We start from the raw sequence: 72,089 nt of genomic DNA on the forward strand, positions 1-72,089 counted from the left end.
TGTGGCACTGCTCTCTGAATTTCGAGGGTGTAGAGGGTTGTGCCTTCAGCCGCTGTTCCGTGATCTACAGGTTGAGGTCTGGCTGGATCCTCGTTGCTTCCTCCTTGGTCTCACGGAATCCACTCGCCAATTTGTGGATCTACATACCTACTGATAAGAAAGTCGCAATCTCTAGCTCACGAACATGGCGACATGCTTCCTCGACAATTTGCTCCAGATGCTGAGTCTGCATTGCCGCTTCATCATGTTAGAGGCTTAGTTGATTGATGTTGATTCGTTGTTCACTGAGCATCTATACTGTGCATCATTCTCTAGCGTAGAGCTCTGTCATTGCTCCATCCTGCATCTGGTATAATATCTCTCATGAGAGGGAAACCAAGTTTAGGCCAAGTCCCTTGATCTGGCCTACCGTGGCTTGATCCTTCGTGTTGTCGACTGCCAGTGCTCCTTCCGGCAGCATGATGGTATTAGCCATTTTGGCCTGCAGCAATTTCTCTGTCGCTGATGTACCCATGGCTACCGTTCCCTGCTGTAGAACCTGAAGTTCCTAGAGTTACACCTTGAGCGCCCCCAACACATTCTGCTACTCCATCATTGGTTCCTGGAGCGCCTCCCTGGTGACCTCCTGAACTATGTAGCCTATTTCTTTTAGGTCACCCTCAGTTAGTGTAATAGGTTCCCCATCTAGTTTGGAAGACTTGGCCATTTTTTGGGGGCCCTGTCCATTCCGTACTATGTAGTCACTTTAGCTATGTTGATGATGTGTGTGGGTCTACGCCTGCTGCCGTGTCATTTGTCCCTTGGCCTATCGTTAGTTCCGGGCCTCTTCCTTCCTATGTCATGGTGGCCTCAGATGCTGGTGCTGCTATTGGCTTTTCCTCGACAGCCTTCGCTGCCTCACGAGAAGCCTGTACTTCTGCAGCTAGCTCCTCGTTCTGCTTTTGTTGTGCTAGCAACTTGGCGACATCCTTCTGTTTTTGAATTGCCATCTCATCACGTGCCTCCAAATCTAGTGTGCACCATTCTGGTGGCCATGAGTCGAGCACCACGAAAACAACGTAATCAATTGTGATGAAGAGGAGTGCGGTCCATTTCCGCTCCAGATCCTTCCGCGCCCTGATATACACATTGTGCATATCAAATTTAAAGTCTACAAAGCTCCGCAGACTGTCGTATACTGAGGGGGATAGGCGTGACCGCTTGTTGATCCCAAACCGTATGGTCGCCTCCATGAGTATCCAGAAGATCTTGATCTCGTGAATGTGCATGGCGTGCCTTGTCACCCAGAGCGACGCGTATTTCGCTGCCACTGGCAAGTCTTGGCCAAGGGGAGGAAACTGACTATCCTCAGACAATAGTTCTGCCACCAACTGGATGGATAAGAGCAACCACGCGTAGTGGAAGGTCTTACCCTGCTCCTGGGCTTCCCTATAGTTTGTAAGGAACCCACCATAGAGGAACTATGCCCAGTTGAACTGTACCCCTTCTCCACATTGCTCAGCCAGCGTGATGACCATTGCTGATACCTCATTGCCCCGACATTTTCTCATCACTTTTCCTGCTAGCAACTGGGTAGCGACTCGGACTCCTCTGTTTTGAATGCTAGTAATAACATAACCCCTCTGCTTCTTCTCCAATTTATATTTCGTTTTCATGGCCTTTACAATTGCCAAGTTTCTGCTTGTGCCAACTACTTCCGCGAGGTCCCTTCCCATACAGGGAAGCCAAGAAATCCTATGAATAAACTCTGCCTTAATGGGAATGGGCTCCTCCAGCCACAAGTACCCATCATGTACCAGGAAAAGCAGTTGCCTAATGACAAATATCGTAATTGGTGCCCAATGAAAGTGTGGAATCCATAGGAGGTGGATTAGCCTAGCCCCCTCCACCCCGCGCATCCATTTATGTGGCTACAGCTCTGTAACTGCCCCCTCCTTGCTTTTTTTCATCAGTTGGCTAGTTTCCAAATGAGGGAAATGTGCGCTATCCGTGAGGTCCCAGTCTTCAAACTTCATCGTGGGTACATGGCCCACAACTGAACCTTCAAACAGAACTCCTTCGGGGAGGAACAGGTTTCGAGTGCACTTTTAACGGCATCCAAATCTTTAGGTACCTTTACCCTCCCTTTCCGCGGAGGGACATACTTGGGTAGCTTTGCTGCGATGCGTACTGGTGGGATGTCTTCCTCCATTTCTACCTCAGGTTCAATCTCTTCTACAAATGCCTGGAAATCCTCCTCCTCATAATCGCTCTCAATATTAACCATTTTTCCCTTCTCGTCCATAGATAGCTGACCAAACTACAGATTGCATAGAGACATATGGATCGGTCCTACTCTCTATGGGTCCTTTTTAGTCCTCGGCGTTCGAGGTGATTTTGGGATTTCTGGCACATCCCCCACCGGTGACATAGGGCTCGGTGCGGCTTCCTTGGCTATCGACATTGCTCTGCTCATAAGGTCTTGCATATATTTTGGCAATGCTTCAAATGCTGAACTTGCTTTCAAAGCCTCTAAAGCCATAAAGTCCATACTCAATAACTGAATTCTCAAGATGCCAAGGGTTGTTTGGTGGAGGACCATCTGGGATTTATAGGCTTGCCGAAATTAAAATTCGATTGTTCCCCCCTCTTTTGGCTCATTAATGCCATTTTGGCGGTAAATCGTTTCAAATCAAGTTTTGACGCCGTGTCTTAGTTGCTTGTCACCCACTCCTTGTTTTCTTAAATGAGATATCTTGTCATGAACAGTGACCCCAATGGTCACTTCCCAATCTACCTGTGCGACAACGTAGCCCCCTGTGCTCGTACGTGACCCATGCATCATACTGATCCTGCGTGAAACTTCCATGTCGCGCAGCTCCCCTGCAAACATTTTTATTGTCTCGCACTCTCTTCCAACTGCTTGGAGCACTGAGACTGTGCTTTCTACAGTTACTCAGGAGGTTACTCCACCTACACAAGGCTTCCCTGCACCTTACATCCTATTCCGCGGGTACCCTGCAATTACCCTAATTTCAGTCAGCGCTTCGTGTTCTCCTTTTCGTGGTGTGTGACCACAATCCCTTTGTCCAGTGAGGTGCAGCCACAGCCATGGTGGCGAAACCCCAAATCCTTCTACTGCAGTAGTGTGGCTGCCTACTTTTTGTTCTATCAAGCTTAGTTTTTTGGCACAGTCTACCTGTGTAATTTCGGTTTCCAGCTTGTTGATTTCTTCATCCAAGATCCTACTTTTCTTCCTCAATCTTACTCGATCTTCTTCGAGTTTGCAAATTTTCAAGTGCCCTTACCGAATGGCTTCCTGAATCTACATATGTTTGCTCCCATGCGGTGGAAAAATTCCTTCGTCTTGGTCCTTACGACTCATTCCACTTATGCAAGGATTCCTTCCTCCCAAACCTATGGCCTCAACTCTACCCGTCATCTTTAGGATCATTTCCGCATTCAAGTCTTGTACATGGCCCTAGAGGCCCATCGAACCATTGGTATGCATTGGTCCCAATCAGTCCATCTGGCCTGGTGAAGCTTATTCCAAGTCCTGCGTATCCTCTTGAGTGCTTTTATGTGGAATGTTTTTGGTGCGCGATGCGTTTCTTACTGCTGCAGCTGATTCCGAATGTCGATCCTTAGTTTGGGATGTGCTTGCACAGCACCCGTCTGCACCCATCGACACAGGTGGGCACGCAAACTGCGTCGTCCTGGCTACCTAGCTCTTGTTTGATGCTGGGGGCTTTCAAACTGTAAGCGCATCCATCTTCTACATTCATGCCAGTTTCCAATAGTCTTCTGATGTGTACTCCACCACCGTGCGAGTGTCACGCACAATGCCCATTTCAGCGCACTGTACCGCTGTTGTTCCGGTACTGCACTTTCAAATTTGTCTAAGAATTCATCCACCACTGTTACCCCATCATATGTTGGCAGTTCCCTTGCTTCCGTCGTCATGCACCACAGTGATCTGATCATCATGTTGCAATTCAGCGTTGTCACTTCGTGCAACCAGTTCTGCCAGCGTTCTACTTCTTCATCTGAATCTGAAGTACAAGAATTGTCACATTCCCACGAGATTCTCCCATCTGTAGTCGGTTCACTCGATCCTGGTCTTGCACCGTTATCTGGTAAATGCAATCTAACTCATCGTTGCGCACAAGTTCAGTGTAGTGCACCCCTTCGACTCGGTCTAGCAGAACTACTATGCATAGGGACTTTTTCTCGAATATCATCTTCCGCTTCTTCAGGTTAATGACTCCATTCATAGCAGTGGCCCAGTATATTCCTAGCAACACTGGATAAGGATTGTTTTCATCAACAATCTCTATTACTTCAAATTCTATCTGTGTGCTCCCACCTTCGATATCAATGGTTACCCCCTGCAACCTATCCATGGGCAAAATCTTCTGTTGGTTCACCATTCATAATTGAATAGGGGACCACTATAACGTGGGCTTGCCCATATGTTCCCATGTCTATTTTGGTAACACATTCACATCGGAACCCAGGTCTAGGATTACCTAATCCATTTCATATTCACCAATCTGCATCGTCAACCTCATCTCCCTCCCATTGTGTCATACATGCTTTCCCAATTTCCAGACTACACGCTGTTCACTTGACCCTACGCCAAGCGATCATCTCTTGTAGTCTTTTAACTGACCTATTATTGCGTAGTAGTTTCATGCATGTCTCTAAAAAGGTAGTAAGCATATAAGGATAAATTCCTACCTTTGGTTGATCCTTACTACTTGAAGTAGAGGCCTCCGCGAAGCTCTTCTTGGCTTCCATAAACATCTCCTTTAAGCATTCCAAGTCAAACTCTGGTTCCTTTATAGGAGCCTTGCGAACCCATGTATCTTCTTCGAGCTTCTTCCCCTTATCTCCCCCTATGGTTGTGCCACTTCTAAGCACCATATTCACATTTGGGTCTTCTTCGCGTGGTTCAGATCTCGTCATTTGAATATTTTGAGTCAGAGTAGGTTGAAGTACTCCTCTCTCACGCATTTGTGTGATCAACGTAGGACAATCCACTACTTCATGATTGAACTGAGCACAGTATGAACAAGATATTCTCATTGGGTTGGTACAATCGTGGGTGTAGTGCCGTGGTCCTCTGCAATTGTAACAAGTTAATTTTCCATGGCCCCTTCCTAGGCCCATCTCTCCTCATCCTCGACCTCGCCCCTGAAATCCAACATGCGCCATCCCCGTGGCTGGGTCGAGGCCTCATGTTTCTCTCTGCATTCTATAGGCTAGGGTCCGCTCCATCATCAACTCGTAGCTGTGAAAAGTATGCTTGTCATGGCCCACCGAGTACAAAACTTACAAAACAACTGCTACAGAGTCTGTGTATACTTCTGCAACAAATGACAATTGTCTATTGTGTGTTTTCCTCCTATCTGAAAAATCATGCACCATAGCAGGGGTGTTGAACTCGACCCTGCTTGGGCCTCCGGTCTCATTGGCATTGGCCCCCCCCCACCAAGTAGTTCGCAAATACCGGACAATGATCCTTATCATGGCCCTGGCCTTTGCATTTTATTCACCACACTTCCTCACGTGCCTTCGGCCGCGGTGCCCTATCCTGCTTCAAGCTCTGCATTTCCAAGTAGAGATTCTATAGCTGCGTGTGAATCTGTTGAAATCGTAGCCCTGGATCCTATATCGGTGTTTCATGCAACCTCATCGCTATTTCGAATGCTTCAGCCTAGGTTGAAGGCTTCTGTTTTGATAGCATCGTCCTTAGGTGGGGTGTCAAAGACGCCACAAACCACGTGCGGTGTTGTGCATTTGTTAGTGTCATATTAGCCTTGTGTATCATACTCTTCAGCCACTGATCCAAATCCCATGGGGTCTCACCTAGAAGCATCACGATCTCCTTAAATCTGATGATTGACTGTGTCTCTGATTTTGGCCAGCTAATTCTCTGTTTAGCGCATTCTAGATCTCCTCTATTCCTGCATTTGGGTGATCATTTGAGTGCTTTATATACCATGTCAACGCGCGATCCTGTAGTGCACTCACTAATGTAGCCTTCTTAATGTTATCGTTTGTAACCCCTTGTGCTTCCCACACTACTCTTACCATGAAATGGAACTAATCTGGGTCCTTATTTCCTACTCCTCTGAATACATGTAGCTTAATTGCACTCACCATACTGAACTGCTAGTTTGGTGGAGGTGGTGTGGGTGAAGATGGAGGAGAAGGAGGTGACGCGAGTGGTGGCGTAAGTGGAGATGGTAACTGCGGAATGCGCTGCCTTATCAAACTGACCGCACTCCTTGGAGAGACATGAGCAAACTCTTCCTCACTCTCTCGCAAAGGTGAAATTAAGGGACTGTTTCCTAATTCCCCGCTACCTCTGTAGACCTTTCCGCTCCACGTCATCCCAAACATTAATGTATTCGCATCACCCATTTTTCACATAATAGCATCTTAATCCAGGTATTCAAAGATTTGATGTACTTACCTCACGGTCCCTTGAGAAAACGTCTTTCTTCTTTGCTGTAGCTCACCGTCGTGTCTATCACAAATTTAGTGATAAACCTTCCTATTATCTAGTCGAGCCAATGGTCCACAGCTCACATGATCTTATCTTTTGATGCCTCTAGTCTACGCACTAACTCTGGAGTCCACACTATTGGTTGATCAAGCTTGTACTTTCCCTGTATGTCAGCTAACCTCGCGATCCAGTTATATAGTTCAGATGGGAAGGACGTGAAAAAGATCTTGTGGGTTACCGTATATACGTAGCAGTCTAGCCACCTCTTCTCGAATATCTGCGGAGGTTTGTTCTCGTGTGTCACAAAATCGCTCACTCATTCATATGGGTGAGGGGCATTTGATGCTCAAAATAGATCATACTCAAAAAAAGAGTTTGATCCTGGCTCAGAACAAACGCTACCTATATGCTTAACACATGTAAGTCGAACGTGGCTTGCTTCCCCATCCATCCACGTGGGGGCAGAAGGGCAAAAATCCCAAACTCGTGAAGCTTTTTATCGAACCACTCTTCAATTTCTTCCTTCGTAGGGTTCCAATGGCACGAAACCAGACATCCCTTAGGCAGATCCTGGTCCTGGAAATAGAACCATTTGTTGGCTTGATGGGGCCTAACCCAGGTTCAGAAGTGATTTAGCCAAACAAATCTCGAAACTACTGGCCCTTTCGACAACAGTCCGCGGTGTGCGGACTGAGGTCTCACCCGAGGTAGTATGGGAGGGTGCTGGAACCAGGTTTCTACACCGTAGGGATGTCTTGATGAGGTCTTAGGAAGTTCTCAAGCCCAACCTGCACACCTACGATGCTCTGTGCAACCGTCTAACCTTTGCGACTAGTGGGACTACTTCTACACAACTCTGTAAAGAGCGCGAAGATGTGATACTTAGATCATTGATCTTCACTATGCTATTATTATAGATCATGACTTAATTGTGTACCCAATATTCTGATTAACCATTTAACATTCATACCAAGTGCGCGCAACCATAAAAACATAAAGCAATGAATAAACATAACAGAAGCATGAACACACATATCTATGAGCAAATGAATAATATTCCAGAATCAACTTATCTTTTATTAATCCTTTGTTCAGATACAATCCCAAATCTGCTGTGCGCAGTCAGCTGCAAGGGTCTGCGCACACAGCTGCGGAATCTACTAGGCCTCTATGCACACAACTGCAGAGCCTCTTCCTACTACTACAACCCAAGACTCAGACTTATAGACTCAGAGCTTAATCTCTTAATCAAAACCCATATTACTTCTCAAGACTCCAAAAACTGACTGCTACACTTAGAGCCTCACTCTATTTATACATTCCCATTGTTCGTAGACCATGGGTAGCCTGACACTTTCTATATTAAATTACATTATTTTAGGGTGGATAACGCTAGACTCTTGCGCTCCGTGCCCACACTTTGTGGGGTATTTACATTACAATGACCAAAAGTCAGGCTTTAAGCCCCAAAACTGGCTATGGGGGGATCCACTACCTAACACCCCTATATTAGGTGGGCAGAACTACCTATGGTTTTGTGCATGTGTTTTGCACATGGTTTTGGACATGATGGTTTCCTACCCATGGTATCTTGTAGATCTGGTCAAGGGAACTATGGCTATGTTCTAATACAGGGTTAATGGATTGGGGTTTATGAATGTTTCAACATGTATCTATATATATATATATATATATATATATATATATATATATATATATATATATATATATATATATACATATATATATATATACATATATATATATATATATATATATATATATATATATATATATATATAGATATTGTAAAATTGAAAGGAATATAATGAAAAATCAATCTGGTAGTTCCGATTTTGGGATCTAGGGGAAAATATTTGAGTATATATATTCTATATTTTGTACGGGGTTAAAACATATATTTGGTATCATAATTTTTTCATCTTTAAGGGGATGCCTTTATCATTGGGGGGATTTTCGAGGGCCTATGGTAGACCCTATTCAATGGGAGATCTATGGGATCAATTTTTTTGGTGAAAGAAAATGACGAGAAATGGAAATATAGAGATCAAGAAATTTAATGGTTAGAGTTTTGAGTTGTGGAAACTCAAGATGGAGGATTTGTTCGTGGATAAAGATCAGTGGATCACAATAGATCTGGGTACTAAACCAACTGCAATGTCAGCTGAAGATTGGGTGAATTTGAATCAGAAAGAAAGGATCACAATACGTTTATGTATCTTAGATTCAGTATTGTTGAAAGTATGAAGGGAAGCTACGATGAAGGCTTTGTGGGACAAGATAGGACCAATCTAAGTCTCTGGCGAACAAATTGTTCTTACAGAAAAAACTATATAACCTGAGGATGAAGGATGGAGACTTGGTGACAGAGCATGTGAACACCTTAAATACTGTGGTAAGAAAGTTTTTATCTGTTGATATTAAATTTTAAGATGAATATAAGTGCATGAGTTTGTTGTGTTCTCTACCAGGTTCATGGGATAGTCTGGTTGTTGCAATAGGTAGCAATACAACTACCTTGAAGTTTGATGAAATAGTCTCATCCTTGCTATTAGAGGAGATGAGACGAAGAAACATGGAGGGAAGTAATTGATATTCCTTGTATGTACGAAGATAGTCCCTGAATAGAAAGAAAAATAATTCCTCAAGTGGGAGTTCTAAATATAGAGGGAGATCTAAATATCTAGGAAAACCTATAAAGGTGTGATGGAAATGTAGATAGGAAGGGTACTTCAAAAAGTACTGTAGATCTAAGGCTCCTAAGAAAGGAAAGGGATCTAATGATGCTCCTTCTATATAGGCGAAAACCACCTAAGGTGAAGGTGGGGATGTGTACCTTCCTTCTTCCTCAAGTATACATGTAGATCATGAGGCATGGTTGATTGATTCAGGTGCATCCTTTCGCTTCAATCCCCAAAGGAAGTGCTTGTGTGAGTATGAGAAATATGTTGGAAGTGATGCCTTCTTAGTAGATGATAGGAAGGCTAGAATCATCAGATGTAGAAAATTCAAGCTGAAGTTGCAAGGTGGAGGGATTAGAACACTTCTTGGTGTTCTGCATATTCTTGCATTGGCTATAAATCTATTTTTTTGTAAGAAAGATGGATGATGCAGGTGTAAAAATAGTGTTCGAGAATGATACATGCAAGACGGTTTGGGGATCACTAATATTGATGCAGATTGGCACTTTCTATAAGATTCTCGGTAGTACTGTTATTGACGGGTGTAACAATTATGTCGATCTTGAAAGTGGAGCAAAAAACCTAGTGTTCTTTGGAGAAAATACCATGTTATGGCATCAAAGGCTTGGATATATTAGAGAGAAAGGCCTTCAAATACTTCATGGTAATGGTATGGTAGAAGGTATGTTTGATTTCTCTCTGGATTTTGATTTCTGTGAACATTGTGTATATGTGAAGCAAAATCGGGTGAGTTTCGCCTCTGGTGCTAAGAGGGCGAAAGGGATATTAGAGCGTGTGCACAGTTATGTGTTTGGACCCGTTTTGGGTCCATCACTAGGTAAGTTTGTATACTATGTATCATTTATAGATGACTTCTCAAGGAATACATGCATATATTTCCTCAGGAAGAAATATGAAGGCTTTGACAAGTTTAAAGAATTTAAGGCTTTGGTGGAAAACTAGACAAGGAAGTAGATAAAGGTGTTGAGGAAAGATAATGGTGGAGATTTCTTCATGAAGGAATTTGAAGAGTTCTATAAGAAATGTGGTATAGAATGACAAAAAACTACTCCATACACACCTCATCAAAATGGAGTTTCATAGAGAATGAACAAGACATTGACGGAAAAGGCATGAAGCATGCTTAGTGGTGCCAAGTTGGAACAAGAATTATGGGCATAGCAAGTGGAGATTTCATGTTACCTGGTCAACAAATCACCTTCATCAACATTGGAGGATAAGACTCCACAAGAGGTATGGAATGGTAAGAAACCCTATCTTTCACATCTGAGGATATTTGGCTATGATGCATATGTACATGTTCCAAAGGAGAAAATAAACAAGTTGGATAGTAAATCTGAAAGGTGCATCTTTATTGGGTATAAGGATGGTTTAAAAGGTTATAAGTTTTGGAACCCAGAAACAAGGAATGTTGTCTACAACCAAGATGTGGTGTTTAGAGAGGTGAAAGGTGTTATTAAATAATAATTCCAACTAAAGGAACCTATGAAGATAGATTTTGAGATAAAGGACGAAGAATTCAACTCTACAACAGAAGACAAATAAGAAGATGAAGAGCCACAAGCTCCAGTTGTGAGAAGATAAATTCGGGAAAGAAGGAAACTAAAAAGTATTGTCCATCTAATTTCTATTCAAATTTTTCTTTATCTATTAATGATTATGATCCCAAAACTATCAGGGAGGCTGTTGATTCAAAGGATGGAAAACTCTAGAAAGATGACATGGTTGATGAAATGGCATCTTTGCAAAAAAATGAGGCTTGCGATCTAGTGGAGTTGATGGTAGGAAGGAAACCCATTGGAATAAAATCAGTGTTTAAGAAGAAGATGAATGCAGAAGGCAAGGTGGAGAAATACAAAGCTCATTTGGTAGAAAAAGGTTATTCCCAGGTGCCAGGAATGTATTTTGGTGATATTTGTTCTCCTGTTCCCGAGGTAACTTATATTAGATTGCTTTTATTTGTTGCCACTACTTTTGATTTTGAGGTAGAATAGATGGATGTGAAGACATCAATTCTTCACATGGATCTAGAATAAGAGATCAACATGAAGCAACTTGAAGACTTTGCAATGAAGGATAATAAATAACTAGTATGCAAGTTAAAAAAGTCTTTGTATGGGTTAAAACAGTCACCATGGATGTGGTATTAGAACTTTGATACATATATACAGGGACTTGGATTCACCAAAAGAAAAGCGTATCACTATGTATATTTTAAATTAACTGGTGATAGTGTGATTTATCTGGTCTTGTATGCAGGTGACATGTTTCTGATTGGAAATGACAAAGAAATTATCAAGGAATTGAAGACCCAATTGTCCTCCAAATTCTACATGAAAGATATTGGTGCTGCAAACTATATTTTGGGCATGGAAATTAAATGAGATTGGGCAAAAAGGAATCTCTGGTTAAACCAGAGAAAGTATGTCAAGATATTATTGCAGAGGTTTAATATGCAGGATAGTAAACTGGTGAAGGTTCCTATTTCTCTAGATCTAAAGTTATCTATTGAATAGTGTCCCAAGGCACAAGAAGAGGAAGAGGACATATCTCGTGTTGCATAAGTAAGTGTAGTCGGTAACCTAATGTATGAAATGGTTTGTAATAGATGAGACATTGCACATGTGTTCGAAGTATTGAGCAGGTTTATGTCAAAATCAGGGGAAAAGCATTAGACAACAATGAAGCGGGTTTTCAGGTATTTGTGTGGCACTAGTTATTATGATTTGTGCTACCAAGGAATACCAGCATTGGATAGAGTTTTGGACATCTATGTCTTTGTTGATGTAGACTGGGCTACATATATGGATCAAAGAAGATCTATAAGTGGGTATGTGTTTAACCTATTTGGAGGTGTAGTTAGTTGTATTAGCAAGACACAATATGTAGTGGCACATTCAACTACAGAGGCAAAATACATGACAGCCACTCATGCAATCAAGGAAGCAGTTTAGTTGCAGAGATTGTGTTCAAGTATGGGGTTAGTATAGCGAGATATAAGGATAGACTTTGATAACCAAACTGAAATTTTCTTCGCAAAGAACCCTACTTATCATTCAATGACAAAGAAAATTGATGTTCAGTATCACTTTGTGAGGGATATGGTTGAGGACAAAAAGGTGTTGTTGGTAATGGTGGACACTTTGAAGAATGTTGCAGATGCACTGACAAAGTCTGTGAGCACTAAGAAGTTTTATTGGTGGAGAGAAATAATGGGCATTGCAGGGGTGGACCAATGGCTAAGCTCTCGTATGACCCCCTGTTTGGAAAGAAAACAACAAGTGGGAGAATATTGGGTGTGTGTTATATTCTTTCCATGACTAGCTTCACATGCAAAGCGGGGGGTTAGAGGGGCGATGATAGTCCCTGTCATGCGGAAAGAGTCAATTTTTCAGACAAAACCGACCTCCCTAGAAGCTAAGGCTTTCTAGTGACAAACAAGACAATTAAACACTATCTTTCCCTAAATATGCATTTATAATACAAGTAGTCAGGTGTTTAAAACATACCTTTAATCCCACGCTGTTTGTAGCAGTCCAGCCTCTCCGATCCGGATGAGCTCCTCCTTCTCTTCGAAACCTGCATTCACTAACAAGAAAACGATTACATAGCACCTGAATAACTCATAAAATAAAACATATTCATCATAAAGACCAAGGAGTATATGAAACAAATTATGTATAACAACTTGTTGAGAAAAATGAGCTTAATTGTATTAAGTGGAAAGAAAAGAAACCATTACAACCAGTGCCTTGGTGTTGTGCAGGTCCCTCCCAGGGTCCAACAAGAGTTCTCCTTTACTTTGATCAGCTCACCCACTTCCAAATGAAGCTAAGAAAGGATAGGAATCTCTCCTCTCAAGCTCTATAAGGGAGTCCTAATTTCAGCAGCATCTACCCTTAGGAATGTTCAGCTTTCAACCCCCCCTCCCTCTAGTCCAATGCCTGTATTTATAGTGTTTAGGAGGAAGTTAATCAGGTCCACCATGAATGGGATAAGCCCCTCTTTCAATGGGATAGCTCCCCTCTTGATGGGATAAGTTCCTCTTTCATAGGGATACATGAACCATCTGGAGGCGCTCAATACACGTCAAACAAACTTCTAGAATGCTCTAGAATCGACCACAAGTAACTTTTTTGAAGTAAAAATCGCGCCTTTTGACCTTTACAGCAGTACGCACCCACCCCTTTACAGACAGAGCGTACAAGTATGCAGGTATTGTGAACTTGAGGTGCGTACACGCAGGTAAGGTTAAGAGAAACTGCGTAACCAGAGTTAATTGACTTTTTAAGGACTTTCTCTCTTTCTTGGAGTTTGACATGAGGAGCAGAGGTATAAGACTTGCCAAGGAGGATAGTATGACAGTTGAAGGAGCCATACTAACTGCAAATAGTCATGGTGACAAATTTTAGTGTAACAGATTGCCCCCTAAAGTGCGAAGCCTGTAGTAAATTAGGGTTTCATATCATCTAGGAAGGGTGAAGTACTTTATCATTTCAAGGATTATCTTATGGAGAGCCCCGTCGGAACCTGAAAATATTCAACACAAAATACATATATGAGATCATATCATCGCTGAGGTAGGCATTCCCATACTCAGATCAAAACTTTAACTAACAAACTAACTACTGCTCTGATATAGGAATGATTTCGAAGTACATCATAATCATAGACTCTTGTAGACACAGTATGGACGTAGCCATCTGTTTATGATTAGTCTACTGTATAATGAATACAAAACTCCTCGCAGCCTAGATGGTGGAAACTAGATCTAGGGTCTTCATTTCTATTTCCCGAAATGGTACGATTCTATCCATGCGAATAAATGAGTTGATGTCGAACATGGTAGAAACCACTTGATTACCAGTCGATGATGTAAACTGTTAACAAGTGTGAGAGAGACCACCAGTGATCTCAATGGTTCTCAAAGTACCCAGTACAATCCATGAGATGTGAATGAATGAGTTGTTGTCGAACATTTCACGGAATCCTTCGATCTAAAGTCAATGATGTAAACTATCGTCAAAGGCGAGAAACCTGCCATTGATGCATGCAGATTTCAAGGTACTGACAATTTCTAGGTCATCTTTCTAGATAATGTGCTGATGTCGATAGAAAGCGACCTGTTGCAGGCAAGCCCACAACACGAAATCATAGATCAAGTTGAAGAAATGTAGCTGTAATGATTGACTCAGGGATGGTCAAGATGGATGACAGGTATTTTGCAGATGAATGGTTATTTGCAGTGACCTCTTGAACACATAACGACACAACAGATGGCTTGGTGACAATTGACCCAAAGTTAATACCCGGAACTAGCTGAAGATTTTCAATGTGGTTTGATCAACTGTTAGGCAAAGGATTTCCCAACCCAGGTGAATGAAAAAGTGTCGTGTTCAAGAGCGGTGATAAGGTTTTTCTGAGACAAAGGATAACAAATAGGCTCATTTTTCTCTCTTTTCCCCCACCATTTCTGGCAAGTACCTCTTTATTTTTTACAAGCTTGAGGAGGATAACATTTGCTTGATTATAAGCTCATCCTTCGGATGAGTCTAACTTAGTTTAGATTCGAACCCTAAGAAGGAGTGGTCCGTTCCTGTTTGTAATTGAACAGGTCCTTTACTGTGAAATTTTAACGAGTCCAGTATAGGAGAAACTCGGCATTTTTCAATTTTAGAGAGTCTGAAAAAACTTAGGAAGACTCCAGGGTTGGCCTTTTTCGTAAATTTGTGTCTCCCAAGCCCGAAAAAGTATAAAATAATACTTGAGAGAACCGCTTGATCTTTACGACCAAGGAGTACTTTTCGTTATTAGTGTCACTGACCCGAAAAAGTAAAAAAGCGATCAATGACACGTCGTTTTATAACCAATATCGAATTTGAAACGACAAAAATCCGGCAATCTTTTCGTATTTTTACGGTCGGAAAAGAGCTGTAAGTGGACCGTCTTTTAATTCCATTTTAACGAGTTTAAAAGAAAAACTCGGCAATCTTTTCATATTTTGAGAGTCTAAAAAGGGCTTAAAAGAGAACTCCAAGGTTTCATTTTTTCGTAAGTTTTAACAAGTTCGAAAAAATGATAAAAATATACTCATGGTTTTCTTTTTTTCGTAAATTTTAATGAGTTTGAAAAAATGATAAAAATATACTCATTTGGCCGACTTTCAATTTAATTTACGAGCAGGAAAAGACGGAAAGAACTCGGCATTTTCATTTGTTTTACAAGAATGAAAGATAGCAAAATAATCTCGATATTTTCATGAGTTTAACGAGTCTTGAAAATAACTGAAATTGACTCAAGAAAGGTTTCATTTTTACAAAAGCTTGAAACAGAGAAAAACTATGCTTCAAAGTAGTTTCACTTTACACAAGCTTGAAAGAGAGAAAAAACTGTGCTTGATGCCCCCTAAGCATAACTGCTAGAGCGCATGCCCCCCAGCTTCATTTCATTCAACCAGTTGGATGAAATGAAGGTTGAGTTACGAGATCATTTGAAAGACTCGACCTAAACTGTAATAAAATTATGCAAAAAACTGAAATAACTAACCTAAATATACAACTTAAACATTTAAGATCTAGTCAAACTCTCGACTCAAGTAGAGGAGGATTTGTTTCATTTTTAAACGAGCTTGACACAGGAAAAGAACTATGCTCGGATTCGGTTTCATGTTTACGCAAGCTTGAAACGAAAAACTATGCTTGTTATAAGTTCACATGCCCCCAGCATAATGATGCAAAACGAGGTACATGCCCCCCAAGCTTCATTGCATTCAATGAGGTGGATGGAATGAAGCTTTACTTTCAAGATCTTGGAAAGACTTGAAAAGGGAGTTGTTTCATTTTTTAACGAGATTGACACAAGCCAAGGAACTATGCTCATAACTACTCTCTACAATCTACCTAACAAAAACTTTACTCTAAAAACCTTGATTCATTTTTTAACGAGCTTGACACAAGACAAGGAACTATGCTCTAAAATCCTTGATTATTTTTTTAATGAGCTTGACACAAGACAAGGAACTATGCTCATGACTACTCTCTACAACCTACCTATATAACCTATCCTTGTTTCATTTTTTAATGAGCTTGACACAAGACAAGGAACTATGCTAAAAAATCCTTGATTCATTTTTTAACGAGCTTGACACAAGACAAGGAACTATGCTCATGACATCCTGTTTCATTTTTTAACGAGGTTGATACAGGAAAAAACTATCCTCGTACCTGATTCATTTTTTAACGAGGTTGACTCAGTAACAGGAACTATCCTCATACCTGATTCATTTTTTAACGAGGTTGACTCAGTAACAGGAACTATCCTCAAAATCATACTTTCTACAATCTACCTACATATCCTAAAATCTAGCTGATTCATTTTTTAATGAGGTTGACTCAGTAAAAGAACTATCCTCATACTAGCCTGTTTCATTTTTTAACAAGGTTGATACAGGAAAAAACTATCCTCGCAGCATCCACTGATCATGGCTTCCAACTGGAAGAAAGACATGTCAATGGACACACCTTGATCATGGCTTCCAAGAGGTCTTCATCAGAAGGAAGAATAGTTCTTTGGAAGGAACACATGTCAAGGGACTCAAAAGGGATAAGAACATCGTGTTCACGTAATCCCATAGAGTTTTCCATGTCAATTACCGGATCTAAATCAAAGGAAGATGAGCAAACAGTGGGAGGCTCACTTACATCGGTAACTGAAAACATGGGACCAGTTGCCACATAATTAACCCGTGGCAGGGTAGATACCACTTTAGAATCAGGAACATTAAGGGGTGTCATATTATTGGTAGTTGAAACAAGACTAGGGGACAAAAGCTGGTCTACAGTCACAATATTTCCATTGCGAGGGAAAGACATCACGCGAAAGAGTGTCGATACGACAGCTTTCATTGCATAAACATAGTCTCGCCCAAGGAGTAAATTGAAATCCAAGGGACCTCGAACTACCATAAGATCAATACAGACAGTTTTACCTTCCAAGATAATAGAAAACTTAGGAAGGATCCCTAAAGGTTCACTAATGGTTCTGTTAAAAGCTTTCAGATTCTGCGTAATAGGCGCAAGCTGAGGGGAACCCAAAGCTTTCCAAACAGTTGAGGATAAAATACTAACAGAAGCACCTTCATCTACCTGAGTACGATGTATGTCCCTACCACCAGCCTTGACAATGATTTGGAAAGGGATGGAGGAAGGAAGACGAGGTTCTGTCAGTCTATTCCAATCAAAGGAAAAGACCTCAGTACTTGGAGGGGGTTCTGTATGAACAGGTGAAATGCCCCCCGGCATAGAAGAATCTGATGTAACAAGAAGAACCTGAGCGGTATGAAGTTCACTCTCTAAAGGGAAAGTGGGATCGACCGAATGTGAAATTGAATCGACCACTTGATCAACTAAAGGATCATCAACCTGAGTGACATGAGTTTCACTCTCCAATGGAAGAGTGTGATCGACCGAATGTGAAATTAGATCAATCACTCCGTCAGTTGACGGTAGGTTGGGAGAAAGTTTACGGTAACCAGTTGGAAATTCTTGCTGTGGAACAGTAAGGTTTTCCAACAATGTTGAGGCTTCATCCATGTGAGGGCAAATGTGAGTTTGATGACTCCCTTTGCATAACTTACAAGGAAACCTAAATTTACCCTTTTTCCCAGGAACCTGACTATCACTGGTTGATGGATCAATGGAAAGTTGATGAGATGTTTCTGACCATACTTCCAAGACCTTTGGAATACCAGGACAATTGACAAGGAAGTGGTCACCCTTACAAAGCCTGCAAGGGTATTTGGGTTTACGATGCATGTCGGAGTTTTCCTCAACACAACTAACACTTACAGTCGTGGTTGGTTGGTTGACTTCTTTCTTATCTTGCTTCTTGTTCTTGTTCTTCTTCTTCCCTTTCTTCTTCTTCTTAGACACCTGGTTACTAGCATCGAGGCTTTTACCAAGCGAAGAGGAAGAAATGGAGGAAGAAAAATTAGGCGAAGAAGGTAAAGGGTCAACAGAAGGTTGGTGATGTTGCGATGGTGAACTCTGTTGAGGTGAAGCATTCGGTTGAGGTGGAACAATTGGAGTATTCGGGGCCAACGAAGTTGAAAATAACCATATCAGTAAACCTATTGTAAATCCAGGTAATGACAAAGTAGCCATATAAGGAGGACCAACAATTCCAAAGTAAGGAGAATTACTAGGATTCTCGTTAGGAGGGGTTCCTAGGTTGGTAAATTCTGGAACATTTGCCATTATATTCAACTTCTGTGAATTTTATTAACAATTTATAACTAAAATTAACAATTCACAATTCACACCTAACAATTAAAATTCACAATTCACACCTATGGTCTCTAAAAGTAAAAACAAACAAATTAACACACGCTATCAAATCTAGGAGTCAAACCACACACAAACAGTAACTTTCCGAACCGAAAACACTAGTTGGTGATGAAATCCAACATCACAGAATTCAGTACAGAAATGGCGGGTGGAACAGTTACGCCGGCAACCTGCTTAATGAATAGACTGGACCAAGTTCCTCCACTTTAACCGTCTCGAGTGAAGTGAACCCCCCAGAAAATCCAAGTGAGTCTAGCCGACGTCTACTCCAGGTACAGTGGGATCTTCCCTCCACCGTCACCTTGGGTAGAACCCTAAAGATAAAAGTCACTAAGGTCACTAACAGCAACAAATATACCTGGGGGAACAGTCTACGATCCGATAGCATGCAAGGGCAGAGTAACAAGCTCAATCCCCTTGCCGGCTCCTTGACAATAATCCAAGTTTTACCGACAAGTGACCCCAGGCTCCTCGACAATGGTTAATCTGAGGTTTACCATTTGTAGTACGTGCGTATCTGGCGTCATTCCCAATGAAGGAGGATTGATCCCCTCACTGGTTCGGACACGATCTCATGCTTCTCCTTTAAGAGGAGCTTTTCCAGAGCATAAATGTAACAGTTGGATTTATCCTACCACAAGATGAGCTACTTTTTTGGTTTTTCTGTCTTGGAGAGTTAATTACTCTCCTACTCCAAGACACTAGCCTGATCTATATTGGTGTTTCAGAGCCCTAGAAATGTAAAAATTACTAGATGAATTTTAATTAAGCGCTGTGTTATTAAGGCTGTTATTACTCAAATGGGTAAATGGATATGAAACCAATGGTGTTATGACCCGACTCAAAACTGAATGCAATCGAATATGATAATGTAATCCTTTCAATTCAATGAATCCTAACTAAAGTAAGGAGAGAGTTTCCATTCACTTCCAACAATGTAAAAAATTGATCACTAAGAGAAAATATAACAAATTCTCTAATGCACTAATTTTATCAAGAAAAACTAATGCAAATCAATTCCAAAATAGTTTTTTTTTATTTTTATTTTTGTGTAAATTCAAATCAAAGAAAACTGATCTAAATCTACGATTGATTTTTCAGAATGTAAACTATGCAATTGTAATCTATGCACGATTCACTTGAAAAGTATGCAAATGTAATCTATGAACATTTTTCATTAATATTCCGAAAATGAGAATTCTAATTATGCAAATGTGATCTATGCAAGAGAATTCTCAAACACAAGATGATTCTAATGTAATCTAAGAACCAATCAAGTGCAAGTCGAGAAAATTGGGTGAGAGTTCCAAAGATCAAAAAATAAAAACACTCAAAGGCGATTAACACTCATACACAATTTTGCATCTTTTTGCAAAAACAAAAGAAAAAAGATGCAAAATTGTGAAAAGACTGAGACAAACCTCCAAGTAATGACCAAAGGAAATCAAATTTAGAATTTCTCAAAAAAGAGACTCAAAACACCCAATTGATGAAAGCTTAAAGCAGGAATGCCAATGAAACAAGCTTAGATGAAAACTTTTGACAGGTAACCAGTGGATCTGGGTAGCAAAAATAAACTATAAACAAAATCTAATAGGTAGAAAAAGAAAAAATGGAAAATTTCTAGGCTTTTGACAGGGTACGCAGGCAGCCTGTTTGCACAGGTGCGGCCACGCTCTGTGTACAAAGCTGCAGTGCGTACAAGTATGCACTGTGCTTAACGCAGAGGGTGCGTACTGCTAGCAAAACCAAGAAAAAATAAAAACTAACTTAACCCTAAGCTATTCCACCCAAATGCATAGTCAAACAGCCAAAAACCAGAAAGAAAACGGCTTTTCTCAAATCAAAGTTTCATACAAAGGAGAAATCATTCAAATCAATGGAGTTCCCCAGTATGGTTGCCATTTTGTCATGCGGAAAGAGTCAATTTTGCGGACAAAACCGACCTCCCTAGAAGCTAAGGCTTTCTAGTGACAAACAAGACAATTAAACACTATCTTTCCCTAAATATGCATTTAGAATACAAGTAGTCAGGTGTTTAAAACATACCTTTAATCCCACGCTGTTTGTAGCAGTCCAGCCTCTCCGATCCGAATGAGCTCCTCCTTCTCTTCGAAACCTGCATTCACTAACAAGCAAACGGTTACATAGCACCTGAATAACTCATAAAATAAAACATATTCATCATAAAGACCAAGGAGTATATGAAACAAATTATGTATAACAACTTGTTGAGAAAAATGAGCTTAATTGTATTAAGTGGAAACAAAAGAAACCATTACAACCAGTGCCTTGGTGTTGTGCAGGTCCCTCCCAGGGTCCAGCAATAGTTCTCCTTTACTTTGATCAGCTCACCCACTTCCAAATGAAGCTAAGAAAGGATAGGAATCTCTCCTCTCAAGCTCTACAAGGGAGTCCTAATTTCAGCAGCATCTACCCTTAGGAATGTTCAGCTTTCAACCCCCCCTCCCTCTGGTCCAATGCCTGTATTTATAGTGTTTAGGAGGAAGTTAATCAGGTCCACCATGAATGGGATAAGCCCCTCTTTCAATGGGATAGCTCCCCTCTTGATGGGATAAGTTCCTCTTTAATAGGGATACATGAACCGTCTTGAGGCGCTCAATACACGTCAAACAAACTTCTAGAATGCTCTAGAATCGACCACAAGTAACTTTTTTGAAGTAAAACTCGTGCCTTTTGACCTTTACAGGAGTACGCACCCACCCCTTTACAGACAGAGCGTACAAGTATGCAGGTATTGTGAACTTGAGGTGCGTACACGCAGGTAAGGTTAAGAGGAACTGCGTAACCAGAGTTAATTGACTTTTTAAGGACTTTCTCTCTTTCTTGGAGTTTGACATGAGGAGCAGAGGTATAAGACTTTCCAAGGAGGATAGTATGACAGTTGATGGAGCAATACTAACTGCAAATAGTCATGGTGACAAATTTTAGTGTAACAATCCCTCATTTGTTTCATTGGGCATAGTGGCGGTGTAACAGGGGGGGTGGTAGCCTCCCGTATCAGTGGGTTTGAGGGGGAGCGTTAGCCGCCAACTATAGGGTCCAGGGTAGCAGCCCAAGAAATTTTTTTTGGACCCCATATTAGGTGGGTGGACCTACCTATGGTTTTATGCATCGTTTTGCACATAGTTTTGGGCATGATGGTTTTGTGCCCATGGTATCTTGTAGGTCCGGTCTAGGGAAGTATGGTTATGCTCTAATCCAGGGTTAATGGATTGGAGTTTATGAATGTTTCGACATGTATATATATGTATTGTAACATTGAAAGGAATATAATGAAAAATCAATCTGGTAGTCCCGGTTTTAGGATCCAAGAGAAAATATCTGTGTATATTTGTTTTATGTTTTATGCTCTCGCCATTGTTTGTTTTCTGGTTTTAGAATTTGTATGCAGGTAATTTATGTACAAGGTTAAAACCTACAATTTGTTCTTCCCCTCAATCAGTAATATCGAATGTTTTATCTGTGACAATTTTGGACATAGTGCAACCGATTACAGAAGCAAACTGTTCATACCTCAAGCAAATATTCTCTCCATAGGAAGATCATTGGTTCCGAAGTACTCAAGTTTCTTTAAAGGGTATTTTTTTATATGAAATTTATTCGGTCATAAAGTTGTTGATTCGAGATCATATAGAAATGAAAGACACATAAAGAAAAACTACAATGATTCTCTTTTCCCCTTCTCTCGTCACATGAGGTGTTATACATGCAATAAATTTGGACATGTAGCAAAATAATGCAAGACCAAGTCAATAAATCATTTAGACATTTCAGAAATTAAGTAGAACCTATACAAGAAAAGAAATTGGACACTAATATAGTTATCGAAATACCTAAAGAAGATGCATCCATTAGCATTCATCATATCAAGGAGAAGGAAGAGAAATGAGTAAAGTGTAGCCTTGCTTTGTGACCTCTAAAAGAAGAATATAAATGTTACATACACAGTATATGCTCTCATCACATGTCTAAAAATAAGAGCAGATTTAACTCTCTCAAGAAAATAAAAGGTAGGAAGTTATTCTTTGGAATACTGCAACAACAAAAGTACTAGGAAAAGGTAGAGTTGATCATGATGTTAAAAGTAGAGAAGAAACTAATGTACTGTTGGTTGAAGGACTAAAGAAAAACATTCTGAGTGTGGGTCAAATGAGTGATAGAGGAAATGTAGTTATACTTCGCACAACAGAATGCAAAATTATATAATAAGGAACTCGAAAGGTTATGAAAAATAGGATAAAAAACAAAGACAAAGTATACATACTAAAGAAAAATCCAGGCATAAATAATAGGTCAATCTAATCTTCATTAGATTCAGAGTAGGGGAAGAGTGTCCCACTACATTCTATTGTGTTTAATACATATTCCTAAAAGGACTGTAGAAATGATAAGAGGTGCATGTTCTCAGGGGGAGCGATGCATGAAAAATGTGTTTACATGTGTGTTATTTCACTGGTTCAACTTTAATCATGACCCCATGTGTTGCTAGATTATTTTGATACCCATTATTTTGATGTAGATGATTTATGTTACTAATGTTGCATCTATTCAAGCTAATGTGATGAAGTATTGGCATAGGTTCAAGGGGAGCATCTCATTTGTTGTTGGTAATTTATTGTTGCCATTATGGTCCATTGGTAGAAAAAAAGGGGGAAAAGGAACTGCTTGGAAGAACTTGTTATATCTAACATTGGTTTACTGCATGAATTATTAGTGTGTATTTGATTCCTATATGCTTCTTGGGATTGTATATGAGAGTGTGTTTAGCTATGATGATTTCATGAGTTGATGATGGTGCCTCATTTCCAAAATCCTATATCGTTGCTATTGTTGAGATTAAAAAAATAGAAAAAACTTTGCTTATTTGATACATTGTTTGCTATTGGTTGTAACTTTCACTGACCAGGAGAAATTATATGTTGATGTCACTATGTTATTTCATTGTTGATATCTATGATATTGACATGATTAATTAGTTTAATGGCCTACTTTTATAGTACCATTTATCACCCTTGTATACTTGATGCTCTGACTCATGACCTTGGGCAGCCCTGTCCCTTTAGACTTGGTCCATTTATTAAAAACATTATTCTAAGTTCAAAATGTACATGCACACATGGGTCCATCTATACCCAACCCGCATATATAATTTGAAATATTAAAAAATTTAAAATCACTATTTTATGGACGAGTTTTACGGGTTACACCAAAAGCCCACCTATAGGAGCCCGTGGCCTAACTCTATCCCAACTAAAACAATTGTTTTGGGGTGATATAAATACAACTCATGGGAAGGCCAAAGGGAGAGAAAATATAGGATATTGATATTATATCGCTGATCAAGTATGATTTATCCCTATGCCTCCTGAACTCCCAGCTATAGGAAACCCTTCTTTCCTCATACACATTTCCATCTCTATTATGAAACTAGCTCAAGAAAAAAGATAGAAAAGATAGATTAACGCCTTAGAATTCAGCCTCTTCGAGGGGGAAACCTCCTTTACATTCATAAATGAAAAATTCTTGGATGATACAAATGAAAAGACCTCCTTTCTATATATAGGATCTAAGGGGTCATAACATAATCAGAGCCAACATAACAATAATAATGTAATGGCACAATAATAACAATAGTGGGCCTCTATGGGGCACAATAGTAACATTATGTGCACTACATGGGTACATCAATATAATAAGTGGGTTGTACTAATAAAAATAAGGGGTTAGACTAGTAGTATAGGGGCCTAACATGCCCCTCTCCTTCAAAAAGCGTTGTCCTCAACGCTTGAGTAGTTCTTGATACTTCTGTATAAAATTATTGTCCTCCCATGTGGAATCTTCAGCGGGTAAGTTCTTCCACTTGATGAGATACTCTGAAATTGATCGATTTCATAGCTGTCAGGTTCTTGTTTCTGTGACTGCTCCAGGTTCCAATATGAGTTTTCCTTCCTCTTCAATTTCTAGCAATATTGTTTGAATTGGGATCTTTTGCAACTTTTGAATAAGTGGCCATACTTCTTTGTCCTTCTTCCATTCATCCCTTGCTTCATTTATCCAATCTGGTTGGATAATAGAAATAGCACAAAACAATGCTTCCACATCCTCATCCTTGAAGAGTCTTCCCATTCGGTAAGGTCGCCATTTTTTAAGTGCATGTAGTATTGCCAAAATTTTCTTCTCATAAATAGCTTGCTTGAGATGTAGCAGTAAAAATACCCAATCACCTACATCAAAACATTTTTCACTACGATGTTGATCTACCTGTTGTTTCGTTTGAATTTGCACCGAATTTAGAAGTTGGAGAACTTGTTGTTGATGCTCGATGTGATCTTTCACTGCTTGAACCTTTTTCTTCTTGATATTTCCTTCTATCTCTAGAGTTTGAGGAGTGGTAATTTCTTCCAATCCTTGACAAGATATGGTCAAATTCATTTCTTGATGCTCGATGTGATCTTTCACTTCTTGAACATTTTTCTTCTTGATATGTCCCTCTATCTTGATAGTTTGAGGAGTGGTAATTTCGACCATTGAATTACAAGATATGGTTGGATTCATTTCTTCTTTTTCGACGTGATCTTTCACTTCTTACACCTTTTTCTTCTTGATATGTCCTTCTATCTTGAGAGTTCGAGGAGTGGTAATTCTTGTCAATGCTTTACAAGATATGGTCTAATTCATTTCTTCTTTCTCTGGGGTGGGGTCTTGGTGTATATCTTCTTATTTTGATGTTTCTTGATCCTTTTCTTCGTCCTCTTCATATTCTATGTAAAATAATTTCTTCTCAGCACACTTATGACCTTTAGTGCATTTGCTATCACAATTGTAACAAAGCCCTTTTTCTCTTTTTTCTTCCAATTGTTGTGGTGTAACCCTTGTAGGTTTTGGAAGGCTAGGAGAAACAACACTTCCATATTTATAGTTATGAGGGGTATGCTTCATGGTTTCCATAATTCTGCTTTCCACTATGTCATAAAGCCCTTTTACTCTTTCCAATTGTTGTGGTGTTGCTCTAAAGAATGTGTTGCTTTTTGTATCCTCATAATGTGCTATCAATTCTTCCGTAAAAATTGACCACGTAACAAGTTGTTTACAAGAAAAAAACCCTTCATACCATAAAAATTGATCCGGTTCTAAATATGAAGATGTAATACATACCTTTTTTAACAGTGGTACACTAGGTAGATCAAAATATTGCTCCATCTGAAGTATCCAATTTACCGGATCCTTGCCATCAAAGTTCCTCATCTTGTTTTTTCTTGATTTTAGGAGCTCTATATTGAAACGACTGTAACTCTGTACTTTCGGATATTTAAGTTCTGAAATTGAAACCTGTAGTAGCCCTTTGTGTTCTCTTTCCAATGCCACCAGTCTGGCCCAAATTGGATTCTCCAACGAAGAGTTATGCGAAATCTCCCACAGTGACTTGATTATAGACTATTTCAGTAGAGCGAACTTGTACAATGTTCTACGAGTCACTGTTTCGACCTTTGGATCTGAAAAATGCATACAAGAAACTACAGTCTGTCCTATTTTTGTACCTTCTTACGAAATTTCAATCTAATCCCCAGAGAGAAAGTTATGATGATTTTCCCCAGGTCACCTGTTTGGAATGTAATTCAGGAGTCTGCAAAAAGACCAACTTCCTCAGATCATATCTCCACAAATATAGCGCGAAAAGCTCTGAAATTCGGGTCCAAGGTTCAGTGCAATGTCTTCTCAAATGGGTTTTTTTTTAAACTTCTGAAACATCACAAAAAAAAGTTATAGCGAAAATGCCACGATGACCTGTTTGGAGCAGCGAAACCCTAAAATCCAAAGCTCTGATACCAAATGTTATGAAACCATCTCAAGAAAAAGATAGAAAAGATAGATCAATGCCTTAGAATTCATCCTCTTCGAGGGGACAACCTCCTTTACATTCATAAATGAAAAATTCTTGGATGATACAAATGAAAAGACCTCCTTTCTATATATAGGAGTCTAAGGGGTCATAACATAATCAGAGCCGACATAACAATAATAATGTAAAGGCACAATAATAACAATATTGGGCTTCTATGGGGCACAATAGTAACAATATGGGCACTACATGGGTACATCAATATAATAAGTGGGTTGTACTAATAACAATAAGGGGTTAGACTAGTAGTATAGGGGCCTAACAATCTCCTTTATATGTCATCTATGTGTAAGCATTTGGAAGAGGATTATTGAGGCTTGGGATGGAAAGATCTAGAGGAAGGTTTCGCTTGGAGTTGTTGTCGAATTAGGTTGTATTCTTCCACACTCTTTGCAAACATCAATAAAGGCTGTCATGTTCTTGATGTTATGATCTTTATCCTTTAATTCATGTTATGATATAATTATCTATGATTTCATGTTTTATATCTATATGCTTAAATGATCTAGCATTCATATCTTGAACATGCTTTGAATTACTGCTAGTATATATGCTTTTCTGGAATGAGTTGCAGGTTTTGAAGCATTGGAGGAAGCAGAGGATTTGGACCCTACGGGACCATCCTCAAATGTAGGACCTATGGGTACTATCTCTTCATCCCACTTTAGTAGTTTAAGCATTAAGACTACTTGTTTGTTTTATTATTTTTGGTGTATGCCCTTCGATTTGTTAGGGTTCTCAACAAAAACCCTAGGTTGTTTTATCCCGTAACACCTATGATAATTTCAGATATGGCAGAAATATTTTATCGACAATACATTTATGATACTTCAAGAGAACATGTATAAGCTATTATTGTTTCATCTTTCAGAGACACTTTGTGTCCAACATGTATTGAAGAGGTGTTCAACTATATATGGGCTATTAGATGTTGAAGTCTTGTCTAGTATTAAGATAGCCCTTGTCTCATTTTTTTACTAGGTGATTTGATGGAATCATGTAATTTGAGTCCATGTAGTCATGAGTCATTGGTTTGTGATAGGCATGATTGTAGCCCTAGTATATGCTTAAAGGGAGCATGGTTAGCATTAGAGTCACATTGTGTACCCGAGTTCTTTACTTCACGTAATTGTAGGATAAACATTAGTTTCTACCAGAATATAAATGTATATAAGCTCTATAGTCATCATGGTGTTGAAAATTTTAGGGGGAGTACATCTCTTAGCATGGTATTTCCCTTTTCCCTTGATGTAAAAGGGGAGAGAAGGACTTGGTGTTTTGTAGGAGGTTGAAATCAAGCCCAAAGGGGGGTAATATTAGCATTATGGCTAGTGTGTTGGTCTTCATATCAACCTAGATTGTGATCTTGTCACATTATGTCAACCTAGATATTGTGATGACACTATTGGTGATTGGAAGTAGAATTAATGTGCCTAGCTAGGTTATTATTCATGATGACATCTTGATGGTTGCAGAAGAGGGTGAAAATGTTTTTTTAATGATTTCAAAGGAGCTACAGGAGATTGGATAGGGTCTACCAAGGTTGCAGAATATTGGATAGGGTTTCAAGAAGCTTAACTATAAATTTTGAGTAGAAGACTGGGTAACACGGGTTGGTAAGGAAGAAACTTGAGTTATAACACACCCTATAGAGTATATTACCTGATTTATTATGCACTTCTCGAATAGAAAGGCTATGTTACTTCTATAAAGGAAGGAAAAACAAAAACCCTCTTGCAAAAACATGGAATTGCACAAGGTATTCATGTGCGGAAGGTTGTCCAATGTCTCTTTGATCCTATCAAAAATTACCATAAAAAAATATTTGGGTTTGTTGATGGTAATGTGAAGGAAGAAGGGCTATAAGAAGGCAGGAGTTTGATCAACTAGGGTGTGCATTCTTGATCTTTGTCTGCATTTTTTTTTTTTTCAAGGGATATTAAAGTATGGAAAGGTGATCTGAAGGACGCCATAAAAATATTTGGAGTATTATTAGAGGAGAATTGATTAGCTATGATTTTGTCTTTATTATTTCCATGTTTTGGCCTAAAGTGATGATTGTTGATTCATTTGCTTTCTTGTCTCCAGTATGTTAGAAATTCACTCTAATATAGTTTGGAAAAGAGATATGGTGAAGATATATGTTGATCTAATCTAATTTGGAAACAGAGATAGTGATGTAAGGAGTTATGGGTTTGACATATTTGCTGGAGTGATCAACAAACAATGAAGAAATTAGTTTCATGGATGATATAAATATATTATTCACATGAAAGAACACATATATGAAGACTGATAACAATAGATGAAACTTTTCTCATGGTTGGTTGTAGAGTATTCTTGAAGGTTGAATGGACTTGAGAGAGGTTTTACATAGTTTTCTTCTGATCATTTTGTTTAGGGTGTTGCAGAGACTAATAAGTAATTGATTCCCACAGTGTCTTTGTCTTGCTGAATATGTATTTGGCTGATATTCTTGACTTAGTGTTGCTACATTTGAGATAATTTTGTATGGTAAAGACTAGATTTTTATAGTCATTTTATAGGGGTCAGTGTAGAAGATGATATACAATATTTTTTTGTTGGAGGTTTTTGTATGCTGCTACTTGTTCTATAATGTTTGATTTGCTGGATTGATAGGGTGAGTGCACAGGGTAGAGGTCTATATGAAAAAGGGTCTAGAATACAATGTATGCAATATTGAAGCTAGACTTAACCCTACTATTAGTCATTTGAGGTTGAAATGCATAATGTAGTGGATAGAGATTAGATTTGGATAATTTCATTATGAATTTGATGTTGTGTTAGAGAGAGATTTATATTGACTTGAGATCATCAACTTGGTAAAGGAAAAAGTTTTTTCATTGTAGTGACATAAGTGTTGTGGCTCGTATTGTGACTGCCATAAGGTTTTTATATATTCTTGAGCTTAGATTAGCGATATATGTTTATAGTATATATTTATGAATTTGACAAGCAGAGGGATAGTTATTGTTTGAACATAGATTATATGTCTATGATGATGCTACACTGACTTTTTTGTTGTATGTACTATGCATAGATATGATTTTTAGATTATAGGGAATGTCTTTACTCATTAAGAAAAGACACGTGTGTTTTTTGATTTATTGATTCATTAGGGTTTGGCATAAAATTTGATATTCATTAATGTATTTGTTCTAAACTGCCTTGGCTAAAGTGATGATTATGGCTTGATGTATGATGAATGAATTCCATGTGCATGCTGAGGGTTGTGTCAGAGCCTTGAGCTAAGAATGTTTCTACTAATAGTGAGCAACATTACACAGAGATATGTTTTGACAAACATGTTGAAAAATTGTCACAGGTTTGTTGGGGTGTATTGAGTTATGGTTGCATTGAGTTAATGATTGGTTTATGAGGGATATTATTGTACATTCAAAGATTTCATTTATTGCAGAGAGGGTTTTGGCATTGTTGAGAGTTGTTGATTGTCAAGGAATGCTTTGAAGACTATTTTGATGAGATTTTGTTTTTAACAAAGATTATGGCTTGACATTTGACAATATTGATAAGCTAGGTTTGATGGTCTAATGATTAGTTTTTTTGTTGACTAGAGATTTATTGCAGAGATATTTTGTTATATTGTAATTCATATTGATCATAATGATGTATGTGGTTATAATTTGAAAATTGCATGAAATATGTCTTGTGGGATGTGTGTTTGAGTCAGGTGGATCAGGTGTGAAAGATTTTGAAACGTCGTCCAAAAAGGAGTTTGAGGGTTGGATCCTTCAGTTAGGGAGTGGTAGATTCCTTCTAGTGGTAGTTGGAGAAACAAGAGGAGGTAGTAGCCTTCAATAGGTAGGAGAATGAAAACTGGTAAGAGTCTGTGCTAGTGCAAGATATAATAAGATATTTTCCTAATATAATAAGAAGAAGACAATGAAAATAATATTGGTGGTTTTTCCCAGTTGTGTGTTTCACCTAATACATGGTGTCCCTATTTATTAATACATTGATGATGTGTTTCAACCTTATAATTCACATGCCTTATGATTAAATGTTTATCATGGTTTATTTCTCCTGATTAGATCTATTGCATTTTTTTTTTTAATTACATGATGGTTCAATTAAAATTGAAAAAGAGAAAGTAAAATTACTAATTTCATGAAATATTGATTCACCCCCTCCCCCACCCCCCTCAGTATTTCTAGAATTAGGTTCTCATTTCCTTGGATATGTCCGTAAGCTTCTTTGCTTAGATTTGGTTTTAGTTTCCATAGGAAGAAGGGTCTTTTATATGCATATTAGTGATACATGTGTGATTATTTAAGCATGTTACTATCACTAAAAGTACCTCCTCATTAGATCAGAGGAGATCTTTGTACCTCTGGCTGAAATTAACTTGTTTCTATGACCCATTTATGGATATAACACACCCTTAGTGCTCAAAAAACTGTGTTATAACACAAGTCACCTATTATGTAGCTTGCATTAAACTATTCTGTAATGCTCTATTTCTTCAGTTGGCCCACTTTTATATGGAAATTTCACTTTTTCTAACAAAAATGAACTCCCTATATCTAGTTTTTCAATCTAGAACAATAGAGGACAAAAATAATATAATTTTTCCTTAGAGATATTAGAATGTGGAAAAGAGACCTACCTAGAATCCATAGTAAGTCCTCCTCTTCTCTTCGCTTATAAGCTCCGATCCTAGCTCCATGCACTATAAATGAAACATGCAACAAAAACTAAAACAAGAAGAGGAACTACAATATCCACATAGCATAATCTAATATCTTTATTCAATGAGTCAACAAGGCATTGAAATACATAAGCATCAACATAACACAATTATAGGAAAACATAGTTGTGTTTGTATTAATAAATAAATGAGAGAGCTACAACTATATATAGAAGTTGACTTTGAAGATGTCTCCCCAATTGTCTTGTGCTTCCTTGCCACAAAGAAAACCTTCACACTCAACCCTAATGCAAATGGATGATCATTCCTTAAGCTCAAAGTAGCAGCATAAGGTCACTAGCAATCTCCAAAAGCCAAACCATACTCCATGGGAAGTAGTAAATTTATAGGGTAAGCATGGTAGTTTAGGATCTACCAATCTAGGCTTCATATCCACTTATGAGGGAGGATTAGCTGAAGTCATAAGAGATAAGATCATTAGAGTAGGATCATATAGGAATTTGAGATCTCTATCCATAGTAAATGGTTAAAACCACCTTAGAATTTTTTGGAAAGAGAAGATTCGAAAATATTTTTTAAATTTCTCAAAATTCTAAAATCAACGTGTTAGAGCCTAGATTTCCCTCACGCTAAAAATGCAAGGTTCCAGGTGTTATCACTCAGGTTGTCCTTAAAGCTCCTTAAAGGATACGGCCGAGGTAACCACAAACCAATCTTTGGATTGCATGTCCTAGCCTACTAGCAGTCAGAGAGGGCTCTATCTTTAGGATTTAGCTTGGTTGATGATGATTTTAGGCTAGTTATTGAGTACAAGGGGTTTTGTTTGAGTTTAGGTGGGAAGGATGATGCTTTCAAGTAGAGAGGCAGGGATAGCATGAAAGTTTTAGAACCATTGGTCGTGGAGTCAAGGAGTAGGACTGCTGGTGCATTTTCTTGGTCACAAGAGGGAATATGGAGTCAACTAGCTGCATATGAAACAATGATTCAAGCTTAAAAGGATGGAATGAGGGCTAAGGAATGAGAGGCAATTAAGAATCTCTCATTCAGCTTACCAGAGGGAAGTTGAATGAGCTCTATCTAGGAGCAGTGAAGAATCCCTAGATAACTGTCAAACATGAGTGAATTAGGGGAAATATTAGCCACAGGGAATTCATATTCATTACTAATTCAGATGAAAACATAAAGAATCAACAGAAATTGAGCATAGTGGGCAATTAAACCAATTCTAAACTATTTATTCTTTTCGCTATTTAAGATGGTACTTCAATCGAAAACAAAGGTAAGAAACACTTATTGAGTCATGTTGCAGTACAAGAACTCCACATTCAATTCTTCAAAACATTAATACACAGCACACAGTCATTCCTCCAAGCTTTTCAGTAGTCTTTGATTAAGTAAAACATCAAGTATACAGAGCGAGTCTCTCTTGGAGCTATACAACCAACCAACCCTTTAAACAGTGAATTAGGGTGGTTTTATAGATAAAATATCTACAAAATCAGATCCCAGTCAGATCTGCTGTAATAAGTGTCTTTAACCTAACACATGTCTGAAATAAATGCGGGAAAATATCCTCAAGCTGCGTTGGGTGCAGCTGTCTCAAAAAAGAATTTAATGTGTTGTCTTTATGGCTCTGTGTTGACCACTTAGCCATAACTGTCCTCTGGGTTTTGATCCATGCTCCTGAGTGGTTCTGAAGTGCATTAACTGTGATGGGAGAGCCTTGATTAAAGCTCCACCATTTTCTTTGACTTTGTTGGAGGTCATTCAATGTTCACCTGCATTGGGAATAAAAATTTTTCATTAAGAAACATTCAACTGATACTCTTTGCCGCTTCCTTGATATGCTTTGGCACTGAATGTGCACCTTTCTCACTTCTGATACTCTTTAAATTGTTGCCTCAACCTTTCATGGCTTCTGTTCGGCCCTCTGTTGCATTAAAAACTGTCTTTGCCCCTTTCTTGAATCTCTACGAAGAAATTTATGTCATCTTGTGACTTTCGGGCCTGCTGGAGGCCGAGCCATGGAAGGGCTTAAAACTGCCTCAGATTTTGATTCTGGGCTCTCTAGGCTGCGATTTGCGCCTTTCACGCTTTTTGACGGTGACATCAGCATGATGTCAGCATGACGTCAGCGGTGGGTCCCAATACGGCGGTGATGTGGCGGGGTGACGTCAGTAGTATGGCCGGGTGACGTGGCAGTACGGTGGAGGAGATGACTTGGTAGTACGGTGGCAGCTATGTGGAAAGGATACGGTGGTAGGAGGCCAACACAGGGTGATGACGTCAGCATGACGTATTGCTGACGCAGGAGGGGGGAAGGCGGTTTCAGGCACACCGCTTTTGTGCACAGGCGGTTTCGGAGGAGGGGGCTTTGCCACAGCCGAGAGGGTGACGCGTGGCAGGAGTACGATGGGAAAACCACCCATCTCCCGGGTGTTAACCCTCGGCACGTCGGGGCACAAAAAGGCCCGCCCACCGTAGATCTCAGGCATGCCAGATCTGACAGTCGGCGGCATTGATAACGCGGCGGAGGGTTAGGGACGGGGCCCGCTCTGTTTTTATTTGTTTTTTTTATACGGCAGGGGGGGTTAAACATTAGAAATGTGGGTCTATGGGTATGCGCAGGCAGTGTTTAAATAAAACGCTAAACAGGGGTTGGCTATTAATTTAACAGGGGTTAAATTAATCCTAGGCTCAGACGCGGAAGGGCTAATGCCAAGCCCCGGATGAACTCAACATTCCCTGGACTTAGGAAATATGGCTATAGTGCCAAATGGAGGGGTTATTTAATATTTTTTGGGGATTTCATATAATTTTTAGTAGTAAATGGGGATGGGGAAATGATATAGGGAGCTAGATAAATAGAGTTAGGGGTTAATATGAAAATGAGGTGAAGTGTAAGGGGGAGGCTAAGTTTGTGAGCCTAAACTTTGGACATTGAAAGTGAATGGAATGTGGAGACATGATTTTACACAAGAAATGTGGCTTCCTTTCACAGAAGAAAGTCAAAGCTTGACTTGGTGCTGTTACAAAAATAAAGTTATAACAGGACTGGTTGGGCAGATCCCAAGGTCCTCAAGGGGATGTTAGTGAGTGATTTGGGGAATGAGAAGAAAGGGGAGTTAGACATGCCTCGCTTGAGCTCCTCCAAAGGGGAATTGCCTTGCCCTGTAATCTGAATAGATATAACACTTGAAAAGATGAAATGGATTACACAACATGATTCTGCAACCACAAAACTACTTACCCAGCCTACTTACCTAGCATTTTTTCTTCTTTTTTGCATGGGTGCACTTGGACTTGCAGACCCTGATTATCCTTTTTTCTTTTTTCTCTATCCTTCTATCTAAATATACACTTATTTCTTCCAAGGGCCTAGATGAAGCGGTTGGGCCCCTTTGTTTCTCTACCTATCTACAAATCTGCCAAGATTAAACTGTTTGGACAGATAATGATTCTCTATATTCTAAAACAAGAAATTGAAACCTAGGGAAGCCAAGATTAGGCTGTTTGGACTTCCCTTACCAAAAAATTCTTCAAAAATGGTTAATTTATCAAAATTGGAATACAGTAGTGGCATTTAGACTGGCACACTTTCATGACCTCTTCTTTGGCCTCTTTTTAGGAAATATGGAGCATTGCAGCATGCAAAGTATGACATATTTGGCATGTAAAAATGTCAATCATGAAAGATGAACACCTGTTGCAACAGGAGGCTAACAGTGGCTCCACTTGGGGATGGCTTTTCCTTGTGAAAAGCCAAGAACAGTAGGTCAGACTGCCTTGATCTTCTATTGTTGCTGTGGACTAAAAAATTTCCTTGTGCTGGCTGCTAAAAATGTGAAACTCTGAAATAGGAGCAGCCATCTCCTTCATTTAAATATTGTGAAATACATAGCACTGCCTGCTTTCTTCTGCGTGCTTGATATTATATACCATGTTGCTTGAGTATTGCCTTTGAAATAGAACCAAAACATGGATCAAAACTGATGTATCTCCCTTAGCTTTTGGTCTAGAAACAGTTGCTGATGTGAAACTAAACAATGCTCCTCTCTTATTTATACTGTTTGACTGAAGACTGCAAGTTGCAAACAGTTTCTTTTTACCATGAATTGTTGTGATATGACAGCATTACTCTTGCTGTTTTGCTGAGATTAATGCAGAGACAGAGCTTTTTAGAAATGGAATACTTGCATTGGCTGTGTCTTAGCAAACTTTGCTGCTGCTCCTCTAACACTCAGACTGCTAAAAAAAAAAAAAATAAAACAAAGTGCTGATATATACAAATATCAATGTACAAAGAGATATGTACAGAGCTGCATTGTACCCCTTAAAAGGGATCATGGTAATGTTTTAGCATTCGGCCATTAACAGGGCCTTCTTCAGCAGTGCTGCCCTCTACATTTTTGAGGAAATATGTGTTATTTCCCTGAACAACAGAAATAACAAATGGCCCTTTCCATAAAAAATCAAATTTTGCATGTTTGCCCTTGTCTTCTCTTCGTGAGTCCCACCTTAGAACTTTGTTGCCAATGTAGAAATCCTCAGCCTTAGCTCTTTTATCAAACATCTTTTTGAGTTTCTCTTGCAAAATTTGAGCTCTGTTGTAAACTTGCTCTCTGGTTTGCTGAAGATGAATGGTCTGATTTATTCTTCTTTGAATATCATTTGGTTCTGCTTGGATCTCTTGTAACATTTTCATGATAGGAGTGCCCAAGGAAGATGGAAATCTGGCCTCCATGCCATACACCAGCTCATAAGGGCTCATCCCAATGGATTTCTTTGTTGAAAGTCTGTCTGCCCATAGGGCATTTGTGAGCTTTTTATGCCAGTTCTTCTTGTTTTCTTCTAAGATCTTCTTGATAATATTAATCAGGCTCTTGTTAGATGACTCGGCCAAGCCATTACCTTGGGGGTAATAGGCTATGGAGTGGCCCAAGGTAATGTGAAATTTATGGAAAAAATTGATCATCTTTTCGGATTTGAAAGCAGCGGCGTTGTTAGTGATGATCTTCTCAGGGTAGCCAAATCTAGAAAGGATATTGCACTCAAGGAATTGGATAATAATGGAGTCATTGGCCTGTCTACATGGGATGGCTTCAATCCATTTAGTGAAATAGTCGGTGGCTGTTAAAATCCACTTGTGCTGGCCTGAGGAAGAGGGGTGGATTTCTCCAATGAAGTCAAGACCCCATTGTTGAAAAGGTTTCTCAGTTGAGATGGGCTTAAGGGGCAAGGGTAACAGCTTTCTTTTGCCCTCAAAGATTTGGCATTTATGACATGAGATAGCAAACTTCTTTATATCTGCAAATAAATAGGGCCAATAGAAACCAGCCCTTAAAATTTTATCAGCAGTGGACTTCCAATATAGATGTCCTCCACAGTCCCCTGCATGGAATTCTTTCATGACATTGTTAGTTTCATTCATGGTTAAACAATTAAGCAATATACCTTCATGATTTTTCCAAAATAATGCACCATCTATGACACAAAACTTTGAAGCCTTCATTTTTAAAAATCTTTTCTTGGTTCTGGACAATCCTGGGGGAGCAAACAGGTTTAACAATACAAAGCATATATCAGCATACCATGGGGATTGCAAAAAGGTTTCACCGATCTGTGGAGTCGCCAGCTCCTGTTCATTGTCCAGTTGGTTGATGTCTAAGGCTTGAAAGTTTGTTTCGGACATCAGTTTGGCTAAACCTTGTCCCTTTATGAGCTTGGTTGGTTTAATTTCTATGTCATACTCAAGGATATTAGCAATCCACTTGCCTTTTTTGCCCTCTAACCCCTCTTGGGTTAATATGTCTTTTACAACAACATTTGGGACATAGGCAATCACATGTGAGTATAAAATGTAAACTCGGAAATATTTGATTGCTTTAACAACGGCATAGGCCTGCTTCTCCATGATTTGGTATTTCGAAGGGGCATCTCTTAAGGCTCGGCTGAAAAATGCAATTGGCTTTTCAGCTCCCTGATCATCCTTTTGCAAAAGGACAGCAGCTATGGTGTGCTTAGATGCAAATGAAAATATGATGAAATCTTTGTCAGATTGTGGACTGGTGAGGACAGGGGCTTGGGTTAAGGTAGTTTTGATACTCTCAAAGGCTTGCTTGGTCTCAAGAGACCATTTTACCTTAGCATCCTTTTTTAACATGTTGCTTAACAGTCTTATTAGCTCGGCTAGATTTGGAATAAATCTCCTTAGTAAGTTGATTTTTCCAAGGAATGCTTGCAACTCTTTTATGTTTCTTGGATATGGGATTTGGAGGATGGCTTGGATCCTTTCCGGATCTATTCTAATACCGTCTTTTGAGATGCTATGGCCAAGGAGTTTTCCTTCTTCAAGGCCAAAGAGGGACTTCTTGGGGTTCAAGGAAACACCATATTTCCTAAATGTCATGAATATTTTCCTTAGGTGTTTGAGGTGCTCTTGATCAGATTTGGAGAAAGCGGTTAAGTCATCAAGGTAGACGACTAGGAAATTATTTATTTCCTTGGCAAATGCAATATCCATTGCCCTTTGAAAGGTAGCACCAGCATTTTTAAGTCTGAAAGGCATCTTCACATACTTAAATGTTCCCCACGGTGTGGTAAAGGCTGTCTTGTCTTGGTCATCCAGGTGAACTAGTATTTGATCGAAACCTGAAAAGCCATCTAGAAAAGATATTCTAGATGACCCCACTACTCTTTGTAGAATGTGGTCCATTTTTGGCAAGGGGTAGTGGTATTTTAGGGAGACTTGGTTTAAATTTCTTAGGTCTACACATAGCCTAATCTCACCTGTCTTTTCCCTTGTGGGAACAAGATTGGATACCCATTCAGAGAATCTGATGGGTGTTATGATACCTGCTTCAAACATCCTTTTCACTTCCTTTTCAATCAAAGGAAGGAGTACGGGATTGATTCTTCTAAGTTTCTGTTTGAAGGGCTTTTGGTTTGGTTTTAAAGGAATGGTGTGTTGGATCACTGAGGTGTCATAGGAATTCAAGTCCTCATAACTCCAAACAAATACATCTTGGAATTCTTTGAACAAATCAACATATTTTGGTTTTTGATCGGGTGGTAAAGATTGAGATAGTTTGATCATTTTGGGCTTGTCTGCTGTCCCAATGTTGTGTTCTTCTCTAGTAGTGTTTAGGGGCTGTATTTTTTTCTTTTTGGGAACATCATTGGCATCAAACATATCTTCTAATGGAGTGAGGCCAGCAGGGAGAAAGTTATCTTTTAGATCAACGATCAGGGCCTCTGTTTCTGCTATTTCCTCCAAATGCATCTATTTCAGCTCTTCTATGTTTGCATTGTCAAAAACAGTTGGGTTCAGCATTTGTTTGGTTGTTACAGTGGTTATATCTTGCTGATTTTCATTTGTTTGCTGTTGTTCATCCGTCATAGCATCCATGTCAATGTTAATATTTGAAAACTCATGCTCAAGAGTGAGGAAGTTTTTAATCTGGGCATCACTTTCAAACACTTGCCAATCTTTAACATTATTTGGGATAGCAGGCCTATGTTTTATCTCAGCAATAAAATGGTGATTTGGCTTAAAGGGAAGCTTGCACGTACTAGCAAAAGTGGCTAGGTTGTGTGCATGAATGTTATGATCTCTTGAAATCTTGGCAAGCTTGGATTCAGTGAATGCATTGAGTATATTAGTAGCAGCAGTCCTATAGGCCCTCATTCTATTGTCATTGGTAACAAAATTTCCTTTCATTTGTTGTATGATTAAATCAGAGTCACCTAGAATAGACACTTTTGCAGCTCCTAGAGCTTTGAGCAGTTTAAGGCCTAAAAGGAGAGCCTCATACTCTGCCATGTTATTGGTGCATTTGAAATTTAGTCTGTAGGCATGACCTTCTGCATGATTGTTATGTGTATTGTGAATCCAGACACCTGCCCCTGCTCCTAACTTGTTAACAGAGCCATCAAACTCTAAATACCATGTGATTTCTTGCTTGTGGTTAGTATCAAGAGTTTCAGTCACTTTAGGATTGGGCAGTTTTGAAATTTCTGTTTGGGGAGGTTTTTCTTGTATGCTGGTTGCCTTGATTGTTTTGATAGTTTCATCAGTATGGGCAACCAATTCTTCATCGGTGTGTGTGTTCAGTTCTAAAGCCAAGGGCTTGTCATTAGTGAGAGTATTTGTTTCATCATTAAATAGAATAAAAGAATCCATATCAGAATGGATTGAGTGAATAGGAAAATTTTGGGGCTTGTCCTCACTAGTTACCACATACTTCATCAGTGTTTCTCTATACAGTCTCTTTGGTTGCCCAAAGACAGATATAGTGGCATAATAGAGGTCTAATTGGAGGGATCCTTGGAGTTTTGCCCCCCAAGATCTTGATAATAGCATGCCATACTTTGGTGGAATGTTAGCAACCACCACATCCATGAGGATTGTCTTGTTGGGATATTGGACTAAGGAGACACACAAGTCTTTAATGAGGCCTAAACACTTGACTTGACTTGAGTCAAAGGAGAATAGATCTTTGTAGGGTCTTGTAACATCAAGGTTCAGTTTTTCCATTACAGCTTTGGGCATAAGGTTGTGTGAGGCACCTGAGTCAAACATAGCATTGTGCAAGACTTTGTCATGTATGTGCAAACTGACATAAAAAGGTAGAACAGATCCATATGTTGATTTTCCATTAACTTCTGGACCGAACAGTAGTTCAGGCTGATCATCAAGAACATTCACATCATCCTTAACCTCTGGAATTTGAAGTGATCTTTGAATTTGTTGCCTATACACATCATGTTTGGCAAGTTCAGATAAGGGGATGGATATCTTCAGTTTACCTATTTCTGCCTCTAAGTCAAATGATTTTTCAGATTGGGTTTTAGTATTTTGAGAGGCAGGCTTCTCTTTTTCTATTGGAGTATCAACAGTTCGGTCTTGTTTATCAGCGTTAAGGGAAGTAATTGCTTGCGGTTTTTCAGTTTTAGGAGGGCTTTTTGGAACGCTGTTCAAATTCTCTTTCGAGGAAGAAGGTGGCAGAGGCTGATCATTAGAGGACTGCATGTCCGTGACATCCTCTATGGTGACATCCTTTGGATTAGGGACTGTTTTACCAGTAGTTTCTATGAGGGCAACCTTTTCTTTAATCTTCTTCGGCTGCTTGGTATCATTTGGTTTAACCTTTTCAGGCACATCTATGGTTCTTGTCCTCAACTTATATTGTTTGTGGACCTCATACACAGCAGTATCATAGCCTTGTTTAAAATCAAAAGATTCACCAGATTTAGTTTGAAATCGATTAAAGTCATGCTCATCTTGGTCTTGTTGAGTTAGGAAAATTTGTTGCTCAGCCTTCAAATCCACCAAGTTCATGTGAGTATCTTCCGTCTGTTCACTAGATGTAGATGCTTCAGCGTAATTTTCATGAAAAGGAGGCCTTACATCATGGTCTGGGCTAGACCTACCAGCATTTGTATTCTGAGTTTTGCAGAAATTTGGGTTCCTTATGGTATTAGGTTGTTGTCCTTCCCATGATGATTTCCTCTCAACACTCTCTACTCTGTCTCCCAGCCTGTGCATGCCACTAATAATAGCATCCAGCTTTTGATCTAAGGTTGAGAGTTCCTCTTTAAAGGTGGTTCTTCTCTCAGTTCTAGCTCTGTTTCTTTTGGCAATTAGATTTGCCTCTACGCTAATAGCAACATTCTGCATGTCTGCAAGGGTTTGAGGGGCTCTTTCCCTTAACTAATAAGCCATGTCAGTGTCAAAACCATCAGGGAATTTATACAAAGCAAGATCAGGTGGAGGTCTTAGGTTCTGTGGTATTGCATTATAAACATTATTAAATCTTGCACAATAGTCCAAGACAGATTCTTGAGGCCCTCTTTTGATGGTGTCATATTCAGATAATATGTGCAAGGGGTCTTTCTTTTTCTCCCATCTGTTGATAAATGACTGGTATAAGGCTTTTGGGTCTGCTATGGAATTGGCTATGAGTGATCTAAACCAAGTTCTAACATCACCTGTCAAACTTTGGATGAAAATCTTCATTCTCACGCTATCGTCATCTATCTCGTAGTTCTCAAAATAGTCTTGCATCATCTTTGTATGCTGAAGGGCTGTGCAAGAACCAGTTCCATCAAAATATGTGATTTTAGATTGATAATCCTGAGGCATAGCCCCTGGATTAGCAGGTAATTGCAGGGGTGCATATCTATTATCCATGTTTACGGGGATAAGTGGAACAATAGGAACAGCTAGAATAGCTGTAACAACAGCGATTATGGGAGTATTTGCAGTAAATGGAGGTGTGGAAGGAGTGCTTTGAGAGGTGGATGATGAACAAGGGGAAGTGGGGGTTGAACGAAATAAAACCTTGACAGGGGTTGGAACACAGCTTGGCTGAACTTTTTCAGGGCTAAAGTCAACAAAATCTTCTCTTTTCTCTAGCTTCCTAAGGTTCCTTGGGATTAAATTGGGATTTTCACAAATAGCTGGGGGGGTTGGGTCTGGATTTGACCTTGTATACCACGAATTCCTTTTGGGAGCCAGATTCTGAACTTGTTTTGGTATTTTCTGTGAATGATTTTTAGAATTAGCAAGGAACTGATCAAATTTTGGAATAGCTATCTATAACTTAAAACTAGCATGAGGATTGACTGAAGCAGCATTTGTTTACTCCTGTAAATGCAAAGCAAGAACAATTTCAAAGGCTTCCTGGCTGACATTCAGGCTTCATCTGTAGTTTTAAGGAATATGCAGCAATTGGAAAATTCATTGTTTTCCCCAATGGAGCTTTCCAACTTGATTTGTGAGATTTAACTGAGGATGTTCCCCAGTGGAGTCGCCATTATGTTATCACTTAGGTTGTCCTTAAAGCTCCTTAAAGGATACAGCTGAGGTAACCACAAACCAATCTTTGGACTGCAGGTCCTAGCCTACCAGCAGTCAGAGAGGGCTCTCTCTTTAGGATTTAGCTTTGTTGATGATGATTTTAGGCTAGTTATTGAGTACAAGGGGTTATGTTTGAGTTTAGGTGGGAAGGATGATGCTTTCAAGTAGAGAGGCAGGGATAGCATGAAAGTTTTAGAACCATTGGGCGTGGAGTCAAGGAGTAGGACTGCTGGTGCGTTTTCTTGGTCACAAGAGGGAATATGGAGCGAGCTAGCTGCATATGAAACAATGATTCAAGCTTAAAAGGATGGAATGAGGGCTAAGGAATGAGAGGCAATTAAGAATCTCTCGTTCAGCTTAGCAGAGGGAAGGTGAATGAGCTCTATCTAGGAGCAGTGAAGAATCCCTAGATAACTGTCAAACATGAGTGAATTAGGGGAAATATGAGCCACAGGGAATTCATATTCATTACTAATTCAGATGAAAACATAAAGAAACAGCAGAAATTGAGCATAGGGGGCAATTAAACCAATTCTAAACTATTCATTCTTTCTGCTATTTAAGATGGTACTTCAATGGAAAACAAAGGTAAGAAACACTTATTGAGTCATGTTGCAGCACAAGAATTCCACATTCAATTCTTCAAAACATTAATACACAGCACACAGTCATTCCTCCAAGCTTTTCAGCAGTCTTTGATTAAGTAAAACATCAGGTATACAGAGCGAGTCTCTCTTGGAGCTATACAACCAACCAACCCTTTAAACAGTGAATTAGGGTGGTTTTATAGATAAAATATCTACAAAATCAGATCCCAGTCAGATCTATTGTAATAAGTGTCTTTAACCTAACACATGTCTGAAATAAATGCGGGAAAATATCCTCGAGCTGCGCTGGGTGCAGCTGTCTCAAAAAGGAATTTAATGTGTTGTCTTTATGGCTCTGTGCTGACCACTTAGCCATAACTGTGCTTTGGGTTTTGATCCATGCTCCTGAGTGGTTCTGAAGTGCATTAACTGTGATGGGAGAGCCTTGATTAAAGCTCCACCATTTTATTTGACTTTGTTGGAGTTCATTCAATGTTCACCTGCATTGGGAATAAAAGTTTTTCATTAAAAAACATTCGACTGATACTCTTTGTCGCTTCCTTGATATGCTTTGGCACTGAATGTGCACCTTTCTCACTTCTGATACTCTTTAAACTATTGCCTCGACCTTTCATGGCTGCTGTTCGGCCCTCTGTTGCATTAAAAATTGTCTTTGCCCCTTTCCTGAATCTCTGCAAAGAAATTTATGTCATTTTGTGACTTTCGGGCCTACTGGAGGCCGAGCCATGAAAGGGCTTAAAACTGCCTCAGATTTTGATTCCGGGCTCTCTAGGCTGCGATTTGCACCTTTCACGCTTTTTGACAGTGACGTCAGCATGACATCAGCGGTGGGTCCCAGTACAGCGGTGACGTGGCAGGGTGACGTCAGCAATACGGTCGGGTGACGTGGCGGTATGGTGGAGGAGATGACGTGGTAGTACGGTGGCAGCTACGTGGCAAGGATATGGTGGTAGGAGGCTGATGCAGGGTGATGACGTCAGCATGACATATTGCTGACACAGGAGGGGGAAGGCAATTTCAGGTGCATCGCTTTTGTGCGCAAGCAGTTTCAGAGGAGGGGGCTCCGCCAAAGCCGAGAGGGTGACGCATGGCAGGAGTACGATGGGAAAACCACCCATCTCCCGGGCGTTAACCCTCGGCACGTCGGGGCACAAAAAGGCCTGCCCACCGTAGATCTCGGGCGCGCCAGATCTGATGGTCGGCGGCATTGATAACGCGACGGAGGGTTAGGGACGGGGCCCGCTCTGTTTTTATTTTTTTTTTTTTATACGGCGGGGGGGGGGGTTAAACATTAGAAATGTGGGTTTATGGGTATGCGCAGGCAGCGTTTAAATAAACGCTAAACAGGGGTTGGCTATTAATTTAACAGGGGTTAAATTAATCCCAGGCTCGGACGCGGAAGGGCTAATGCCAAGCCCCAGATGAACTCAGCATTCCCCGGACTTAGGAAATATGGCTATAGTGCCAAAGGGAGGGGTTATTTAATATTTTTTGGGGATTTCATATAATTTTTAGTAGTAAATGGGGATGGGGAAATGATATAGGGAGCTAGATAATAGAGTTAGGGGTTAATATGAAAATGAGGTGAAGTGTAGGGGGGAGGCTAAGTTTGTGAGCCTAAACTTTGGACATTGAAAGTGAATGGACTGTGGAGACATGATTTTACACAAGAAATGTGGCTTCCTTTCACAGAAGAAAGTCAAAGCTTGACTTGGTGTTGTTACAAAAATAAAGTTATAACAGGACTGGTTGGGCAGATCCCAAGGTCCTCAAGGGGATGTTAGTGAGTGATTTGGGGAATGAGAAGAAAGGGGAGTTAGACATGCCTCGCTTGAGCTCCTCCAAAGGGGAACTGCCTTGCCCTGTAATCTGAATAGATATAACACTTGAAAATATGAAATGTATTACACAACATGATTCTGCAACCACAAAACTACTTACCCAGCCTACTTACCTAGCATTTTTTCTTCTTTTTTGCATGGGTGCACTTGGACTTGCAGACCCTGATTATCCTTTTTTCTTGTTTTCCTGTCCTTCTATCTAAATCTACACTTATTTCTTCCAAGGGCCCAGATTAAGCGGTTGGGCTCCTTTGTTTCTCTACCTATCTGCAAATCTGCCAAGATTAAACTGTTTGGACAGATAATGATTCTCTATATTCTAAAACAAGAAATTGAAACCTAGGGAAGCCAAGATTAGGCTGTTTGGACTTCCCTTACCAAAAAATTCTTCAAAAATGGTTAATTTATCAAAATTGGAATACAGTAGTGGCATTTAGACTGGCACACTTTCATGACCTCTTCTTTGGCCTCTTTTTAGGAAATATGGAGCATTGCAGCATGCAAAGTATGACATATTTGGCATGTAAAAATGTCAATCATGAAAGATGAACACCTGTTGCAACAGGAGGCTAACACGAGGTCCACATCAAACCACGCTCAGCCTTGTAGCTAGCCCTAGAAGGACAGGAGAGGGCTCTCTCCGGGTCAATCTCAGAGAAAGATAATAGATGGGGCTTGAGATGACTGATTTAACAACTGATTTTAGGCTAGGTATTAAGTACAAGGATTTGTTTTGAGTTTTTTGGGGGTTTTGCTAGAAAAAAGGGACAGGCAAATTTTGGGTCCAGGGATGAGGGCCAATTCTTGTAGAGTTCAAGTTGGGGCAAGAAAAGCAATGGTTAGGATGCCTTAAATTGAATGAATGGATAGAAAGGACTGCTGAGAAGCTGAAGAGGGCAAGATTATATCAAGGATCCTCTACAAACTGATGAAAAAATATAAAACTAAACAAAAGTTAAAGGCAGATTGTCATGCAGAAAGAGTCAATTTTGTGGACAAAACTGACCTCCCTAGAAAACAAGGCTTTTCTAGTGACAAACAAAACAATCAAGCACTATCTTTCCCTAAATATGCATTTAAAATAAAAGCAACCGGGTGTTTAAGGCTTACCTTTAGTCCAACGCTGTTTGTAATAGCCAAGCCTCTTAGATCCAGATGAGCTCCTTCTCCTTGAAGCCTGCATACACAAACAAGAAAATGATTACATAGCACCTGAATAACTCATATAATAAAACATATTCATCATAAAGACCAAGGAGTTTATGAAACAAATTATATATAACAACTTGTTGAGAAAAATGAACTTAATTGTATTAATTGGAAACAAAAGAAACCTTACAACCAGTGCCTTGGTGTTGTGCAGGTCCCTCCCAGGGTCCAGCAAGAGTTCTCCTCTACTTTGATCAGCTCACCCACTTCCAAATGAAGCTAAGAAAGGAATGGGATCTCTCCTCTCAAGCTCTATAAGGGAGTCCTAATTTCAGCAGCATCTACCCTTAGGAATGTTCAGCTTTCAACCTCCCCTCCCTCTGGCCCATTGCCTGTATTTATAATGCTTTGGAGGAAGTTAATCAGGTCCACCATCAATGGGATAAGCCCCTCTTTCAATGGGATAACTCCCCTCTTGATGGGATAAGTTCCTCTTTCATTGGGATGCATGAACCATCTGGAGGCGCTCAATCCACGTCAAACCATCTTCTAGAATGCTCTAGATTTGACCACAAGTAACTTTTTTGAAGTAAAACTTGCGCCTTTTGACCTTTACAGGAGTACACACCCACCCCTTTACAGACAGAGCGTACAAGTACGCAGGTATTGTGAACTTGAGGTGCGTACACGCAGGTAAGGCTAAGAGAAATTGCGTAACCAGAGTTATATTGACTTTTAAGGACTTTCTCTCTTTCTTGGAGTTTGACATGAGGAGCAGAGGTATAAGACTTGCCAAGGAGGACAGTATGACAATTGATGGAGCCATACCGACTGCAAATAGTCATGGTGACAAATTTTAGTGTAACAGATTGCCCCCTAAAGTGCGAAGCCTATAGTAGATTAGGGTTTCATATCATCTAGGAAGGGTGAAGTACTTTATCATTTCAAGGATTATCTTGTGGAGAGCCCAGTCGGAACCTGCAAATATTCAACACAAAATACATATGTAAGATCATATCATCGCTGAGGTAGGCATTCCCATACTCAGATTGAAAACTTTAACTAACAAACTAACTACTGCTCTGATATAGGAATGATTTCGCAGTATATCATAATCATAGACCCATGTAGACACAGTATGGACGCAGCCATCTGTTTATGATTAGTCTACTATATAATGAATACAAAACTCCTCACAGCCTGGATGGTGGAAACTAGATCCAGGGTCTTCATTTCTACTTCCCGAAACGGTACGATTCTATCCATGCGAATAAATGAGTTGATGTCGAACATGGTAGAAACCACTTGATTACCAGTCGATGATGTAAACTGTTAACAAGTGTGAGAGAGACCACCAGTGATGTCAATGGTTCTCAAAGTACCCAGTACAATCCATGAGATGTGAATGAATGTGTTGAAGTCGAACATGTCACGGAATCCTTCGATCGAGAGTTAATGATGTAAACCGTCGTCAAAGGCGAGAAACCTGCCATTGATGCATGTGGATTTCAAGGTACTGACGATTTCTAGGTCATCTTTCTAGATAATGTGCTGGTGTCGATAGAAAGTGACCTGTTGCAGGCAAGCCTACAACACGAAATCGTAGATCAAGTTGAAGAAATGTAGCTGTAAGGACTGACTCAGGGATGGTCAAGATGGATGAAAGGTATTTTGCAGATGAATGGTTTATTTGCAGTGACCTCTTGAACACATAACGACACGACAGATGGCTTGGTGACAATTAACCCAAAGTTAATACCCGGAACCGGCTGAAGATTTTCAATGTGGTTTGATCAACTGTTAGGCAAAGGATTTCCCAACCCAGGTGAATGAAAAGTGTCGTGTTCAAGAGTGGTGATAAGGTTTCTTCTGAGACAAAGGATAACAAATAGGCTCATTTTCCTCTCTTTTCCCCCACCATTTCTGGCAAGTACCTCTTTTTTTTTTACAAGCTTGAGGAGGATAACATATGCTTGATTATAAGCTCATCCTTCGGATGAGTCCAACTTAGTTTAGATTCGAACCATAAGAAGGAGTGGTCCATTCCTGTTTGCAATCGAATAGGTCCTTTACTGTGAAATTTTAACGAGTCCAGTATAGGAGAAACTCAGCGTTTTTCAATTTTAGAGAGTCTGAAAAAACTTAAGAAGACTCTAGGGTTGAACTTTTTTGTAAATTTGTGTCTCCCAAGCCCGAAAAAGTATAAAATAATACTTGAGAGAACCGCTTGATCTTTACGACCAAGGAGTACTTTCATAATTAGTGTCTTTGACCTGAAAAGTAAAAAGCGATCAAGGACATGTCGTTTTATTCCCAGTATCGAATTTGAAACGACAAAAATCCGGCAATCTTTTCCTGTTTTTACGGTCAGAAAAGGGCTATAAGAGGACTGTCTTTTAATTCCGTTTTAACGAGTTTAAAAGAAACACTCGGCAATCCTTTCATGTTTTAGGAGTCAGAAAAGAGCTTAAAGATGACTCTACGGTGTCACTTTTTCGTAAGTTTTAACGAGTTCGAAAAAATGATAAAAATGTACTCATGGTTTTCACTTTTTCGTAAATTTTAATGAGTTCGAAAAAATGATAAAAATGTACTCATATGGTCGACTTTCAATTTAATTTACAAGTAAGAAAAGACAAAAAGAACTCGGAATTTTCATTTGTTTTACGAGAATGAAAGATAGTGAAATAATCTCGGGATTTTCATGAGTTTAACGAGTCTTGAAAATAACCGAAATTGACTCGAGATAGGTTTCATTTTTACAAAAGCTTGAAACAGGGAAAAACTATGCTTCAAAGTAGTTTCATTTTTTACACAAGCTTGAAACAGAAAGAAAATTGTGCTTGATGCCCCCTAAGCATAACTGCTAGAGCGCATGCCCCCCAGCTTCATTTCATTCAACCAGTTGGATGAAATGAAGGTTCAGTTACGAGATCATTTGAAAGACTTGACCTAAAACTGTAAGAAAATTATGCAAAAAACTGAAATAACTAACCTAAATATACAACTTAACATTTATGAGATCTAGTCAAACTCTCGACTCAAGTAGAGGAGGATTTGTTTCATTTTTTAATGAGCTTGACACAGGAAAAGAACTATGCTCGGATTCAGTTTCATGTTTATGCAAGCTTGAAACAAAAAACTATGCTTGTTATAAGTTCGCATGCCCCCAGCATAATGACGCAAATCAAGGTACATGCCCCCCAAGCTTCATTGCATTCAACCAGGTGGATGGAATGAAGCTTTACTTTCAAGATCTTGTAAAGATTCGACTTGAAAAGGGAGTTGTTTCATTTTTTAACGAGCTTGACACAAGACAAGGAACTATGCTCATAACCCTTGTTTCATTTTTTAAACGAGCTTGACACAAGATAAGGAACTATGCTCATAACTACTCTCTACAATCTACCTATATAACCTATCCTTGTTTCATTTTTTAACGAGGTTGACACAAGACAAGGATCTATCCTCGAACCTGATTCATTTTTTAACGAGGTTGACTCAGTGACAGGAACTATCCTCTAACCTGATTCATTTTCTAACGAGGTTGACTCAGTAACAGGAACTATCCTCTAACTTGATTCATTTTTTAACGAGGTTGACTCAGTAAAAGGAACTATCCTCATAGCCACTGTTTCATTTTTTAACGAGATTGGTACAGGAAAAAACTATCCTCGCATCTACTGATCATGGCTTCCAACTGGAACAAAGACATGTCAATGGACACACCTTGATCATGGCTTCCAAGAGGTCTTCATCAGAAGGAAGAATACTTCTCTGGAAGGAACACATGTCAAGGGACTCAAAAGGGATAAGAACATCGTGTTCAAGTAATCCCATAGAGTTTTCCATGTCAATTACCGGATCTAAATCAAAGGAAGGTGCGCAAACAGTGAGAGGCTCACTTACATCGGTAACTGAAAACATGGGACCAGTTGCCACATAATTAACCCGTGGCGGGGTAGATACCACTTTAGAATCAGGAACATTTAGGGGTGTCGTATTATTGGTAGTTGAAAGAAGACTAGGGAACGAAATCTAGTTTACAGTCACAATATTTCCATTGTGCGGGAAAGACATCACGCGAAAGAGTGTCGATACGACATCTTTCATTGCATAAACATAGTCTCGCCCAAGGAGTAAATTGAAATCCAAGGGACCTCGAACTACCATAAGATCAATACAGACAGCTTTACCTTCCAAGGTAATAGAAAACTTAGGAAGGATCCCTAAAGGTTCACTAATGGTTCTGTTAAAAGCTTTCAGATTCTGCGTAATAGGCGCAAGCTGAGGGGAACCCAAAGCTTTCCAAATAGTTGAGGATAAAATACTAACAGAAGCACCTTCATCTACCTGAGTACGATGTATGTCCCTACAACCAGCCTTGACAATGATTTGGAAAGGGATGGAGGAAGGAAGACGAGGTTCTGTCAGTCTATTCCAATCAAAGGAAAACACCTCAGTGCTTGGAGGGGGTTCTGTAGAAACAGGTGAAATGCCCCCCGGCATGGAAGAATCTGATGTAACAAGAAGAACATGAGCGGTATGAAGTTCACTCTCCAAAGGGAAAGTGTGATCGATCAAATGTGAAATTGAATCGACCACTTGATCAACTAATGGATCATCAACATGAGTGACATGAGTTTCACTCTCTAATGGAAGAGTGTGATCGACTGTACTTGAAATTAGATCAATCACTCCGTCAGTTGACGGTAGGTTGGGAGAAAGCTTACGGTAACCAGTTGGAAATTCTTGCTGTGGAACAGTAAGGTTTTCCAACAATTTTGAGGCTTCATCCATGTGAGGGCAAATGTGAGTTTGATGACTCCATTTGCATAACTTACAAGGAAACCTAACTTTACCCTTTTTCCCAGGAACCTGACTATCACTTGTTGATGGATCAATGGAAAGTTGATGAGATTTTTTTGACCATACTTCCAAGACCTTTGGAATACCAGGACAATTGATAAGGAAGTGGTCACCCTTACAAAGCCTGTAAGGGTATTTGGGTTTACGATGCATGTCGGAGTTTTCCTCAACACAACTAACACTTACAGTCGTGGTTGGTTGGTTGACTTCTTTCTTATCTTGCTTCTTCTTCTTCTTCTTCTTCTTCCCTTTCTTCTTCTTCTTAGCCTCCTGGTTACTAGCATCAAGGCTTTTACCAGGCGAAGACGAAGAAATGGAGGAAGAAAAATTAGGCGAAGAAGGTAAAGGGTCAACAAAAGGTTGGTGATGTTGAGATGGTGAACTCTGTTGAGGTGAAGCATTCGGTTGAGGTGGAACAATTGGAGTACTTTGGGCCAACGAAGTTGAAAATAACCATATCGGTAATCCTATTTTAAATCCAGGTAATGACAAAGTAGCCATATAAGGAGGACCAACATTTCCAAAGTAAGGAAAAGTACTAGGATTCTCGTTAGGAGGGGTTCCTAGGTTGGTAAATTCCGGAACGTTTGCCATTATATTCAACTTCAGTGAATTTTATTAACAATTTAAAACTAAAATTAACAATTCACAATTCACACCTAACAATTAAAATTCACAATTCACACCTATGGTCTCTAAAAGTAAAAACAAACAAATTAACACGCACTATCAAATCTAGGAGTCAAACCACACACAAACAGTAACTTTCCGGACCGAAAACACTAGTTGGTGATGAAATCCAACATCGCAGAATTCAGTACAGAAATGGCGGGTGGAACAGTTAACCCGGCAACCTGCTTAATGAATAGACCGGCACAAGTTCCTCCACTTTAACTGTCTCGAGTGAAGTGAACCCCCCAGAAAATCCAAGTGATTCTAGCCGACGTCTGCTCCAGGTACAGTGGTATCTTCCCTCCACCATCACCTTGGGTAGAACCCTAAAGGTAATGGTCACTAAGGTCACCAACAGCAACAAATATACCTGGGGGAACAGTCTACGATCCGATAGCACACAAGGGCAGAGTATCAAGCTCAATCCCCTTGCCGGCTCCTTGAAAATAATCCAAGGTTTACCGACAAGTGACCCCAGGCTCCTCGACAATGGTTAATCCGAGGTTTACCGTTTGTAGTATGTGCGTATCTGGCATCATTCCAAATGAAGGAGGATTGATCCCCTCACTGGTTCAGACACGATCTCGTGCTTCTCCTTTAAGAGGAGCTTTCCCAGAGCATAAATGTAACTATTGGATTTATCCTACCATAAGATGAGCTACTTGTTTGGTTTTACTGTCTTGGAGAGTTAATTACTCTCCTACTCCAAGACACTAGCCTAAGCTATGTTGGTGTATCAGAGCCCTAGAAATGTAAAAATTACTAGATGAATTGTAATTAAGCGCTGTGTTATTTAGGCTGTTATTACTCAAAGGGGTAAATGGATACGAAACCAATGGTGTTATGACCCGACTCAAAACTGAATGCAATCGAATATGATAATGTAATCCTTTCAATTCGATGAATCCTAACTAAAGTAAGGAGAGAGTTTCCATTCACTTCCAACAATGCAAAAAATTGATCACTAAGAGAAAATACAACAAATTCTCTAATGCACTAATTTCATCAAGAAAAACTAATGCACTTCAATTCCCAAACAATTTTTATTTTTTTTTTGACAAAAATCAATTTTAAAATCTATGAAAATCTAAGAGAAATTTACCTAAAAGCAAAATCAATGGGGTGAAAGCCTACAAAATATAATTCCAGGTTGTTTTACTCGGTTACAATTCAACCAAGGACTAATTCATGCAGAATCATAAATCAGCCAAAAACAAAAACAAAAAGCTCTTGTTCTTTTTCTTAAGAATGAAATTCACAACTTTACAGACAAGCCTTCTCGAAATTCCGCAAAGAGACAACACAACGGTAGGTTTCTCACAAAGGTGGATTTTACAAATGGTCCAACTCCTAAGAAGACTGAAAAGACTAGGGAGATCCAAGGTTTTTACAACTTCTAAAGCCAGAGTCACTACAAGACCAATACAAAAATCAAACCTAGGGCTAGAATCTCTATGAAATTCACTAAAACCCTTGATGCTAATGAAACAAGCTTAGATGAAAACTTTTGACAGGTAACCAGTGGATCTGGGCAGTAAAAACAAGCTATAAGCAAAATCTAAAAGGTAAAAAGGAAAAAATTGAAATTTTCTAAAGTTTTGACAGGGTACGCAGTCAGCTTGTTTGCACAGGTGCCGCCACGCTCTGTGTACAAAGCAAAAGTGCGTACAAGTACCCACTGTGCTTAACGCAGAGGGTGCGTACTGCTCTCAAAACCAAGAAAAAATAAAAACTAACTCAACCCTAAGCTATTCCACCCAAATTCACAGTCAATCAGTCAAAAACCAAAAAGAAATCGACTTTTCTCAAATCAAAGTATCAATCAAAAGAGAAATCAATCAAATCCATGGATTCCCCATTGGAGTCACCATTTTGTCTTGCGGAAAGAGTCAATTTTGCAGACAAAACCAACCTCCCTAGAAAACAAGGCTTTTCTAGTGACAAACAAAACAATCAAGCACTATCTTTCCTTAAATATGCATTTAAAATAAAAGCAACCAGGTGTTTAAGGCTTACCTTTAGTCCAACGCTGTTTGTAATAGCCAAGCCTTTTAGATCCAGATGAGCTCCTTCTCCTTGAAGCCTGCATACACAAACAAGAAAACGATTACATAGCACTTAAATAACTCATATAATAAAACATATTCATCATAAAGACCGAGTTTATGAAACAAATTATATATAACAACTTGTTGAGAATAATGAACTTAATTGTATTAATTGGAAACAAAAGAAACCTTACAACCAGTGCCTTGGTGTTGTGCAGGTCCCTCCCAGGGTCCAGAAAGAGTTCTCCTCTACTTTGATCAGCTCACCCACTTCCAAATGAAGCTAAGAAAGGAATGGGATCTCTCCTCTCAAGCTCTATAAGGGAGTCCTAATTTCAGCAGCATCTACCCTTAGGAATGTTCAGCTTTCAACCTCCCCTCCCTTTGGCCCAATGCCTGTATTTATAATTCTTTGGAGGAAGTTAATCAGGTCCACCATCAATGGGATAAGCCCCTCTTTCAATGGGATAGCTCCCCTCTTGATGGGATAAGTTCCTCTTTCATTGGGATGCATGAACCATCTGGAGGCGCTCAATCCACGTCAAACCATCTTCTAGAATGCTCTAGATTCGACCACAAGTAACTTTTTTGAAGTAAAACTTGCTCCTTTTGACCTTTACAGGAGTACGCATCCACCCGTTTACAGACAGAGCGTACAAGTACGCAGGTATTGTGAACTTGAGGTGTGTACACGCAGGTAAGGCTAAGAGAAACTACGTAACCAGAGTTATATTGACTTTTAAGGACTTTCTCTCTTTCTTGGAGTTTGACATGAGGAGCAGAGGTATAAGACTTGCCAAGGAGGACAATATGACAATTGATGGAGCCATACCGACTGCAAATAGTCATGGTGACAAATTTTAGTGTAACACAGATCATAGCAATTTATGAATTCCACCTTAAGTACTCATCAGTTTAATTTCAGAAACAAGAGAAGGGAAATGGCATACATATACATTCATGAACTTACAAATACATGGAGAAAAACACCATCCAAACACAGAGCCACAAGGATCCCAACAAGTGCTACAAAACCCTGGTCTTTCCTTTGCCAAAATTGCAGAAATGAAATGTACAATAAAGTGCCAAGCAATCCCAAGTGTCCAACCCTGAAAATAACTTAGAAATTACATAATATAGACAAGCCAAACCTATTCCCTTGCCTCTAGGGGTTGAGCTCATCATTCTAGGAGTTGTTTGAACTAATTCTAAACAAGGAACTGAAATCTAGGTAGTCAAACAACTTACCCCTATATGCTAGGAAACTGATTCATTCATTCAATTTTCACCTTTTAGTGAATGAATCGTCTAGAACAAGTAAAAATGTTCCAATATTACATCATGGTTATCAAATTACATCATCGAAGGTGAAGAGTAACTTCAAGAAGAAAAACTGGTCAAAACTAGGCAAATTACTGAGCTAAAGAGTGAAAATGAGGCTAAATTTCTCTATGTGCCGCGCCCAAATTCTCTATGCATCGCGCCACTTTGGAGCTGATTTTGAAGCACTTACCGAAGTCCAAATTGAGCCCAAGATAGCTCATTGGAAAGGGCTACCTTTCTACTTTACAACCCAAGTGGAATTTCTAGATTGGTGTCCCGTTTCCCCTCCAAAACATCAATCTCCCAAGACTACATTCTGTGTGTCAAAATAGGGGCAGTGAGGTCTTTTTTTGAGTGTTTTTGACCTCCTGAGGACTCAAAACTTGCCCAAATTTCTTGGCCATGCACCAGAAACAATGATTTTTCATGAAAAATCTAGAAATGTAAACTTTTTTCAATTTGGAGCTCCCTAGCAAAAGCGCGTGCCACGTGGCACGGTGCATAGGGAGAAAAACCCTGTTTTTTGTGCCAAAATTCATCAAAATGCCAAAAATGCCCCAAATTTCTTGAAATTTGGGCTGGAAGTTCTCCATCAAGTGTCATGCTGGGCTAAAGAGGCTTTGGCCAATATCTGAAGACAATCAAGCTCCCTTTGCCTCTTTTGCTTCCTTATTGCCTTCTTTAATTTTGCCTTTAGATCCTTGATTCGTGCCTTATAGACTTTGTTCCGCACCATGTAGTGGAAAGCCATGTGTCTCAGCAATGATTTGTCTTTATCAGCCTTTTCCAGTAGTCCCTCTAAGTGGATGTTGACTCTTTCGAGCCAAGACTCTCAATCATCATTAATCTCTTGCTCCAATGAAGTGAGCTCAACCCTTCTCCTTTGTGCAGCTTGGCGATTCTCGTGGATGTTTTGTAACTCCATGATTGCTCCAAGTATTTCATAGTCCACTTAGCCCTCTCCAAGTCAAAGGATAAGGCTTTGATCTCTGTTTGCTGCTCCTGAATGATCTCTTTAAGATGTGAACTTTGTGGGCCCGTATCTGTATCATCATCATGAATGAGAATGAAATCAGTCTCTTGTTCACCTAAAGACCCCTCATCCTGCATTGGCCTCTTGCCCTTGTCCTGCACCTGTGGTTCTGATGTCAGAAGCGAGGCCTCTTCCACACCGGGTGGAGATAACACTTGCTTCGCTGCTACAAACAAATGTCTAGTGCCCCTCTAATATGTGATGAATACCGACACACTAGCAATCTCATGGCGCTCATACTGATGAGAAGGTCCACCTGTCTCATGCTTAACCTCTGATAATCCCTGTGAAGCTCTAAAGAAGTCACGAGAGATGAAATCATCCCAAGTGATGCCCTGCAATCCAATCTAATGAACCACCAAAATCTTGATGAGAGAAAAATGTTTAACACTGTTAAGTTGCTGCTGAGGGGTTTTGTGTTGAACAAGGGTGGTCATCCTCTCTTGTTCCGACAAATGAAATACAAAATGTTCATCATCCGTACCCTGGTGAAATGCATGAGCAACTTGATGTGATAAGCATATAAATGAGATAACCGTCCCTCACAGCTGAAATATTTCATGATTAATTTCATTAGTGGATCATATTCATCTTTCAGATATTGGAATGGAAACACTCTCTTGAGCTACTCAAGAAACCAGTTTTAATGTATGGCTCATAATGCTGCTGGTCAATCTTCTTCGTCTTGGTCCATGCTTCCCTAATGTTTGCTATGCCAGTTGCTAGTGAGACAGATTCTGGTGTAAGTGTGAAGGTGACACCGGCTAAGGTAGCTTGATCTCCATGTAAATGCAGCACAAATAGACGAGCCAACTCATGATGAAATTGAACACTAGCCACCTTTTGACAAAACTCATAGCATGACTAATGCTGGAAACAAAACATGGCAAGAGAGCAGGCCTGTAATTCAGTGAGGGTGACTAGTTCTTCTCTGATATGTCTACCTCCTCTGTGAGGCCTCCGGGGTGCATGTTCCTCCATGGGTGAGTCACTTTGGGTTTCCATTTCATAATCAGATGAATGCTCAGATGCCATGACTGCTGTTATTCAAACTGCCTTGGAGAAAAAGATGCTGGTGTATGAAAACTGTTTGGACTACTCTTTTAGTGATGTGTTCAAACTCTGCCACCAAGGGGAAACAAATGAAACAAGGGACTGTTAGGAAGGGGAAATAATAGTAAGGGATTAGGAATTTTTTGGATAGATTTGTTAGGGAAATATGGGAGGGGGTTTAGGATTTATGTGTGGGAATAGGGTTTAGGGTTTTCACATTTAAAGTTTGGGAAAGGGAATTTGGGATAGGGGTCTAGTGATTTTAGGGGATAGGGAACAATGAAGTCAGGGAAAAACTGGAATCAAGGATAAAAGAAAATGATGGAAAAAGAAAAAGCTTGGTGGCCAACAATTTTTAAAACCCTAGGCAGCAGCTTATATTAGAGGAATTCAAAATGATAGGGTTTGATCATTTTTTTGGAAGCTCAACACATCAACCATAATATACACGATAAACTTGGATGTATGAACAACGAAGGAGGAGCTCAACCTACTTGAATTCAAGAGAGATTTGCATGTTTTGGGTGTTCGGAGGCCATTCTTGAATTTTTTTGGGCCAGAACGTTGAGTGTGCCGCGCATCTTGCCCAATGCACCGCGGCGTCCCAGTGCACCGCGCCCATTCAAAAATACACTGCGCAACTTCTCCCTGTGTGCCGCACCTCCCCGGTGCACCGTGCCACTTGCTCTATGCTCCGTGCCGGCTTTGAACACAGCTTTGGCTTGAAACTTTGCAAGTTTTCCCTCTCAACACTAGACTTCAACTCTCTTTGACCTCTTAGATACAAATGAATGTTTTAAAACCATGAAAACATCTTATAGTACTGGATTTTATTTTTGCTTCTCACAAACCCACTTTGTAATGTTTTGACTTGGCACTTTTTCCACAATTAATAAAACTCTGTCTTTTTGTTTCCCTTTTGATTTTTTGGCTTGAGTGATGAGTCTTTTGTCAATTTTTGTAGGGATCGTGGTATGTCTTGACAAAGGAAGGCTAGGGCTGCACCTAGAGATTTCAACAACTGAAAAACTTTTTGAAAATTACATGACAATTTATTACAAAGCGAAATTACGAATTTTCTTCAAAATAGAGTTTTGAAGAAAATTCATAGTCGAGCATATGATGATGAAAATATTGGAAATGAAAACCTATTAAGGACCTCCCTCATTAGTCAGGTGGCATTATTAGACATTGTTGAAGACCAAACCCTAAACCTAATGGCTAAAATGACCCTTTTATTGACCAAGAGACCAAACAGGACTATGAATGACTTTAAAATTGATTTTTATGAATAGACACGGACCAACAGGTACATGACATGAGGGGCATGAGTGAAAAAACCATTTCATCAGAAGACCAATGCTCCTAATGGAATGCAAATGACTGAAGTGAATGAGACACCTAGAAATGAAATGCAATAAAGAGTTTTTGATCTCTGATGGAGGGATGAACAGACCGACTCTAACATTGGCTCCAATGGGGATGGTAGCTCCTTCGAGGTGCCAAGAACTACAGATCTTTGGAAAAGAAGACAGTGCCTTCATTCATTTGGCAATGGAGTCAAAACTCAAGCTAAAATGCATGACTAAAAACCAACACAAACTAACTTAACAGCAAGACTGAAAACTGACTCACAAACGACTCATGACTGACTTAACTAAAACAAGAACTTACGAAGCTTATTGAAGGGTAGCAGTCCATCAAGATTTCAAATCATGATGAAAACCACCTGCATACTAATGAAATATGTACAATCATGTGTAATGAGCTGTCCAATGTAACCAATCTAGCAGATGGTTACTCAATGAAATTCTGCTCTCTCTTTCCTCGAGCAGGTAGAACGATGTACATGTAGGCAACTCAAAATAACAATTGAAACCAAGGCTTATGCTAACAAACTAGCCAAAATTCATCTTCTCTGGTGCTTGCAACAGAATGCCAAAAGGATCTTGAAAATCCTGAAGCCCTAGCTTGTCTTGAGATCTAGCAGCAAAAATACAAGTACTCCCTCCATTCTGATCTGGAGGAACAACTGGTTGCTGAGTGATAGGAAGGCACAGAGAGGTATAATTTTCTGCCATCTGAGTGTCAGTTATAAATTCCTTGACCATCAGAAATTCTGGCATGTTGTCTCTCTCAAGTTCATATTCCTCAACTTCATGGCCTAGGTCATTCTTAAACAGAAAACAATCTTCAAGATTATCAAACATGACAGCCTTATCATCTTCATGAAAGAAAATATTATCGGTTTGTTGATCTATAAAGATAATTACAAGACTGTCATCATTTTCAAAAGAGGAAGAAGTTCCACCATCACCTTCTTGACCATGTGCACACTATAGATCTGCGTTAGCTTGGGCTGTAACATGACCTTTCAGGAGCTGATCTATCTCATCTTCAGACAAAGGAGATAATACTTTCTATTTTGTTTTGCTCAAGTGATTAATACCTTCTTGAAATAACATTTCAAAACATGAAAAATATGAATGACAGTACTGATCTTATTCATATGACATGGCAATCAAATGATCCAAATTATCCTTTACCACTGAGTTATCAAAAGAAGATTTTTCACTTACTTGAACAAAGATCTCATCTTGTTTTCCATGAAATGACTGGATTACCTCCTCATGAAGGCTTTTTTCAACAACTCTGTCTTCTTCATACCAAATGATCTCAATAGCAGAGCTCTCCTTCATGGGATTCAACACAAGGTAGTCTACATCATCATGATCTAAATCTAGATCTAAAATAGTCAACTTGACCTTATCACATTCTGAAATTGAAACTTGACTTTCCTGCATACTGGTTTCTTCACCTATGGACACATCTGAAATAAAACCTTCTCTTTCATCATTTTCCATTGTACCAGGATCTTGATCCTGCTGCAAAGCTCCCTGAGCATCTTGATGGGAATCCTCTAGGTTCTCATGTTGCTGAAATGGATTCTTGTACAAGGCTTCCATGATCTCATCATCCATGAAGTCATCATCTTCATAAATTTTCTCAAGATTTTCAATAAAACTATAATCATGTTTGCAACAGTTCTAAACTAAATTTAATGATGGATAAGAGTCTTTATACCTTTCAAATAACATGGCATGAAAATCCTTTAAACAGTAAATACAAGCAGGCGGCAAACTTTGATACCAAGATCGGGCTTCACCTTCCAGAGTGGCCATGAATATCTTCATCAAGCAATCATTAGGAAAATCAACCTTCAACTTGCGAATATGTATGTGAAATCTAACCAGATGTAAGGAAACATCCTTCCTATCATCATCTTTAAACATAGGCAAATTCCTTTGCCAATTTACCTTAGGAATTTTATTTGGAAAACCTGGAATGTGATCTCGGCTCATGGGAGCGTATCTTCTTGCAACCTGTTCCATCTTGAAAATCTTAAAGCTACTGATCTCTCTGCAGTGGAGTCACCATGAAGCATTGATTTCTGGATTTTTCAGTGAATGGAGATGCCAGGTGAATGATTTCAGCCTTCTTATGTCTAATCATTGTCCACCATCAACAATCAGATCTGAACTTGATACATGCACTGGGGCAATTAACAAGTTAGATGTCACGTTTACAAGCTAGACCGGAGATTGACTGAAGCAACGTTTATCTACTTGTGCTAATGCAAAGCAAAAGCGTTTCGAAGGCTACCTGGAATAACTTCAGGCTCCGTCTGTATCTTATAAAGCAAATGACATCAACAAGTAAACCATTTTCTTCCCCAGTATGGTCGCCACTATGTTAGAGCCTAGATTTGCCTTAGGCTGAAAAGGAAAGGTTCCAGGTCCACATCAAACCACGCTCAACCTTGTAGCTAGCGCTACGAGGACATGAGAGGGCTCTCTCCGGGTCAATCTCAGCGAAAGATAATCGATGGGGCTTGAGATGACTGATTTAACAACTGATTTTAGGCTAGGTATTAATTATAAGGATTTGTTTTGAGTTTTTTGGGGTTTTGTTGGAAAAAAGGGACAGGAAAATTTTGGGTCAAGGGGTGAGGGCCAGTTCTTGCAGAGTTCAAGTTGGGGCAAGAAAAGCAATGGTTAGGATGCCTTAAATTGAATGAATGGATAGAAAGGACTGCTGAGAAGCTGAAGAGGGCAAGAATATATCAAGGATCCTCTACAAACTGAAGAAAACATATAAAACTAAACAAAAGTCAAAGGAAGAGCATAGCAATTTATGAATTCCACCTTAAGTACTCATCAGTTTAATTTCAGAAACAAGAGAAGGGAAATGGCATACATAAACATTCATGAACTTACAAATACATGGAGAAAAACACCATCCAAATACATAGCCACAAGGATCCCAACAAGTGTTGCAAAAACCTAGTCTTTCCTTTGCCAAAATTGCAGAAATGAAATGTACAATAGAGTGTGAAGCAATCCCAAGTGTCCAACCCTGAAAATGACTTAGAAATTACATAATCTAGACAAGCCAAACCTATTCCCTTGCCTCTAGGGGTTGAGCTCATCATTCTAGGAGCTGTTAGAACTAATTCTAACGAAGGAACTGAAATCTAGGTAGTCAAACAACTTACCCCTATATGCTAAGAAACTGATTCATTCATTCAATTTTCACCTTTTAGTGAATGAATCCTCTAGAACAAGTAAAAATGTTCCAATATTACATCATGGTTATCAAATTACATCATGAAAGGTGGAGAGTAACTTCAAGAAGAAAAACTGGTCAAAACAGGGTGAATTACTGAGCTGAAGAGTGAAAATGAGGCCAAAGTTCTCTATGCATCGCGCCCAAATTCTCTATGCGTCGTGCCACTTTGGAGCTGATTTTGAAGCACTTATCAAAGTCAAATTTGAGCCCACAATAGCTCATTGGAAATCCCTACCTGTCTACTTTCAAACCCAAGTGGAATTTCTAGATTTGGTGTCCATTTGCCCCTCCAAAACTTCAATCTCCCAAGACTACTCTCTGTGTGTCAAAATAGGGGCAGTGAGGTCATTTTTTGAGTGTTTTTGACCTCCTGAGGACTCAAAACTTGCCCAAATTTCTTGGCCATGCACCAGAAACCATGATTTTTCATGAAAAATCTAGAAATGTAAACTTTTTGCAATTTGTATCTCCCTAGCAAAAGTGTGCGCCACGTGGCATGGCGCATAGGGAGAAAACCCTTGTTTTTTGTGCCAAAATTTGTCAAAATGCCAAAAATGCCCCAAATTTCTTGAAATTTGGGCTGGAGCTTCTCCATCAAGTGTCATGCTGGGCTAAAGAGGCTTCAGCCAATATCTAAAGATGATCAAGCTCCCTTTGCCTCTTTTGCTTCCTTATTGCCTTCTTTAATTTTGCCTTTAGATTCCTGATTTGTGCCTTGCAGACCTTGTTCCGTGCCATGTAGTGGAAAGCCATGTGTCTCAGCAATGCTTTGTCTTTATCAGCCTTGTCCAACAGTCCCTCTAAGTGGATGTTGACTCTTTTGAGCCAAGACTCTCGATCATCATTAATCTCTTGCTCCAATGAAGTGAGCTCAACCCTTCTCCTTTGTTCAGCTTGGCGATTCTCGCGGATGTTTTGTAACTCCATGATTGCTTGCTGATCTTCAAGATGTTTGTTCCTCTGCTCCAAGTATTTCATAGTCCACTTAGCCCTCTCAAACTCAAGGGATAAGGCTTTGATCTCTGTTTGCTGCTCCTGAATGATCTCTCTAAGATGTGCACTTTGTGGGCCCGTATCTGTATCATCATCATGAATGAGAATGAAGTCAGTCTCTTGCTCACCTCAAGGCCCCTCATCGGGAATTGGCCTCTTTCCCTTGTCCTATACCTGTGGTACTAACGTCGGAAGCGAGGCCCCTTCCACACTGGGTGGAGATAACACTCGCTTCGCTGCTACAAACAAATGTCTAGTGACCCTCAAATATGTGATGAATACCGGCACACTAGCGGTCTCATGGCACTCATACTGAGGAGAAGTTCCACCTGTCTCATGCTTAACCTTTGATAATCCCTGTGAAGCTCTGAAGAAGTCACGAGAGATGAAATCATCCCAAGCGATGCCCTGCAATCCAAGCTGATAAACCACCAAAATATTGATGAGAGAAAAATGGTAAACACTGTTAAGTTGCTGCTGAGGGGTTTTGTGTTGAACAAGGGTGGTCATCCTCTCTATGTTCCAGCAAATGAAATACAGAATTTTCATCATCCATACCCTGGTGAAATGCATGAGCAACCTGATGTGATAAGCATATAGATGAGAGAACCGTCCCTCACAGCTGAAATATTTCATGATTAATTTCATTAGTGGAGCATATTCATCTTTCAGATATCAGAATGGAAACACTCTCTTGAGCTGCCTCAAGAAATCGGTTTTAATGTATGGCTCATAATGCTGCCAGTCAATCTTCTTCCTCTTGGTCCATGGTTCCCCAATGTTTGGTATGCCGTTTGCTAGTGACACAGATTCTGGTGTAAGTGTGAAGGTGACACCAACTAAGGTAGCTTGAACTCCATGTAAATGCAGCACAAATAGATGAGCCAACTCATGATGAAATTGAACACTAGCCACCTTTTGAAAAAACTCATAGCATGACTAATGCTGGAAACAAAACATGGCAAGAGGGTAGGCCTGTAATTCAGTGAGGGTGACTGGTTCTTCTCTAATATGTCTACCTCCTCTATGAGGCCTCCGGGGTGCATGTTCCTCCATGGGTGAGTCACTTTGGGTTTCCATTTCATAATCAGATGAATGCTCAGATGCCATGACTGCTGTTATTCAAACTACCTTGGAGAAAAAGATGCTAGTGTATGAAAACTGTTTGGACTTCTCTTTTAGTGATGTGTTCAAACTCTACCACCAAGGGGAAACAAATGAAACAAGGGACTATTAGGAAGGGGAAATAATAGTAAGGGATTAGGAAATTTTTGGGATAGATTTGTTAGGGAAATATGGGAGGGAGTTTAGGATTTATGTGTGGGAATAGGGTTTAGGGTTTTCACATTTAAAGTTTGGTAAAGGGAATTTGGGATAGGGGTCTAGTGATTTTAGGGGATAGGGAACAATGAAGTCAGGGAAAAACTGGAATCAAGGATAAAAGAAAATGATGGAAAAAGAAAAAGCTTGGTGGCCAACAATTTTTAAAACCTTAGGCAACATCTTATATTAGAGGAATTCAAAATGATAGGGTTTGATCGTTTGTTTGGAAGCTCAACACATCAACCATAATATACACCATAAACTTGGATGTATGAACAACGAAGGAGGAGCTCAACCTACTTGAATTCAAGAGAGATTTGCACGTTTTGGGCGTTTGGAGGCCATTCTGGATTTTGCGCCAAATAGCTGAGTGTGCTGCACAGTTTTCCCAACGCGCCGCGCCGTCCCAGTGTGCCACGCCGTTCAAAAATACACTGCGCGACTTCTCCCAGTGCGTCGCGCCTCCCCGGTGCGCCGTGCCACCTACTCTATCGGCCGCGCTGGCTTTGAACGCAGCTTTGACTTGAAACTTTGCAAGTTTGCCCTCTCAACACTAGACTTCAACTCTCTTTGACCTCTTAGATGCAAATGAATGTTTTAAAACCATGAAAACATCTTATAGTAATGGATTTGATTTTTTCTTCTCACAAACCCACTTTGTAATGTTTTGACTTGGCACTTTTTCCACAATTAATAACACTCTGTCTTTTTGTTTCCCTTTTGATTTTTTGGCTTGAGTGATGAGTCTTTTGTCAATTTTTGCAGGGATAGTGGTATGGCTTGACAAAGGAAAACCAGGGCTGAGCCTGGAGATTTCAACAACTGAAAAACTTTTTGAAAATTACATGACAATTTATTACAAAGCGAAATGACGAATTTTCTTCAAAACAAAGTTTTGAAGAAAAGTCGTAGTCAAGCATATGATGATGAAAATATTGGAAATGAAAACCTATTAAGGACCTCTTTCATTAGTCAGCTGGCATTATTAGACATTGTTGAAGACCAAACCCTAAACCTAATGGCTAAAATGACCCTTTTACTGACCAAGAGACCAAATAGGATTGTGAATGACTTTAAAATTGATTTTGATGAATAGATACGAACCAAAAGGTACGTGACATGAGGGGCATGAGTGAAAAAACCCTTCTGTCAGAAGACCGATGCTCCTAATGGAATGCAAATGACTGAAGTGAATGAGACACCTAAAAATGAAATGCAATTAAGAGTTTTTGATCTCTGATGAAGGGATGAATAGACTGACTCTAACAAAATGCACCTACAGAATATATAAACCTACATTGATCAGTGCAAATTATTAGTTATGCAACTTGCATCCGACGTAGGTGTATAGGCATGCAGAGTGCATGAGGCTAAAAACATGGTTTTTTAGCAAATAGACTCAGAAACTCAAACTTTTTGGAACGATGATGCTTAGGGCTTTGGAAATGGATTATGACAAAGTGTTCAAGGATGTTTATTGATCTGGTTTTCAATCCTTTTGGGTTGATGTAACAAAATGACCTATAATAGATTCCCCCCTAAAGTGCAAAGTCAGAAGAAATGGCTAACGACTGAAGTGCTTTATATTGTGACAAGCCTGGTTCAAGAACAAATAGGTCGAGATCATCATGTATTACCATACATATTATCATCATGATATCATTGTTGAGGGACACATATCCATGCTTAGCATATAAGCCAATATTACATGTACAATGATCAAGAAGTATATTCCACTGATGACATAGTGTGGACCCATGCTTGGATGAATATCTAAACGATCATATCCATCATACTTTGTAATCTTGTATGAATCCTGAAACCGCATCCTAGATGGATGGAACTAGATATGGAGTCTTCTACCTTGCCACTCGATAGTACAAGTCTAACCATGTGAATAAATGAGCTGAATTCAAACATGGTAGACACCATCTGATTACCAACCAATGATGTAAGTTGTTAACAAACATGAGAGAAACCATCGATAATGATAATGGATCTCAAGGTACTATAGTAAAATCCATGTCATGTGAATGGATGAAGTGAAGTCAAGCACCTCATAGAATCTTCCGGTCAAAGGCCAACAATGAGGACATATCTCTGAGAGTGAGGAAACTTTCCATTGATGTATGCAAGATCCTATGTACCGAAGGGAGTTTCTAAGTCAACTTCTTGGATAATGAATTGATGTTGACAAGAGGTGACCTATCACAGGAGGGCCATGATGTATCCCTCATCAATGAAAAAAAATGTGTATCAAGATTTGAGACAGAATGATGTTTATGAGTATCTTGTTCTGGAATGGAAGACATAAATGAAGGCTTTAAGAGTATTTTCTTATATACCAACTGAAGGAATTTTCTTGAACATATCAGCGACACTTTATGGAGTTGGCAGCATTGACCCAAAACGGATTATGAAGGCTTTTAATATGGAATGATTAAACAAAAATGCAAGCAAATTTCCCAATCCAATAATCACGAAGATGAAGTGAAAGAGTACCATGTTCAAGACTGACTTGCTACCATTAATAGGTTAAGTACCCTGTTTTCCAGATTTTCCCAACCATTTCTAGTCAGTACCTCTTTATTTTTGACATGATTGAGGGGGATAAAATATGCTTGATCTATAAATTCACCCTTCGTATGAATCCTTTGAACTATTTTTATCAAAATTTGAGGAGTGGTTCACCCCCCTCATGCTTGACAAGTCCAATAATTTTTGATGATTTTACGAGTCCAACGAAGGTGTAACTTGACTTCTTTTTCATGTTTAAAGAGTTTGAAAAAGAGGCAAAAAATAAAACTCCAAAGATTCCTTTTCGTAAGTTTAGTCTCTTGAGGTTAAAAAGTCAGAAAATGATACTCATGAGAACCGTTAGCCATGTTCGACTAAAGTATTCATTTTTCATAAATAGCCTATCCTAGTCTGGAAAAGGGTTAAACTTATACTAAGTATACATCTTTTCATTTACTTTAATGAATTTGAAAAGAAAAGTGCTCAACAATATTTTCATGTTTAGGGAGTCTAAAAAGAAGAAAAAGACGAATCCAAGGGGTTCCTTGTTCGCGAGTTTACGAAGCTCAAAAAGGTGATAAAAGTATGCTCTCTCACCAAAATGACCTGTATTGAACTTAAAATTGTCATACGATCCTTCAATTTTCTTTAAACCTATTCATAAAATCACCAAAAGATTAAAAATATATGCCATATGCTAAAATTAGGTCAAATTAATAAAAATATAATAAAATAATACTGAAATGGACCAAAAATAGGAAAAAAGTAAATTCATTTTTACCATTTTCATTTTTACCTCCTATGAGTGAGTTTTGAGTGATTTTTACCCTCAAGCTTTAGCAAGTGATTGCATCTAATTCAGTGGACCATTTCGAGTGTTGTCAGCTCCAAGTAGGAGATCTGTCCTTTCTCTTTCTTTTGATTATTTCCATTTTTTGTTTCATGCAAATTTTTGAGAAATTTTAGTGATTTTGGGAAGGAAAATTTTAGGGGCCAATATTCACAGGTGGGCTAATATTCCATGCTTTTTCCAAAATAAATATTTGCCAATTTTCATTTTTCTAAAAGTGAATTCGCCCAAATTTTATAATACAATTTTTTTTTTACCTTAAAAATCGCCAATATTTTGTATTGTCTACTACAAAATAATTAGGAATCTAGACATTTTTACAAAATTATCATCAAACATTTTAAAATGTGGATATTAAGGACTAGTATGATTCGCCAAGGTTGCTAAACTTTAAGATAAACTTCCATCCTTTAAATTTTCCATGGATTTTGGGTCTCAGACTTTTACCCTAGGTCAACACACCCTTTCTTTGTTGAAAGGTGTGTTGAGATTTCATGGTTAACACTGGGAATAATACCTCAGCGTAACCTCCCAGGAAGGTAAAATTTTCGGGGGCACTCTATCCTCTTAAAATCAAATACACTAAGTGTAGTTCAAAAAAGGGGATTGATGATTTTCACCTGAATTTCTCTCAAATTTTGCATAAGATTCACTCTAAATGTTTTTCTCATGGTATTGAAGCTATCTACTAGGGTAAAAATGATTCTAATTTGGAGAGAAAGAGAACATGGATCCTGTGATTTAGATGTTTTCAATGACCTAGCAACAATACAAGACTTAAGGAATTATTGAGTCCTTAATTTTTTCTGGCTTCCAGGGATGAGAGATCATCTTGACTTACTAGAATATCTAGTCAATGCATGGGATATTCAAGGACAGTGATTCAGGATTGGAGCACATACTATCAGGATAGAGGTTTAGGACATCTATTTTCTAACTGGATTATCTTAGAGAGGAGCTCTTATCTCATTGTCTGGGATGAGAAGAGGGGGTGCAACCATTAAGGATTACATAGTTTCTCACTGTAGGCCCCATTCTCAGACAAAAAAGGACGAGAAGAGAGAGATTAAGGAGGTGATCCAAATACCTCTCAGAACAATCCTTTTCATCATGGATTAGTTTGTTGCTAGTGCCACTTTGCATTTGGCTGTGAAGTACCAAATGAAATATGCATTGGAATGCATAGAACCCACTATATTTAATTGGATTGAGGGAGTATTGGAAAATACGAAGGAACAAATCAATAGGGAAAGGATGGGAAACTAAAGAAATTTGAATATGGATCCATTCCGATATCATTTTCTCCAAAGGGGATTACACTACTTCGACCTCAATGCATTGAGTTCAAGCTTCCAGGTCCTAGAGTTCCACGGATGAGGCAATAGGTAGATCTCATGTCTAGTCATGTGGGTGCATCTTCGATGACTTTCACACCTACTTCCTTCTGATGGCCATGGGTGCAGCTCATTATGATTGAGGACTATCCCTATATTGGAGGTGAGTTTTGAGGATACCCAGAGCTTGTTTTACCTGAAGGCGAGAAATTGGATGATATAGGTAAAACAATTTTAACTTGAATATTTTTTATTTTTGTTATTTTTCAAAAAAATTTGATGTTTTTATGTATCAAATACTAATTTTTGATTTCACATGTAGATATTGCACCAATACGACCAGTAGGCTCTTCATATCTTCAGTGACGAGGAGAGCCATAACTTGCACCAATAGGAGTTGTAGTTCTCGCAGGATCTCAACATAGTTGAGACTCTTGCTGAGTTCAAGCGCTATGTTGAGGGTTTGACCTAGAGTGTACAAAAGACTAGGGTCAATGAGATACCCATGTGTTTACAACGATACACTATTGGAGTAACAGAGCGCATTAGTCAAATATTGTTCAAGGTTTCCCATGCCATTGTATGTTATCACAATCATCATCAAGACTAGTCTACTAGGAGGCCATAGAGCCATATTTTGTTTGCATGTATTTTGATAGTATAGGTTGTGTGGCCATATGTGTCTCGGATACATTTTTTTGTAAAACCAAACTCTATATTTGTAGTTATCTATCGATGTTTCCTATATACTCTATTTCTTGTTCAATGTGTGATGTTAAATGAAATTTTTACATGTGTTGCAAATGTCTATCTAAGACATAATTGGCTAATGCGTTGTTAATGTGTTTAGAATTCTACGAATATGTTGATATTGAATGTAATCAAAATGTCGTTCCAGAAGGCGAACCCTCAAAAACATGTGAAGCATAGTTGGACTTCATATTGAATAGACATTGTTCAGATGTAGTACTATGATTTGTGAATCAATTATGACCATAAAATGGTGAATGACATGTTAAATAATGTCATACAATAATTCAATCATTGTGCTATACTCAACAATGTTATTGGTTGATCGACCAATACAAATCCTTTGTGAACTTACTAACACGCCATTTGGAGCATAAATAGCCTGTGTCTTAGAAGAAAGATTCTAAGTACTACAACTAGCGCCATCAACATAACCAACATATGGCTAAAGGAACGTTGACATCTACAAATCAAATGTAATCCAAGATTAATAGAGATGGTAGGAAACTTTGAAGGAAACACACTGCAACCACACTAACACATCTATATAGTATGTACATAGTCAGTATGAAAATATTAGCTAGGTTTAGTATTTTTTGAGGTACAATGCATTTCTGGGCTATGCCAAAGGGATTACACGAAAATAAATGAGCTTGTAAGCCCCTTTCGCAAGAACACGTTTATCTATACATGGACCTAGCCACATCAGCTAGAGCTTTCCAGCCCCTAAATTATCATCTTGTTGATCATACAAAAGGCCTATGTCACCTTCCGAGAAGGCACAAGGTTTATATTTCTGTCGTATTGTGCTTTGGCACATTTCTTGTGCACCCTATTTGTCATTGCTGCATGGCATTGGGTTTCATCTAAGTCTGTTAAATGCAAGAAACGATATTCTTCTGTAGAAGTAGTGAGGGGGAGTTCGACGACAAGCTTCAAAAATAGAATATCTCATTTGATGGGAAGGAGTACCTCTAGACCATACATAAACTAAAAATCTGTGAATCCATTTGTAGTCCAGAAAGATGTTCGGTATGACCACAAAGCTACAAAAAGGATGCAGTGCTAATCTTTCTTTTGAATCCTTATCATGCATTGCAACATTTTTTTCAAATTTTTTTAATAGCTTCCACTTTCCCATTAATTTGTGGGTAATAGGGAGTTGAGATTTCATGTTGAAGGCCTAGCTTGGCAGTAAGTTCAGACATCATGTGATTTCGAAAATTTTTCCCATGGACTGTAAAAATAGCTTGTGGCAACCCAAATCTAGCAATGCCATGATTAAAAAGAAATAAAGCAGTTTTTTTGTCGGTGTTGCTATATGTAGGAAACACTTCAGCCCATTTGGTAAAATAATCTATTGCGAGAGTGATGTAGCCATGCCACCTATCCGAGTGAGGGTTACATGTCATAAATTCAATGCCCCATCTTTCAAAAGCGTCCAATCACAATAACAAGAAGTAGAGGTGTTGGCTTGATGGGCCCTGACCCATCAAGCCAACACCTGACGTAGTATGGGGGGGATGCAAGAACCAAGTTTCCACACCCTGAGATGGTTGTGATGTTGGTTTTATACCTTAACGTTGCCTTCACACAGATTGATAAGCCTTTAGGGGTTATCGATGTACTTCTCTATTAGTCTTTCAGAACCTCCGCGAAGGTCTGCGATCATCCTTTGCGTAACCCTAACAAGCAATCTCGACACTTAGTGCCTCTGTAACTACTTTTCTGTATAGTTCTCCGAATTATCTTAAGTGTTCACCAAATCTATCATGCGTAAACATATATCTCTCACATTCATATAACAGAAGAAAGCATATAGGTTCACGTATCAATTTAGCATTAAAACATAAACTGAGTGCTTAACATAACATAATCACATGCAATTGACAGAAGTAAAATACACAGTGATTTTAGAATACTCTTCTTTATTGATTATCCATATTTTCAGTACAGAGTCTGACCGCCCTTTGCACACAACTGCAGGGGTCTGCACACTTAGCTGCAGACTTCTACCCCAAGCCTCTACACACTCAGGTGCAAAGCCTTCTTCCTACATTAAGACTCTCGCTCTTAGCCGCTTTACAAACTCATCAATGACTCCCCTTCACTTTACCGAACTTACGTAGAATCCTCGTAAGGCCTCCCTTTTATAAAATCTCATGGTCCGTGGACCAAGGGCAGATCTCATCGAGCCGACACAACCTATCTAGACTAAGGGCAGAAACCCTTTTTGACTCTTGATATCCTTGCGCTATGCAACCACCAAATGTGGAGACTTTATATTTATTTATACAAAATTCAGGCCTTTTGCATCAAAACATAGGTTTTTAACCCCAAAATTGACCCCAGGGGACCTGTTTCCAACAAGCCCCCAACACAAACATGGTGACTCACCCTCGAGTCACTCGGCCGGTGTGGAGATCTTATCACGAAGACCTCCCAACTCTACTTGAACTACTGTAACTTCGACAATGCACTGTGTTGCTACCTGCACCATCTCCTCAGTCACTGGCCCTATACTTTCTAACTGTATCTTCTGCTAAGTCACCTACAAACCAGCTAGCTTACCTTTGATGGTGGTGATGAGCGCATAGGCTTCATCAAGCCAAGGCCCCATTTTGGCCTTGAGGACTCTCTCTTTGCGCTGTGTTGCATCCACCTACTCCTTTAGTACCTTTCCCTCCTGCAGTTTGGCTAGCCTCTGTGTATGGGCAATGGTGCGCCCCATGGCTTTGACTTCATCATATCATTGCTACTGCTCCCGGGCCTACATTTCTAGCCTTTGCAAGGTGGGATCCTCCTACAAATTGGTAACCACTTCAAGCTCCTTCTTGAAGAGCATGGTACATTTTGTTACAACGTTATTTACTATTGCCACAATGTCCTTCACATTTGTCTCGTGCTACTCTCTGAATTCTGGTAGAGTTGAAGGCTGGGGCCTTCAACTACAGTTCTGCAATCTTGAGGTTCAGGTCAAACTGAACCTTCACCAATTCTATTCTTGTGTCGCACACTCTAGCAGCGAGCTTCCAAATCTTCACATCTATGGGCTCATCATC

This window comes from Pinus tabuliformis, chromosome 5_2 (assembly GCF_031772625.1).
Source record: "Pinus tabuliformis cultivar Carrire ecotype Pingquan chromosome 5_2, CPIR1, whole genome shotgun sequence".
NCBI lineage: Eukaryota > Viridiplantae > Streptophyta > Pinopsida > Pinales > Pinaceae > Pinus > Pinus tabuliformis.